General features: G+C 36.2%; 2 protein-coding genes across 3 annotated transcripts; one reads left to right on the top strand and one right to left on the bottom strand.

Moving 5' to 3' along the window:
• Window positions 1-37,889: 37,889 nt before the first annotated feature.
• LOC114718370 (probable glutathione peroxidase 2) lies at window positions 37,890-55,123 on the top strand. Of its 2 annotated transcripts, none has more exons than XM_028903672.1 (7): window positions 37,890-38,067; window positions 38,967-39,043; window positions 39,907-39,968; window positions 40,060-40,178; window positions 40,728-40,895; window positions 41,260-41,339; window positions 54,879-55,123. In XM_028903672.1, exons 1-6 carry the CDS (start codon window positions 38,023-38,025, stop codon window positions 41,290-41,292), a joined length of 504 nt encoding a protein of 167 aa, XP_028759505.1. In that variant the 5' UTR covers window positions 37,890-38,022; the 3' UTR covers window positions 41,293-41,339; window positions 54,879-55,123. The 2 variants fall into 2 exon arrangements, with proteins under 2 accessions (XP_028759505.1, XP_028759504.1); XM_028903671.1 differs by having other exon boundaries at window positions 54,872-55,123.
• LOC114718372 (uncharacterized) lies at window positions 52,943-53,809 on the bottom strand. The gene is made up of 2 exons (XM_028903673.1): window positions 53,600-53,809; window positions 52,943-53,521 (listed from the first exon to the last, which is right to left on the bottom strand). The coding sequence occupies exons 1-2, from the start codon at window positions 53,807-53,809 to the stop codon at window positions 52,943-52,945; spliced, it is 789 nt and encodes a 262-aa protein (XP_028759506.1).
• Window positions 55,124-72,089: the final 16,966 nt, after the last annotated feature.

Genomic DNA, 72,089 nt, shown 5'->3' with positions numbered 1-72,089 from the left:
TAGTGAGTGGGTTAGTCCAATACATGTAGTGCCTAAAAAGAGTGGGGTTACTGTTATTAGAAATGATAGGGATGAGCTTATTCCTAAAGAGTGCAGAATTCCTGGCGTGTGTGCATAGATTATAGAAAACTCAATGATGCCACACGGAAAGATCATTTCCCTCTTCCTTTCATAGACCAGATGCTTGAGAGACTTGCAGGCAAATCTCATTACTGTTTTCTAGATGGTTTCTCTGGGTACTTTCAAGTACCTATTGCACCGGAGGACCAAGATAAAACCACTTTCACATGCCCTTTTGGTACCTTCGCCTATCGTAGGATGCCTTTTGGGTTATGTAATGCTCCAGGGACTTTCCAACGTTGCATGATGGCTATATTCTGTGAATTTTAGAGGAATGTATGGAAGTCTTTATGGATGATTTTACTGTTTATGGTGGTTCTTTTGATGATTGTCTTGCTAGTCTTGAAAAGGTTTTGAAAAGATGCATTGAAAAGAATTTGATTTTAAACTTTGAAAAGTGTCATTTTATGGTCAATGAGGGGATAGTTCTAGGACATTTGATTTCTAAAAAGGGAATTGAAGTTGATAAAGCTAAGATTGAGGTTATATCTTCTTTGCCTTATCCTGCCTGTGTTAAAGATATTAGATCATTTTTGGGTCATGCGGGATTCTATAGGCGGTTTATAAAAGATTTAGCAAGATTGCTTTACCTCTCTCAAAGCTTTTACAAAAAGATGTGAAATTTGATTTCGATGATTCTTGTAAAGTTGCCTTTGGTGATTTGAAATCTAAACTCATTTCTCCTCCTATTCTTGTTGCACCCAACTGGACCATGCCCTTTGAAATTCATGTGACGCTTCTAATTTGCTGTAGGAGCATGTTAGGCCAGAGGGAGGAGAAGATCTCAAGAGTCATTGCCTATGCTTCGAAAACACTGGATGCAGCTCAAGTCAACTATACAACAACAGAAAAAGAGCTATTTGCAGTTGTTTTCGCTTTAGAGAAGTTTAGACCTTACTTGTTAAATTCTCATGTGACTGTTTTCACTGATCATGCAGCTGTTCGCTATCTTCTCAAGAAACCACAATCGAAGCCAAGATTGATTAGGTGGACATTACTTCTTCAGGAATTTGACATTGAAATCAAGGATAGAGCTGGGCTAAGAACCATGTAGCCGATCACTTAAGTAGGCTACCTGATGATACACGGGGAGTAGACTCTTCTGAACTCACCTGTGATTCCTTTCCTGATTCAGTATTATGTGCTTTAGCTGTTAAAGAGCCTTGGTATGCGCATATTGTTAATTATCTTATAACCGGACTCACCCCTCCTTTCATGTCTAAATTTCAGGCACAAAAACTTCAAAGCGAATCGAGGCACTACATCTGGGATGCCCCTCACTTATGGCGGATATGTAGTGACCAAGTTATAAGAAAGTGTGTGCCTAGTGAAGAGTTTGAGTCTGTCATTACAGCTTGCCATTCAATGGTTTGTGGTGGTTCATTTCAGTGCAAGGAGAACATCTAGGAAAATTCTAGATTCTGGTTTTTACTGGCCAACCCTTTTAAAGATTCTTATGATTTTTGTCGGTCCTGTGACAAATGTCAACGTTTTGGGGGTTAGGTAAAAGACATGAAATGCCTCAACAACCTTTACTGTTTTGCGAAATTTTTGATGTTTGGGGGATTGATTTCATGGGTCCCTTTCCTCCGTCCTTGGTTTTATATACATTCTTCTAGCTGTTGATTATGTTTCCAAATGGATAGAGGCTGTACCTACTAGAAAAGATGATGCCCAAGCGGTTTCTAAGTTTCTTAAGTCCAACATTTTCTGTAGGTTTGGGATTCCAAGGGCTGTGGTGAGTGATAGAGGTACCCATTTTTGTAATAAAGTGGTAGATAACTTGTTTTCTAAATTTGGTGTCACCCACAAAGTCTCCACTGCATATCACCCCCAAACCAATGGCCAAGCTGAAGTGTCCAATCGAGAAGTGAAACAAATCCTGGAGAAGATAGTCAAACCATCCAAGAAAGATTGGAGCCTAAGATTAGAGGAAGCATTGTGGGCCTACAGAACTGCCTATAAGTCGCCAATTGGAATGTCTCCTTATCGTTTAGTCTTTGGCAAAGCATGCCATCTACCAGTAGAGTTGGAGCATAAGGCATATTGGGCAGTCAAACAATGCAACATGGATTTGCAATCTTCTGGGGAGAGAGGAAGTTGCAGCTGCAAGAGCTTGAGGAGCTGAGATTGGAGGCTTATGAGAGCGCTAGACTTTACAAGGAGAAGACAAAATTGGTGCATGATAAGGGTCTCCTACGGAAGAACTTCAAGGTGGGAGACAGGTGCTGATGTTTAAGGCCAGATTCACATTTAAGCAAGGAAAGTTCAATACCCGTTGGGATGGGCCTTACACAGTCACAAAGGTGCATAATTTTGGAATGGTGGAGCTTCTCAATGAGGAAACTGGAGCAAACTTTAAAGTTAATGGCCATCAGTTGAAGCTCTACCATGAGAACCAGAAACCCCCTTAGCTCCCTGGTAGTTTCTTTCCTTCACTCATTTACATGCTTTTGCTTAATTATTAATCTTGTTATGTTTTGTGCATTGTATGTTGAATGAGTGTGGGGGAGAAACCCTTTCAGTAGGAAAGTAGAGTAGTTATAGCTAAATTCAATAAGACTCCCCTGGAAGTTTTGATCTCTGTCCTATCTTGTTTCATGCCTGATGAATTGGTGCTTTAAATGAATTATATGATTCAATTTGATTGAGGAATTTTATCTGTGGTATACTGCCTATTCATGGATTTGTTAAACACCTCTTGATCTCTTTTGAGGCATTTTAAAGTTTTTGAAATATCCAGCCTTGTCTGTTGTTGGTTGTTGTGTTTTCTGTGTTTAAGTGTTTTAAGTTTATTCTGTGGTTCTGTGACCCTTCGCCGTGGCAAACCCTGTTTCGCCGCGGCGAAGTGGTTCGTTTTCTTGTTTGTTTCTTTCGGTGATGTTTCGCCGCGGCGAAAGTCACCAGTCTCCGCGTTTGTTGCCTCGGGATTGTTTCGCCGCGGCGAAACGTCCTTCTTCCCGTTGCTTTTCTTCTCGGGCATAGTTCGCCGCGGCGAACGTGCCGTTTCGCGGTGAGCCGTTTCGTTTTGCTGATTTTTCGAGTGGTTTCCCATTTTGCCCCCCCTTTTCTGTCAACCCATGCTTACTCCTGAGCCCCTTTGGTCTTTTCACACCCCCACTCCATTAAACCCCATTCATTCCCCTTTATTTTTCAAAACCGTCGCCCCCCCTTGAAACTTCGGCCCCTCTCAATCTTTCGCTCGGCTCCCCTCCTACGCCCCCTCTGGCCTTTCCCTTTCGGAAACCGTTCCACCTTTCTCTCTTTCCTTTTAAACCAGTCGGCCCTCCCTTTCCATCTCCCTCTCACCCGTCGCCCCCCATCTCTTCCTCCTCCCTTCTTCCATTTCAGTTCTCTTGCTTCAGCCGTGCGCACCGTCTCTGTTCCCTTCTTGGTATGTTCTTTCTTTTCTCTGTTCTTTCCTTTAGTTTAGTGTAGTTTAGTGGTTTATTAGTTTATTTGTTCTGGTTTTGTGCTGTTAGGGTGGGTTAGTTTGTGGTTAGTTTGTAGTTACGTAGCCTGTAGGTTATCTAATGATTCATAGTGCATTGTGTTTTAATTAATCTCTTTGCTTAATTTTGAAAATTTTTAGTCCTCTGAAAACCTATGAATCATTAACTAACCATTTGCTACTGTTTAGGTTGTAATTTTGGTCATTTCTGGGTTGTTTAGGTTGTAGTTTTTGTTGTGTTTAGTGTTCTTACTGTTTGTTGCTTCAGGAAAATGCCTCGCACCAAAAACCCTGAACCTTTACCCGTGTCTGAGTCTGAGTCTGACTCTGAGGGACCCATAACCTATGATGACATCTATAAGGTAGTGGACAAGCGCCCCCTCCTTAGGGAGAGACCCTTTCCCCTTGAACCATCCGACCATCCCTTTGTCCAAAGACTCCAGGAATCCCAAATGCTTGAATTGGCTCGCCCACGAGCTAATGGTAATGATGTCTTTGTCCGCCATTTCTACACCTACGCCCGCCTTCATGGCATGCTATCCATTCCCTTCCGGGCAAGCATGTGAACTACACTTTCACTATTTATAACATAAGAGACCACTACCGGCTTCCTGTAGTCCGTAATTCTCAGTACTCTCATTATCGCGATAATTATCCTTATGATGAGATTGTCCAGACCCTATGCCGGGATGGTGCCACTTGGCATCGTCCCCGCACTGCTGAACTGTACTTAAAACGTTCTGATTTTCGGCCTGAGGCAAAGCGTGGCTACACCTAGTCTGCAATAACATCCTACCCACTTCCCACCTCCAGAACCTCCCCAAACGCCAAGCTCTTATTGTTTTTCTCCTCATGACCGGAAAATCTTTCGATGTAGCTGAAATCATACAATCCGCCCTCCACGATTCCGTCAATACCAAAAAAGTCACCAATAGCATCATCTTTCCCCATCTTGTCTCTGACCTTTTCCGCAAGTGCGGAGTTCCTTCATTTAATGATGACAGCTACTTCGAACCTGCATCTTATTCCGGTTTGAGCGTCTTAAACAGCCCACCATTGCACCCCACCCACCTGTCCACCCCGTTTACGATGTTAGTGCAGGCCAGGCAGCCACTGATCCAGCCGAGGAAGGCCAAGATGTTCCTGAACCTCCCCAGCCCGTCACCTTAGACACGCTTGCCGATGACATCGACGAGCTGTCTGAGGAAGTTCACCAGATACGCGTCACACTCCTTCGGAGATTAAGCGGCAAAAGGACCGAGATGCACTGTATGAGCGAGAACGTCGCTACCGCCGCCGTTTTGATGCTTTGCTCGCGGATCGTTTGAACTTCGCTTTACCGGCTGAGGAGGAGGAGCCACAGCACCATATGGGTCTGGAAGGAGCAGGCACATCGGGTGCAGGACCGTCAGGATCTGGAGCAGCTGATCCTGAGCATCAGTCTTAGTTTTCTGTTTTTGTGGTTTTCTGTTGTTTTCATTTGTTCTTTTGTTTCATGTGTTGTTTTGAGGCTGGATTGTTTCTTACCCTTTATTGTGCCTCATTGGTTTTTACACTTGTTCACTTGGATGATTTCTGATTAGTTTGCTTTAATCTTTGTTCTATTTTCACCTCTGCGCCTCCTTGCTCATATTTGCTGTCCCTAATTCCCATTGTTCACAAATTGAGGACAATGTTGTGTTTAAGTGTGGGGGAGGTCTATATTGTGGATTTTAGCAAATGCTTCTCGTGCATCCATGCATTTAGATGATTTTGAGGTGTTTTTGAACTGATAGATTGGTTTAATTGTGAATATTTTGAGTTTAGTTGCTGAAGAGTTGAAATTGCACAGGAATTTTCGCTTTCTGCCATGTTTCGCCGCGGCCAACTTCTTATTTCGCCGCGGCGAAGCCTCCTCTTTCACGAGTAATAAGTCATTCGGCCATACTTCGCCGCGGCGAAACCCTCAAAAAAAAAAAAATAATAAAAAAATAATAATAATAAATCTTTGCAATCTCAACTGGTCTTCAGAAATTTTCCCGGCTTAGAATCTTATGCTCCTACAATTTTTTTTAAAATGGATAGAAAGTTCAGAGTTCACTTGTGCTTTTAGAAAAATTTTCATGCTTTTAAATGAGGGTTGAACTTAGATTAGTTATTCTCATGTTTTTGACAGATAGTAATTGATGATGTGCTTTGAAATTATGACTATGTGGTTGTTAACTTTTGAGATTGACTAATTGAGATTTGAGCCTTGTTGGAAGGATTTTTGGACCTTAAGTTATTGAATTGAGTGAATCTGCTTATTTCATATTTCTCTAGAACTTGTTTTCATTCTTAATCGAAGCTTAGCGAATCAATTTTTGTAAAAATGATAGAGGCATTCGATTTCATACCCGCATTTCCCAAACACAAACCCAATCATTTTACCATTGCAAACCCTTTTGAGCCTTCATCTTGAGTACATGCATGCAATATATAAAAAAAAAAAAGAGAAGTTGCTCATACGAAAAAAAAATAAATAAAAATATACAAAAAGGGGTAGAAAAAGAAAAAGAGATATATGCAAAAAAAAAAAAAAGGAGGATAAAGATATAAATATTAAAAATAAGTAGCTTCTCTCCCAGTTTTTATTTAGACTAATTTTGTCTTAATAATTTGTATGTTCGTACTCATTTTCATTTTCATTTTCATTCTCATTTCATTCATTCCGACTGACCTCCATTCCAAATTTTGACCCCTAAAAGTCCTCTTGATTTGCAAAATTGTTTCTCATGGTGGAGAGGTAGAATTATTACAAGCCTATGGTAGAAATTGGATTGAGTAGACTTGGAGTGAAATAACCCTAAAGACAAGTGAGTTAAGAGTGAAACACTTATCCGTGAGATGGATCTTTCTTAATCAATCTTTTAAGTTAATTTTCCATTGTGATCATTTTCTTAGCGTATCCTTGTTTACTGATGTCAACTCTGTGAGAATTTCTTACTAATCTTTTGCTTTCATCTTTAAGCATGGTAGTATCTCTCTTTGCGCTAGTATCACTTTGAATTATTCTCGCGCTTTGTTCAGGAGTACAAAGGTCTAAGTGTGGGGGAATTTGATTGAGCTCAAGATATTAGTTTCTTTTCATATCATTATCCATGATTTTGTTATACTTTCTGGTCCTTTTTAATGAAAATTGTGCTTAATTGAGATTTATGGTTCTTACTTTAAGTTAGTGTCATTTTGATGATTAAATTGTCATAATTGGTTGTTAATTGGATTCAATTGACTTCTAGGACAATTGGTACTTCAATTTGTTACTTTTTTATTGTAGGACACTAAAGATTTGGGCCAGAATTGAAGAACTCAAGGCAAAAGAAGCAGGAAAGGATCCTCTGCCTAAGTTCGCCGCGGCACACATCTCACTTCGCCGCGGCAAAAACCCATCCGTGAAGAAAGGTCTCTCTGCCATGTTTCGCCGCGGCGAACCTCTCGAAGCGGCAAATCTCAGACCCGACCATTTCGGGAAATTTTGACCTACCCATGCCCAGAAACCGACCCATGCACGTAAGTTTCGGGTTAGAAACCCTATTTTGGGTATGATGAGAGGAGATGACCATAATTCAGCCACCACCAACGTATCTTTCATCCTCTTCTCTCATTTCACCTCAGAAACCCTAATCCCATTTCCATTTCTTCCATCTGCTGCTGCCATGGCTGAAGAACAATACCTAGTTGGAGTTGATTCAAGAGTTATGACTAGCTAAGCTTCTCAACTCTTGAATATGGTGGAAGAAGCATGAGTTCCAAGAGCTTCAAAGGGGAGTTAGCTTCATCTATAAGTTCTAGTTCTTTATTTATGAATTTCTAGGTCTAGGATTTGTAAATTTGGGCTGAACTATTTTGATTATGGTTGTAATCAATTCTGGATGATCATCTTGTGTATTGGATTATTTAGTGTTGAATTTGAGCTTCAATATATGTGGTTACATATATGTTTCTATGCAACTCTTTTGATACTCTCTGTCTTGCATGGTAATGTGTGATTGTTGAGTTGATCTGGGCTTGCATTTAACCAAGTGCATTAATTAATCTTAATACACACACCAAGTGAGCTTAATAGGATTTATGAAATGGGTGACATTGATTAAGATCCTAGACTTAAAGAGTTCTTTAAGGTTTCCATTTAGAAAACTTGGTGATTTCTACTCCCAAAATTATTTTGAACTATGATTGCTTCAAAACTGTATTCAAGAGATTACATATCATTAACTTCACTTCATTACTACTATCTTAGAAAAAATCCAAAAACATAGTAACTTAGATTTGAATTAATTGCATTTAGTTTTGGTATTTCATTAATGGCTAAAAACACCAAAAACCCCTTTTTCATTACTGTGCATAGCATTAATCTAACTTAGACATCTAATTTAGGCTCCCAAAAGAGAACGACCCGAGTTTGCACTACTGCATAGCTTGGATAAATTTTTGACCGAGAACCTCTAAGCGAACGACAATTAAGGCTCTCTTTCACTATGCTAACGTTCAGATGGCATCCTACGAGGTGTTATACAAGAGGAAGTATAGATCTCTATTTGTTGGATTGAATTAAGTGAAAGAATAGTTATTTGCCCAGATTTAGTAGACATAACAACTAGAAAGATTGAGCTCATTAAGCCGAAGTTGTTGACAGCCCAAGGTGACATAAGAGTTCTACAAATCATCAGAGGAGACCTTTAGAATTTAAAGTGGGTGATCATGTATTTCTGAAGGTTTCACCTATCACAGGTGTTAGTAGATCTATTAAGGCCAAAAAGCTTACACCCAATTCATGGGCCCTTATGAGATTTGGGGACAGATTGGACATGTTGTGTAAAGTCCCGCATCGGGTAGAGAGAGAAACGAAGCATGCCTTATAAGGGTAAGGATACCTCTCCCTTGTAGACGTGTTTTCTAGGTAGCTAAGGCTACACTCAGGGAAACAAAATAGTGAGGTGGCTACGGCTACACCAAAGTGGACAATATCTACGAGCAGTACCTTGGGGTGGCTATGGCTATACTCTGAGACCTAGGGATGTTACATGTTGTCTATCAGATTGCGCTACCACCACTTCTTTCCAGTTTACACCATGTGTTCCATATGTTGCAATTGAATAAGTATCATCCGGATCTGTCTTATGTTAATGAGCATGAAGAGGTCGAGTTGTGAGAGAATTTGACTTATCCAGCAGAACCAGAGTGAATTTTCAATGTTAAGGATAAAAAATTGAGAAACAAGACCATCCGCCTTCTTAAGATCTTTTGGAAGAGCATGAGTCCCGTTGATACTACTTGGGAGACTGAAAAGCGGATGTGTCGCACTACCCTTGTTTTTTTAGTAAGCACCTTGAGTTGTTTTCATTTTGTATTTTTGTGTATGGTCGTTTGAATTTTGGGGACAAATTTCTTAGATGGGGAGTTGTAACATCTTAATTTTTATTCCAAGGATTAAATATTTAAAAAGGGTTAATATAAATTTTGGTCCCTCAAATTGATTTAATTTGGTATTAGTCCCTCAAATTTCAAACGCATGATTGACGAGAGCCTTTTTGTCGTTCGCCTTGGGGTTCTCAATCAAAAATAAATCCAAGCTATGCAGTATAGTGTAAACTCAGGTCGTTTCACTTTTGGGAGCCTTTATTAATTACCTAAGTTAGACTAAATGCCATGCAATGCAATGAAAGGGGTTTTGGGTTTTTACATTTAAATGAATGTGCCTAAACTAAATGCAATGAAAACAAACCTAAAATACTATATTTTTTTGGTGTTTTAAGATAATAATGATGTAATGGAAATGAATGATAGGAAATCTCTTGAAAATGGTTTTGATGGCAATCATAGTTCACTTAAAATATTGGGAGTTTCACAAATCCATTAGGTTTTCTTAATAACAACCTCAATAACTCATTGAGTCCAAAGCTTACATTAATGAACTCATTAATGAAAACTTTGTTAAGCTTCCCTAATGTGTAATTTTGGAATGATCATGCAATTGGCTCAATGTAACACACAATCAACTCAGTATCAAAACATAACCATGCAAGATAGGAGAGAATCATGAGAGTTACAAGAAGCATATATGCAACTACATATATTTAAGCACAAAATTCAACATCAATCAATCCAAATTACAAATGTTAATCATTAACCAATGATTACAGAATTAACCAAAGTGTCTAACTAAGACTTTACAACTCCTAGACCTAGGAAATCATAAACACATAGCTAGAAACTAAAGATTAAAACTAAAACTCCCCTTTGAAGCTTGGAAACTCATGCTACTCCACCATCTTCAAGAGTTGGAAAAGCCTAGCTCATCATAGCCTTGGAATCAGCTCCAACCAGAGTTAAATCTTCAGCCATAACAGTCAGGAGATGAAGGAAATGAAGGTGGATGAAGAAGAAGTGCAGGAAAATGGAAGGTGAAGGAGATGGAGATGGAGGATTAGGGTTCAGTGGGAAAGATGAGAGGAGATGATGATAGAAAATGTAGGTGGTGGCTGCCTCCCCGTGTATGACCTCACCCATACCCAAAATAGGGTTTCTAACCCGAAAATGACGTGTATGGGTCGGTTCCTGGAGGTGGGTAGGTCAGATTTTCCCGAAATGGTCGGGTCTGAAATGTGCTGATACGAGGTGTTCGCCATGGCGAACCATGGCAGAGAGCTTTCCTATTTGATGGGCGACGTTCGCCGCGGCGAAGGAAGAAGTGTGCCGCGGCGAACTATGGCAGAGGCTCCTCTTTGCATCTTGTGCCTTGAGTCTTCAATCTTGGCCCCGATCTCAGGTGTCCTACATTGAAAAGCAACAATTTAAGGCATCAATTGTCCTAGAAATTAATTGAATACAATTAATAACTAATTATGACAATTTTACCCTAAAAAGACACTAACTCAAAGTAAGGACTCTTAATCAAATTAAGCACAATTATCATTAAAAGGAGCCAAAACCTATGATAAAAACCCTTAAAATGATATGAAATAACATAGAACAATTGGGTTCAATCAAATTCCCCCACACTTAGACCTTTGTACTCCTGGACAAAGCTCAGAAATAATTCAAAGAGATACTAGCACAAAGAGAAACACTACCATGCTTAAAGATGAAAGCAGAAGATTAGTAAGAAATTCTTACAGAAGTTGACATCAGTAAACAAGGATATGCTAAGAAAATGAGCACAATGGACAATTAACTCAAAAGATTGATCAAGAAAGATCTATCTCACGGATAAGTGTTTCACTCTTAACTCACTTGTTTTGGGGTTATTTCACTCCAAGTCTACTCAATCCAATTCTACCATAGGCTTGTAATAATTCTACCTCTCTCCACCACAGAAAGCAAACTTTGCAAATCAAGAGGACTTTTAGGGGTTAGAACTTGAATGAAGGCCAAGTGAAATGAATGGAATGAGAATGAAAATGGAAATGAGTACAAACATACAAATTATTAAGACAGAATTAATCTAAATAAAAGTAAGGGGAGAAGCTACTTAGTTTTTGTTTTATAATTTTTATCTTATCTTTCTTTTCTTTGCTTTTTTTTTGGATATGTATCTCTTTTCTTCTTCTACTTTTTTTTTCGAATGGAGCAACTTCTCTCTTTTTTTAAATAAAAAAAATAATTTCATGCATGTACTCAAGATGAAGGCCCAAAGGGGTTCACAATGGTGAAATGATTGGGTTTGTGTTTGGGAAATGAGGATTTGAAATCGAATGCCTCTATCATATTTACAAAAATTGATTCACTAAGCTTCGATTAAGAATTAAAACAAGTTCTAGAGAAATATGAAATAAGCAGATTCACTCAATTTAATAACTTTTTAGGCCCAAAAATCCTTCCAACAAGGCTAAAATCTCAATTAATCAATTCAAGGGTTAAGAACCACACAGTCATAATTTCAAAGCATATCATCATTTACTATCTGTCAAAAACATGAGAATAACTAGCCCAAGTTCAACCCTCATTTAAAAGCATGGGAAGTTTTCTAAAAGCACTAGTACAATTTGAACTTTTCCAACAATTTTAAAAGGGATGCAGGAGCATAAAGAATCTAAGCCAGGAAAAATTTCTGAAGACCAGCTGAAATTGCAAAGAATTTATTATTTAAATAAATTTTTTTTAGGGGGTCGCCGCGGCGAAGGCTCACAGAGAGCCAAGTCTGGAGAAAGGCCCTGCTTCGCCACAGCGAAACATAAGTTGGCCGCGGCGAAGTGTGGCCGAGAGCTACATTAACGTGATAAAAGGGGCTTCGCCGCGGCGAAGGCAAATGTTTGCCGCGGCGAAGGGTGGCAGAAAGCGAAATCCTGTGCAATTTTCAACTCTTCAGCAAACCAAGTTCAAAATATTCACAATTCAACCAATTTATCATTCAAAAACACCTCAAAATCACATAGATGCATGGATGCATGAGAATTATTTGCTAAAATCCACAATAGGTCCCTCCCCCACACTTAAACACAACATTGTCCTCAATGTTTGAACCAGTATAGGCAAACCAATCACAAAGTGAACCAGAAGTTGTGAAGTCCAATTGAAATTGAAGCACAACACATCGAATTCATAAAAAGGAGGGAGAAGGTGAGAGGTTGCATGCAAAACAAAGAGGAAAAGAAAACAATAGAAGTTGGGACCAAAGTAAGAGTAACAGCAAATTGTAAAGGCCATCAGTAGCCAAAAAGTCAAACAACATCCAATGTAAGATCCAAAAAGTTGAACAAGTATCCAGCTACACCAACTAAAAAGAAACAAAAAGAACAATAAAGAAATCAAAACACAAGTGAAAAGCTACTGCTGCGTCCCAGAATCATCTGCCCCAGACCCGGATGGTCCTGCACCAGAAGTGCCTGCTCCAGATGTCCCGGCTCCGCTCTGAGGGTCTTCCTCCTCGAGAGGTAGGATGAAGTTCAACCGGTCAGCAATCAGAGCATCCACACGCCGGCGGTAACGTCGGTCTCGATCATACAGAGCATCACGGTCCTTCTGCCTCTTCATCTCGCGGAGGAGGGTGACTCGCAACTGGTGGACATGGTCGGCCAGCTCATCAATATCATCAGCCAAAGTGTCCAAGGTGACAGGTTCAGGAGCTTCTGGATCTGGCTGGTCTTCTTGAGCTTCAGGAGCTGGTGCACCGGCTGCATGCGCTGCGCCAACATCATACACAGGGTGGATGGGTGGAGGGGGTCCAATGACAGGCTGTTTGAGGCGGTCATATCTAAATAAGGGGGCGGGCTCAAAATAGCTGTCATTGTTGTACTAGGGACATTGGCAGCCCTAAAAAGGTCAGTGACTAGATGGGGAAAAATGATACTGTTGGTGAGTTTGGGGGTGTTGATGGCATCGTGGAGGGCTGAGTAGATGGTGTCGGCTATATCGAAGGAGCGGCCAGTCATGAGAAGGTAAACATAAAGAGCTTGGCGCTTTGGAACATTGGCTAGGTGGGTGGTGGGTACGAGGTTGTTACAGACAAAATGCAGCCAAGGCGAGCCTCAGGTCGGAACTCGGATCGCTTAAGGTATTGCTCAGAAGTACAGGGGCGATGCCAAGTGGCTCCGTCATGACATAGGGTTTGGACCACATCATCAAATGGGTAATTGTCTTGTAGGCCGAATAGCCCGAATGGCGACTAGGGGGAAGGCGGTAATGGAAGCGAATGTTGTCGGCGGTAAAGGAATGGCGGACAAGGACATTGCGGAAGTCGACGACTAAGGAACCATGGAAACGGGCATAAGTGTAAAAGTGGCGAACAAAAGCGTCATTACCCATAGAACGCTCTTGGACCAAACCAGTCAATTGGGAGGCACGGAGCTGGCGAACAAAGGGGTGACCAGGGGGTCTAAGGGAAAAGGTCGTTCTTTAAGGAGGGGTCTTTGGTCAATTTTCGGTATAATTCCTCAAAGTGTATTCATCCCCCGAATCAGACTCAGACACGGGTGCAGGGTTCTTAGTGCGAGGCATACTCTGAACACAAGAAGTAAAACACACTAAACAAGGGCTACACAACAACAACTAACACTACCCCAGAAAAACCAAAATCACAACCTAGACAGTAGCAAATGGCTATATAATGATTCATAGGTTTTTAGTTGATCAAAAGCTTTCAGAATTAAGTAAAGAGATTAAAGAAAAACATAATGTACTATGAATCATTAGATAACCTAAAGGCTACGTAACTACAATTTGACATCAAAATAACCCAACCCAACAACACAATACCAGAACAAACAAGCAAATTAACAACTAAACAAAATTAAACTAAAGGAAAGAACAAAGGAAGAGAGAAAACATACCACAAGAGAGGGGGAGAGATCACCAGCGCTGACTAAGAGCAGAGAAAGAGGGAGAGGGAACGGGAAAATGGAAGAGATAAGGGAGAAGAGGAGAGAGGGGGAAGGCGACTGAGAGGATAAGGAGAGGGAGGGAAGCCGATGGTTATGGAGATGGAAGGCAGAGGGAGTTCACCGTCTGGGTGTAGAATGGGAGAAGACGAAGAGGGACGGTTTCTGAAGAAGAGAGGGGTCGACGGTTTTAGAAAATTGAATGGGTAATGGGGTATAATGGAGTGGGGAGGGGAAAAGACTAAAAAGGGGTTAAGATAAAAGAGTGGGTGAGTTAGAATGGGGGGCAAAAAGGACATTTCACGTGGAAAAAAAAGGAAAAATGAAACCGTCCAGCGTTGAAACGGTAGGTTCGTCGTGGAAAGAATAGGTTCGCCGTGGCCAAACCATGCCCGAGGCGAAAACAAAGGGAGAAGAGAAGGTTTCGCCGCGGCGAAGGTGAACATTCGTCGTGGCCAAACCATCCCGAGACGAGAACGAAGGAAGAGAAGGATGTTTGCCGCAACGAAGGCAGAAGTTCACCGCGACGAAACCTTCCCGAGAGCACACATAGAGATTGGTGACCTTCGCCACGGCGAAATGTCACGAGAGCACAGAATAATACATAAAACACCCAAACAACAGAGAAACACAACACCAAACAACAGATGTAGCTGGATACTTCAAAAACTTTAAAGTGCATCAAAAGAGATCAGAAGGTGCTCAATAAGTCCATGATTAAGCAGTATACCACAGACAAACTTTCTCAATAAATTTGAATCATATAATTCATTACAAGCACCAAATCATCAAGCACAAAATAAGATAGGATAGAGATCAAAACTTGCAGGGGGTCTTATTGAATTCAAACAACAACTACACTACTATCCTACTGAAAAGGGTTTCTCCCCCACACTCATTCAACATACAATGCACAAAACATAGCAAGATCAATAATTACGCAAAAGCATGTAAATGAGTGAAGGAAAGAAACGACCAGGGAGTTAAGGAGGCTTTTGATTCTCATGGTAGAGCTTCAGTAGATGCCTATTAACTTTGAATCTGGCCCCGGTCTCCTTATGTAGTAGCTCCACCATACCAAAATTGTGCACTTTAGTGACTGTGTATGGCCCATCCCATCTGGTGTTGAATTTTCCTTGCTTGAAGGTAAATCGAGCCTTGTACAACAGCACTCTATCGCCTTCCTTGAATTCCTTTCTCAAGATACCCCGATCATGCACAAATTTGGTCTTCTCCTTGTAGAGTCTGGAGTTCTCATAAGCTTCAAGTCTAATCTCCTCCAGCTCTTGCAATTGCAGCTTCCTTTCCATGCCAGAGGACTCTATATTCATGTTGCACTGCTTGACCGCCCAATATGCTTTGTGTTCCAGCTCCACTGGCAAGTGACATGGCTTTCCATAAACTAAGCGGTAGGGAGACATGCCAATGGGTGATTTGTATGCAGTCCGGTAAGCCCATAATGCTTCTTCTAAACGTGAGCTCCAGTCCTTCTTGGATGGCTTTACCATTTTCTCCAGAATATGCTTCACTTCCCTATTAGATATTTCAGCTTGGCCATTGGTTTGGGGGTGATAGGCAGTAGAGATTTTATGAGTGACACCAAATTTGGACAATAGGCTGTTGACTATCCTATTACAAAAATGTGTTCCCCGATCACTCACTATAGCCCTAGGGATCCCATACCTACAGAAAATGTGTGATTTTAGAAATCTATGTACAGTTGGGGCATCATCTTTTCTGCAAGGTATAGCTTCAATCCACTTGGATACATAATCTACGGCTAATAAAATATATACAAAACCAAGGGAAGAAGGAAAGGGTCTCATAAAGTCAATTCCCCAAACCTCAAAAATCTCACAAAACAGGAGGGGCTGTTGAGGCATCTCATGTCTTTTTCCCAACCCCCCAAATCGTTGACACTTGTCACAAGATCTACAAAATGTAAAAGAGTCTTTGAAGAGGGTGGGCCAATAAAATCCTGAATCTAAGACCTTTCTAGATGTCCTCCTTGCACTAAAATGACCACCACAAACCATGGAATGGCAAGCTGAAATAATAGGTTCAAAATCCTCCTCCGGCACACACTTCCGTATTACTTGGTCACTGCACATCCTCCACAGATGAGGGGCATCCCAAATGTAGTACTTTGACTCGCTACGAAGCTTTTGTGCCTGAAATCTAGACATAAAGGGAGGAGTGAGTCCAGACATGAGATAATTGACAATATTAGCATACCAAGGCTCTATAGAAACCACAGAACATAAAGCTGAATCAGTAAAAGAATCACAAGTCAAGTCAGAAGAGTCTACTCCCCTTGTGTCTTCCGGTAGCCTACTCAGGTGATCGGCTACTTGATTCACTGCCCCGGGTCTATCCTTAATCTCAATGTCAAACTCCTGAAGCAATAAAGCCCATCTAATCAATCTTGGTTTAGATTGTGGCTTTTTGAGCAAATAGCGGACAGCTGCATGATCTGTATACACAACCACTCGAGAATTGATTAGATATTGTCTAAACTTGTCTAAAGCAAATACAATGGCAAACATTTCTTTCTCAGTAGTGGTATAGTTGACTTGAGCTGGGTCAAGTGTTTTAGAGGCATAGGCTATAACTCTAGATTGCTTCTCCTCCTTCTGGCCAAGCATAGCACCCACTGCACAATTAGAAGCATCACATGAGAGTTCAAAATGTAAATTCCAGTTGGGTGCAGTCAAAATAGGAGGTGAAACAAGCATAGACTTGAGAGTATCAAAGGCATGTCTACATTTTTCATCAAAATTAAATTCAACATCCTTTTTAAGTAGAGTAGAAAGGGGTAAGGCAACTTTACTAAAATCTTTAATAAAGCGCCTATAAAACCCTGCATGCCCAAGAAAAGATCTCAAGTCTTTCAGACAAGTAGGGTAAGGCAAAGATGATATAACTTCAATTTTAGCCTTATCAACCTCAATCCCCTTACTAGAGATGAGGTGACCTAACACTATGCCATTGCCCACCATGAAATGACATTTCTTAAAGTTCAAAACAAGATTTTTGGCTATGCATCTCTCTAGAGCTTGCCTTAGGCTATTCAGGCACTGATCAAAGCTCTCCCCATAAACCGTAAAATCATCCATGAAGACCTCCATATTGTGCTTTAAGAGATCACTAAAAATCGCCATCATGCACCTTTGAAAAGTGCCTGGAGTGTTACATAACTCAAATGGCATCTTTCGATAAGCAAAGGTACCAAAGGGGCATGTGAAAGTGGTCTTATCCTGATCCTCGGGGGTTATGGGTACCTGAAAATAGCCGGAAAAGCCATCTAAAAAGTAGTAATGTGATTTACCAGCTAGTCTCTCCAACATTTGGTCGATGAAAGGTATAGGAAAGTGATCCTTATGTGTTGCATCATTAAGTCTCCTATAGTCTATGCACACACGCCATGAGTTTTGAACCCTTATAGGAATTAACTCATCCCTTTCATTCCTTACTACTGTTACCCCACTCTTCTTTGGCACAACATGCACCGGACTGACCCACTCACTATCAGAAATTGGATTTATTATCCCAGCACTCAACAATTTAGTAATTTCTTTCTTAACTACATCCAATATAAGAGGATTCAATCGTCTTTGGGGTTGTCTCACTGGTTTTGATTCCTCACTCAGTAAAATTCTATGTGTGCACACAGCAGGACTAATTCCAGGTATATTTGCTAGTGTCCAACCTATTGCCCTTCTATGCTCCCTCAAAACAGATAAGAGTCTCTCTTCCTCACTCTCAGACAGTGAGTTAGCAATTATAACAGGTAGTTGTTCATTAGACTCAAGGAAAGCATATTTCAAAGTAGGAGGTAAGGGTTTCAAATCAAGTGTAGGTGGTTGCACAATAGAAGGAATCAATTTATGAAGTTCAAGAGAGAACAGATTACTCCCCTTTCCTTCAACCAGTGATAATTCCTCAGCCTTGTAGTTAACTTCCTCTCCAAGCGTTAAACCAACTTCTAGTTGATCTACAGCAACCGCCTTAGAGGGATTTTTCTCCATGACTTCTTCCTCCATATCTGAAACAAACAGGAAACCTTTCCCAAGGGAATCATCACTGATAATAGAGGAATCACAGTCTACTTTAGAGTCAAGGGAGGAAACAGAAAATGTGTGTGGGATAGAAAGCATGCAATTAACCACAGTACAATCAAGACATGTAACATCACCACCACATGAGCAAGTAGAAGGTGTAGAGTAAGAGATGAAAAGGAAGAAATGGATTCATTCTCATCAATAGATTCATCAGTGTAAATATCAAATAGAAAGAGTCATTTTGCAATTCAACTTCAGAACAAGCATCCTCAATAGCAATGTCTATCATGTTAACCCCCAAAAGTGAATAGTCCTCATAAGGATGTTTCATTGATTCATACATGTTAAAAGAAACTTTATTATCACCCACCTCCGTAGTTATGGTACCCTCTTTCATGCTAATCATGGTATTAGCAGTCCTTAAGAAAGGTCAACCAAGGATGAGTGTAGTGTCATTTACAAGTTCAGAAGACATGTCAGCACATAAAAATCAGCAGGAAACACCAATCCCTTAACTTGGACTAAAATGTCTTCAATAATGCCCTCAGGATACCTAATAGTCCTATCAGCTAATTGGAGCACAACAGTAGTAGACTTAAGAGTCTTGACTCCTAGAGAGGTGTATACGGACTTAGGCATGACATTAATGGCTGCACCTAGATCTAACAGGGCTCCCCCTATAGTAACCTTTCCTATGGTGCAAGGGATAGTGAAAGATACAAGGTCTTGACACTTTACAGGAATTTGGGGTTTAAACAATGCAGACACATTAGAGGGTAATTGGACTCTTTCATTAGGTTTAAATCTCCTCTTTTGAGTGCATAATTCTTTTAAGACCTTAGCATACTTAGGAATCTTTTTAATCAGGTCAAGCAAGGGTATATTCACTTCTACTTTCCTAAATGTCTCAAGCAACTCATGATCTTGCCTCTCCTTACCCATTTTCACATTTTTCAAATAAGCATTAGGGAAAGGTAGTTCATTGATGTTTACCTCCTTACCTTCCTTGCTTGAGGCTCCATGATTGCTTGGCTCAGATTCCACAGCTTTACCCTTGCCATCATGTTCTTTTGAGGCTTCTTTCAGCTTTAGCCTCTTCTCCTTGAAGCTTTCAGAATGCTTCACTTTTGAAGGTGCTTGTGGCAGCTCATCACACAAGATTTTCTCATCTATAACTTCATCCTCCTCTTCTCTAAAATTCACTTGCTTCCCACTCCTAAGGGTAATAGCATTCAAGCCCTTAGGATTGATAACAGTGTTGGAGGGGATTGCGCCACTGCTCCTTGCTTGTTACTCACTCATGTTGTTGGACAACTGAGTTACATAGGAGTTGATGTTCTCAAATTTAGTCTCCCATTGCTCCATCCTCTTTTCCAAAGCACTAAATCTAGCATCATTCTTGGATGAGTCTTGTTGAATTAGTGAAGCTAAGGAGTTGAACTGAGTAGCGTTAATGTCACACCCTGATAATCTTATTCTAATTGATGAATGATTTATGACTAACTAAGGTCAAGTAGTATAGTAGACTGGTAGAGGATCCAGGCTATGAGGAAAAATCAAGATAGGGACATAACAGTCATTTTGAAAAGATCGGTCAAGAAAGGGCAATATTGGAAATAATGTCTGAAATTCCTGAAAATTCCCAAAAAATCATGAAAAATAGAAAGGAGGGTACAGAATAATGTTTGAGGCTTAGAAGGTGAATATAGGATTAAAAATAATTTATCAGGGAATTATTTGTACTTATTGGAATTTTTGGTTAATTAAAGAAAATTAGCCAATTTCCATTATTTAAAATATATAGAGGCCTCAAAAATTCAAGGAAAAATATGGATAAATTATGTGACATATTATCCTAATTTATAAAATTTCTTCCCACCTTTGGATGTGCAGAGGTTAGCTTAAAGAATATTTATTACCGAATTATTATCGGTAGAATAGTGATTTTTGATGGAATAAAATTTAGAAAATTATAGAGGGAGGTAAAACTTGAGAAAAATCATGGAATACCCTTGGAATGAGGGGAATTTAATGAGGTGTTGAAATTAAAATTTTGTGACAGTAAATTGGACAGGATTGTTGGAAAATCGGACCGAAAATACATAAATAATCAGTAGATTGCACTGATTATTGGATGAGTCATTTTTCTCCCAATATTTAGAGTAATATTTTGACCAAAAATAAGGGGGAAGGACAAATTTGGAATTTTCCAAATTGTTTAAGGGCATAAAGGGAAATAAGAGACAAAACAGTAAAATAATATTTTATTTCCACATGAAAATCACATGGTGATTAGGTGTCCATCCATGTGTCAAATTCTTATGGTGTGTGCCCTAAGATTTGTCCATGTGTAAAATGGAAAAAAAATGGACGGCCAAGATTGCATCTTTTTCCCAAAGGGCATTTTTGGAATTTTGAAAAATCAAAGCCTATAAATACCCCCTTTCATGAACAATTCGGCCAAAGAGGTTTGCATGAGAGGGAATGTTGTGTTCTTGAGTTCTAGGAGAGAGAAAGGAAGAAAGAAGAGAGAGAAAGGGAGAAAGCAAAGTTAGGCACCTCTAATCGCCGATTAAGAGCTAATTAAGGTACGTTTACCTCCCTAAGTGTTAATTATTTTTAGTTAATTATTTATTTGAGGAAGATTAGAATTAATTACCTTGATTAATTATGGTTTAGTTGTAGCTAAGATTAATCATGTTATTTGATTTAAGATTAGTAAGTAATTAAGGTTAGCTACCTTGATTAATTAGTAATTAGTGATTAGTTATGCTAATTGAAGGATGATTAATTATAATTAATCATGTTGATTAAGGAATGATTAAAGGTTAATCATGATTGATTAGAGAAAGATTAATGGTTAATCCATAAGGGATTAGTGACTTAATCTTAGAAGATTATATTGTATTGATGACTATGTGACTTGAGGACCTTAATTAAATATTGGATTAAGGATTAAGGGTTAATGATTAACCAAGAAAGCATGATTAATCATGGATTAAGGAAGAATTCCAAGACCTTAACTGAGGATTAAGGCTTGGTCAAACCAAAGTCAAAGGATTAGAAAAGGTATACAGAAATTATAAATTGAAAGGCACAAGGGTAGCATTATATAGAGAAAGAATTGTATACTGGATATGGAATTTACCATACCCTTACTGTATGGTTGATAGGCAATTTTCTGGAAACCTAGGAGGATCTCAAGCAAGGAAACAAGGAGGAAACATTAAGCGTGGAACTGAGGTAGCGTGAACTTGCAATTATTTTGTTGACCTGCATTTGGTGTTTCTGCTATGTGTGTTTATGTGCCATGAGAATGTTTATGTACAAATGATGTGAACTCCTTGCAATGTATGCCTTGGCTCTTGCATGATTGAGTTTTGACCAGAATGATTATATGCTCCATGATATGATGACATGGATACAGAATGATTATGGCATGGCATAAAGACTAGCAAATGTTATTTTACTGCATGTAGCATGACATCTTATGCATGTTGACTTGATGGTTGTATGTTCAGTGCTACTGGGATTTCTATGAAATCTCATTCCTCCTATAACATGATATCCTAGGTGCCACTACTTCCAAGGAGAAGGGAAAAGAAATAATCATGGCTTGAGGAAGTTATGAGTCATGTATTGTATTATACGGTTTTGAACCTTTCTCTTTCAAGCCATGTAAGCATATTCTGATCATGAACACATGATATGATAACCATTTTGAATGTATATTAATGGTAGAGTAGCTTTATATGTGATTATGGTATGCTTATAGTGTAAAACGAAATGGTGATAGAATTAGTGAAAAAGGGGATAAAAATGGTCTAGATTTGACCAAACTTTGACCAACAAAGACCCTAGTCAAATGGTTGACTTTTTCCCTGAAATTTGGCATGCAAATAGATCTTATTTTTCCCTTTAAAATGAGTGGTAAAGCGTCATAATCGGAGCTCTATGCAAGAAGTTATGCCCGTTCAAAGTTAGGCAAAAATCCTGGAAAATAGAAAAATGACCAAATGAACAGTACTTTTCGAAATTAAAAACGGATGCGTTTCTGATTAAAGTGGAACTGGAGGTCATTTTTCCTTGATAGATGATGTTAAGAGCTTTGAGTGAGACTTAGAACAACCTTGTTTCGATTTTTTTAGAATTAGTTATGATTTTCCAAAGTTATGCCAAGTTTAAGGTTACAGTGAATAGTAATGCGGGAAAAGAAATTTTCAAATTCAGGTTTTTCACCCCGGTAACCTTAAATTGTGCTTCCAAATATCTTAACTTGGCATAAAATAAGGTCGTAAATGTAAGGTGTTACATTAGCAGCCCTTTCTTCCTTCATTAAGGCCATCATATTTTGTAGGAGTTGATTAGTTTCATCCTTAGGTGGGACAGTTAGGGCTTGAGATTGGTTTTGGAACTGGTTTGAAGATGGACCAGCTCCTCCACTCTTCTGAAATCTGTTTGGAGGTCTACTATCATCATTCCTCCAGCCCAATCGAGGGTTTGCCTTCTATCCCTCGTTGTAAGTGTTGGAGTAGGGGTCCCACTTTTGATTTGGACGGCCTTGGAAGACTGCAGACACTTTATCATAGCAGTCTGGACAAACGCTAGAAATATGCATGACTGATCCACATGTTTCACAACTAGGCGGTGTAATGTCCATAGGAGCAGATGGGCGATGCACACTCATATTCTTTAATTCAACAGTGATCAAAGACAATGAGATGTCACTTTGCTTCCCAAAGAATCTACTTTTGATTCCAAAGCGTCCATTCTCCTACTGTGCACCGAAGCAGCTCCCATCTCATGCACTCCTCTAGTATCTCTCACACCATATTGTTGATGATTCAGGGCCATCTTCTTTATCAAATCCCAAGCCTCCTCAGTAGTGGAGTCTATCAAAGATCCTCCCGATGCAGCATCCAACATACCCTTCTCTTGGTTCTTCAACCCATCATAGAAGTACTGCACCAGTTGGTCATTCGGAATTTGATGATGTGGGCATCTTGAAAGCATGTCCTGAAATCTATTCCAATAATCATAGAGAGATTCGTCATAGTCTTGTTTGGCAGAATAGATCTCCTTCCTCATTGATGAAGTACGAGAAGCCGGAAAGTATTTCTCCAAGAATGCTTTCCTTAAGTTCCCCCAATTGTAATATGCATCAGCTACGTGCCTTGGAAGGCTCATGTACCACTCTCTAGCCTTGCCCTCCAATGATAGGTGGAAAACCTTCCATAGCACTTGATCTAACTATGCTCCCACAGGCTTCATACTCTGGCAGATCATAGAGAGGGATTGCAAATGAAGATATGGGTCTTCTCTTGTCAAGCCATGAAATTTTGGAAGGGAGTTAATCAATAATCCTTTAATTTCAAAATTAACTTCAAAATTTGGACAAGCAGTAGTAAATGGGTCAAAATTGACATCAGATGTGGTTGCTTCCCTAATTGTTCTTCTTCTAGGGTTCCCATTATTTTCTCCTACTCTCTCTTGTTCTCCATTCCCTCCATTGCCTCCATTCCTCACTTGGTTGGCATTGGGGTTAGGATTAGGGTGGTTAGGTGGTAAATCAGCCATTATCTCTTGATCAGTAGGCTTACTCTCACTACCAGATAGGCTAGATTCCACAGAAATGTTCTCTTGTTCAACCACTAACTCACTTGTCCCTTCAACTCTTTTCTCTCTTCTTATCTCTCTGAGTCTTCTCTCAATCTCAGGGTTATAGGGCACAAGTTTTGCTTTTCGTGGCATGCAAGATAAAAATCACAAGAGAAGGAGCAACAAAATTGACTTGCAACACACAAAGTCAGATAAAAGTACAAGCTGTGATGGATGCAAGTGTATGGATTAGTATGAGTATGTATGCACAGAGAAAGAAGCAAAAGTGTAAGTTTCAAAATTTTTCAGAATAGTTTGCCGCAGCGAAAGCAATGGTTGGCTGCGGTGAAAAGTGACAGAGGCGTCCAGATAGTTGAGTGAAGGAAGTTTGCCGCGGCGAAGGTATCCCGAGAGGAATCCTTTGGTTTTTCAGAAAGTTTGCCGCGGCGAAAGGTAAGGTTGGCCGCGGCGAACTGTCACAGAAAGCTTATCAGATACTGGACGCCACTGATGCAAGGTGAAAATGCTGAAAGTGTAGAAAATCAGTATATTTGTTTGTATTTCCAAAAATTTTGATGCTATGCAAGATGGAAACCTATAGTATGAACAAATATGCAACTAAACTACCTAAAATGCAACCTAAAAGGATCAAAACTTCAATTGACAACCCAAAGACACTAGCTAACCTAGAGAACCAATTTCTTGGCTCCCCAGCAACGGTGCCACTTGATGAGAGCCTTTTTGTCGTTCGCCTTGGGGTTCTCAATCAAAAATAAATCCAAGCTATGCAGTATAGTGCAAACTCAGGTCGTTTCAATTTTGGGAGCCTTTATTAATTACCTAAGCTAGACTAAATGCCATGCAATGCAATGAAATGGGGTTTTGGGTTTTTAAGATTTAAATGAATGGTGCCTAAACTAAATGCAATGAAAACAAACCTAAGATACTATATTTTTGGTGTTTTAAGATAATAATGATGGAATGAAAATGAATGATAGGAAATCTCTTGAAAATGGTTTTGATGGCAATCATAGTTCACTTAAAATATTGGGAGTTTCACAAATCCATTAGGTTTTCTTAACAACAACCTCAATAACTCATTGAGTCCAAAGCTTACATTAATGAACTCATTAATGAAAACTTTGTTAAGCTTCCCTAATGTGTAATTTTGGAATGATCATGCAATTGGCTCAATGTAACACACAATCAACTCAGTATCAAAACATAACCATGCAAGATAGGAGAGAATCATGAGAGTTACAAGAAGCATATATGCAACTACATATATTTAAGCACAAAATTCAACATCAATCAATCCAAATTACAAATGTTAATCATTAACCAATGATTACAGAATTAACCAAAGTGTCTAACTAAGACTTTACAACTCTTAGACCTAGGAAATCATAAACACATAGCTAGAAACTAAAGATTAAAACTAAAACTCCCCTTTGAAGCTTGGAAACTCATGCTACTCCACCATCTTCAAGAGTTGGAAAAGCCTAGCTCATCATAGCCTTTGAATCAGCTCCAACCAGAGTTAAATCTTCAGCCATAACAGTTAGGAGATGAAGGAAATGAAGGTGGATGAAGAAGAAGTGCAAGAAAATAGAAGGTGAAGGAGATGGAGATGGAGATGGAGGATTAGGGTTCAGTGGGAAAGATGAGAGGAGATGATGATAGAAAATGTAGGTGGTGGCTGCCTCCCCGTGTATGACCTCACCCATACCCAAAATAGGGTTTCTAACCCGAAATTGACGTGTATGGGTCGGTTCCTGGAGGTGGGTAGGTCAGATTTTCCCGAAATGGTCAGGTCTAAAATGTGTTGATACGAGGTGTTCGCCGCAGTGAAACCATAGATTCGCCGCGGCGAACCATGGTAGAGAGCTTTCCTATTTGATGGGCGATGTTCGCTGATAGACCTTGTCGCTAGGTAATCAAAGTTTTACTAGGGAAATGCAGCAAGTGAGGCACTACCTAGGTCATTCTTCTCAAGGAGCCTTAAGTTGTATTTCAATTCTTAACAATTCACTTTTAATTAACAAATTACCAAGATGAAAGCTTGAGTTTCAGAAAACAGAAATTGAAACAAGAAACAAATCTAAAGAAAGGTAAAATACAAAAGAAGATTCAGATAAGAGATAGTAGTTCCCCTAGCAATTTATCCAACCTTCCTTGTTCAATCTTATAATTTGGAGTCTTTTAATGTCAATTAAATGGATAGATTCAGCTACTGCTCAAATCTCTCTTAACACAGATCAGAAACAACTTATCTTACTAGATTCATTATCTTGATCTGTGAGAAGGAAAATCAATTGATAAGAACACTTGAGAAGTGAGTTGCAATTCTCTAAGAATGATCACAACTGTGAATCATCAATTTATTCAACCAAAATTCAGATTTACAGAACAACAGTCCAAGTAAAAACGAATTAGATTTACAAATCAACAGAGAATCCTCTATTCAACTGAATTAAAAGACACAACTCACATCTGAATGTTCAATTAGATCTAAATTCCAAGAAACATAAATCTAACCACTCAACCTTCATTCTAATCACAATTGTTCAACTAAAACAAATGAATCTTAGAATAGAAAGTGGAAAATAGATCTGAAATGACTCCCTGTTCAGCTCTATGAACTCAGGTAAGCTTCATTGCTAGAAGAACTTGGAAGTTCAGCTACTCATACTCTTGATTAGGGTAGAAACAGCAAGAATTGATGAAAGATTCATGGTTGATCGGTGGAAATTGATGAATTTGGACGAAAATGGAAGAAGGAATTGAGAGAAGGCGGAGAGAACAAAGAAATCACATCTGGAGATGAATGAAGAACTGAAATCCGGTGTCTCTGGCTGAAGCGCGCGACTCTGCTTTTAAATCTGAAATTTTCCGTCATCCGCCGTGGCGCCTTCGTCAATCCGCCGCGGCGCCTGTCCTGTACGGTGTCGTTTCGATTAGTGATCTTGAGCTTCATGTAAATACCAATCCGCCGTGATGCCTTACCAAATCCACTGCGGCGCCTTTTACCGAGAGGCCCCTTGGAAATCCGCCGTGGCGCCTTCCCAAATCTGCCGTAGCGCCTCAGACAGAACTGAAACTCCCTGAAATTCACACCAAAGCAGGGATCAAAAGTACACACATATAAAATCATACAAAAACATGTAAAAACACATGCAAAACCTCACAATTCTTCTCACCAACTCTTATGCACAATGGAAGCTAATTATGCCCAAAGTATGCAAATATAGATGGCAAAAGCATGAGTTTAGGGCTAGAAATGTATGCAAATAATGAGACTTATCATTCGCCATGGCGAAGGAAGAAGTGTGCCGCGGCGAACTATGGCAGAGGCTCCTCTTTGCATCTTGTGCCTTGAGTCTTCAATCTTGCCCCGATCTCAGGTGTCCTACATTGAAAAGCAACAATTTAAGGCATCAATTGTCCTAGAAATTAATTGAATACAATTAATAACTAATTATGACAATTTTACCCTAAAAAAGACACTAACTCAAAGTAAGGACTCTTAATCAAAATTAAGCACAATTATCATTAAAAGGAGCCAAAACCTATGATAAAAACCCTTAAAATGATATGAAATAACATAGAACAATTGGGTTCAATCAATGATATCGGTCCCTGAAATTTTGGCTGTTACAAAATGTTGGTCCTTAATACTTTCATACCATTAACTCTGTCTAAGATGGCACTAACACTGTTAACCTGATGAGTTAGACACATAAGCTAGCACATATATGGAGCGATGACTTGGACTTAAGGTTAAAGAAAGAAAAGAAAAGCTACAATTGAAACAAAACTCGCACACAACAGAACAATAGAAACAGAGACGGCAAATACGTTGTTGATCTCTCCCATTAATTCACCCGAGATAGTAACTTTGCAATAATACACCTCTTTTCACTCAAAAAAAGAAAATTCCATGGTCCAAGGCAATATTTTATGTGCGAACGATAGAATGGTACCCAAGACTCAACTTCATAGCAACCACAAGCTTGCTTATGATGCATTTATCTCTAGGGTATGTCATATGCTATGGTTATTAGATCTTGGAATAAGACAAGTAAATTGATTTTTTTTAGTTAGCAACTTATATACCATGTTATGAAAGGAAAAACTCGTGTTGACAAGTACCAGCTCCACTTATAATGTGTGTTGTATTGATGATGCCTTGCCAGCTGCCATTATATGCACCTAAAATTCATTGCATCTAACTATGATACTGTTATAACATTATTAAAATTGATGACATCTGAGTAAAATAATACCAAGTTACAACTCAAATTACATCTTTGTTTGTCTCTATTTTTGAGATAAAAAACAAAGCTAATAAAATAATATGGCGACATAGCCCTCGCCTTCATCGATCCTTTTGCACTAAACCTTCCCCTTTGCTTTCTAGTCTCAACCACTGTGTGTTTTTATTTCCTGCAGTGCACTTTTTAGATCAGATCAATATATTCATGAACAACATTAATACCTTTTTTGTCCCCTCAATATATTCATATCCTTTCTTGATTAATATTTAGACTTTATTAAAGGAAAAAAGAATGAGTTCCCTTTAATCATTGTGCTTTTACTAGGTAGTTAGTTGGAGTTCAGCTTCTAGTAAAGTGGAAAACTCAATTAAAAACAATATTACATCGTGTGAGATATAGAGAAAGAGAAAGAGAAAGAGAGAGAATAGGAAGCATAAGCAGCAACATGGAAATGGATAAAAGAGAGATTAACAGCTGAGATGGACTTCAAGGACTCATCCTCTGTTGTCCTCAAAATCCAACGACATTTACTAGACTTCCTACAATCCGTCAAGCTACGTCAAGTTGGGTTATGGCTACTCATGCAACTCAGGCACCATCTTCAAGCTCGCCTTCACCTATCATTTTCTCTCTCTCTCTTTAACTTTATGTATGACCATGTATCAAACCACATATGTCCCAGTATGTCTCAGCTTATGTGTCCATCTCATTAAGTTAACGGTGTTAATGTCATCTCAGCCAAAGTTAACAGTGTGAAGGTACCAGGGACTAACATTTTGTAATGGCCAAAATTTCAGGGATTAATATCATGTGTTTGAAATTCTAGGGACCAATACCAAAATTAGCTTAAATTTGAAGGACCCAAATTTATATTAACCCATTTAAAAACTAAAAAAATGGGGTTCCTAACTGTTATTTTCTTCATTTTTAAATATGGTCTTTAACTTCAGTTTACCCCGAGTGTTTTTTTTTCCAATTATCTTTTTCTTTTCTTCCTCTCCTTTCGTGTTCGTTCGCAGCATTGCTCTCTCTACCACTTCTTTCTTCATCATTACAGATCATTTTGGTAAGTAAAACTGTTCCTAATTACAAAAATTTCTTCATAAAAATTATTCTACTCAGTTAGGTCTATCTAATGATAGTAATTTTGTGTTGCTTAGAGAAAATTTTTGGTATAGAGTTTGGAGTAAGTATTTAGTTTTGGTGAATGTTAACCACAGTATTGTAGATCTATTATAGTAGATCATTTCTATCAGTTTAGATTTGTCCATTTATTAATTTTAATATTTAAAAATTAATTTTTAGTTGAAAAATTTGTTATTTATAAGATATATCATATTTATACTAATCAAAATTAAGTTAAATAATTTATTTGGCTTGTTTGACATATTATTGAGATTTTAATCATTTTAATTTTATTTATTGAGTGACTGGAGGTTTTAAAATAATTATTTTAGTTAAAAAATTTATTATTTATGGGGGAAAATCTGATAATTATATTATTAAAATTTTGATTGGATTATTTATTTATAAATATTTAATGTACTATTGAATTTTTGATGGTTTAGTTTTAAAGTTTAACTTCAAATGGGATTTTTAGAATTTAAAATATAATAATTTCATATTTAAAAATTTTGAAATTTTTTATTAAAGTAAATAATTCGGAGGATATAAATAAATAATTTGGCTTGTTAGAAAATTATAAGTTAGTTCTAAAATACTTAATTTTTTATTATGAGAGTTGTAGAAATTTAGAATAAAAGTTGAATTAAATTAAATTAGAAATTTAACTAATATATATAAGCTTAATTAATTAATTAGCTTGTATTAACCTATGGTTATATTAATTGTGTAGATTAATTATTGGTTGAGCAGGGGATTCCCTTGTGGTAATCCTTTTTATTGTTTTGGCGAGAGGTAATCCTAAAATACACAATGTTAAATGGTTTAATGATATGATATGTGGCTTTCTTGCCATGGTAATAAAAAGCAAGGAGATTGTCTTGGGATAGAAGTGATTTTTTATGCCTCTTGAAAGATTGTTGTGTACCCCTATGTAAATTATTTTGGACTATTGTAACGATAATCTAAGATGTTATGCATGTGAATATTTGACTAGGAATCATGCTTAAACATGTTATATGTTAATGGAATATTCCCATGGAGTTAAAAGAGGAGAAAAGTCATGAAAAAGCATGAAAAAGGGATAAAATAACCTTTAAAATGTCTTATTTTCACACCACCGTGATTCTAGTCAAATGATTGAGATTTTGGTTAAAACTTGGTAGATTTATAGATTTATAGTTTTAGCTTTAAAATAAGTGATATTTCATCAAAATTGGAGTTTTATACAGAAAGTCATGCCTATCCAAAGTTAGGCATAAATTCTGAAAAATTAAAATTTTACCATATAAACAGTGCCACTTTATGTTAATTCTAGGATTGATTGATAAGGGATTGATGCTAGAGAGTATTTTTTTTCTAAAGATCATATTAAGAGCTTTAAATAGAACTTGAAATTACCTAATTTTGATTTTTCTAGAATTAGTTATGATTTTTCAAAGTTTAGCCTTGGTTAGAGTTACATGAATAGTAATATGAATTTAATAAATTTTAAATTTTAAATTTTTTTAACTTAAGGCCATAAAAAATGTTTCCAAATGGTTTTATTTGAGATATAATATGGTCTAAAATGAAGGTGTGACACATGGCAAGAAAATGTGAATATGTGAGAAAGTTGATTGTATATAGCATGGATAAACCTTGCATTATTAATACTATAATTGTTGTTTTATGCTAATGGGATTTTCTTGAAATCTCAACCCTCTTTTATATACAATTAACATTATTAGGAGATGGCTAATCAAGGAAGAAAAGAAAGAATGTGGATGCCTAAGAAGAAAATTGCACAAAATGTTATGCATTTCTATGTATTATGTAATTATAAATTGAATAGATTACATAATGGTATGTATATTATGTTGGATGCTTCTACGGATTGTTGCTTACACTTCGTAGGAGGTATTATGACATATTATCCATGATGATATGAATGGTTTTTGGCAAAAATGGAAGTTAGGAATCAACTTTTATAAATTAAGGCAATTAAATGAGATAGAAATGCTTAAAAAATCCTAAATTTGAGGTTGCGCCTTTTATAACCAAATGGTGGAATCTGGTCGTGAAATTTGGTGGACCTAAAGTTTAAATTTTAAAATTCAAATGAAGTGGTAGATCACTTAAATTAGAGTTTTGTACAAAAAGATATGGATTTTTGAAGTTAAGGTAAAAAACTGAAAAATTAAAAATTGACCAAATGAACTTTTTGGAAACAAAATGTAGCCTGAATGGATTAAGTAATTGACCAACAAGTATTTTTTTTTTTTCCTATAGAGAAATGAATGATATTCAAATAGAGTTTAGAACCACCTCATTTTGATTTTTCTAGAATTAGTTATGAATTTTCAAAATTGACAAAAGTTTTAGGTCCACAATATAAGTTGCTTCTAGAAAAATAATATTTTCTAAAATATAAGTTATTTGAAGAATCATTGATGCTTATTTCTCAATTTTATTTTTGCAATTAATACTTATAACTTCTTGTATTTTTCTTTCTTATTCACAATCTCAAAAATGGGTGAAGTTAAAAAAAATTGAATTTGAAACACATTTAATACATAAACTATCATTTTTGATATGGGGAAATCACAAATAAAGACCCTCGAATTAGCAAAATCACTCTATGGTCACCTGAATATGCCAAATTACCATGAGGGACCCGGTCTCAAATTGTAATTATGAAATCATGGCCAAATTACCAAAATATCCCTGTTTAATTTTTTTTTTTAAAAAGAAAGCCACTGCCTCACCGGAATCCAGCCACCGGCACCGGAGCTCCGGTGGCCGCTTCCGGCCACTGTCGGCGGCCAGACGCCGAGGTCCGGCCGTCGGAGCTCCGGCGCCGGTGGCCGCTTCCGGCGGCCTTCCTTTGTTTTTTTTTTTTGCAACCGTTTTTTTTTTTTAAATAGTGAGGGAAGTGAGGTTAGGGGGATTTGATCCCCCAACCTAATGCTTTCCAAAATAAGGAATGACCATTAAGCTAACAAATTTTTGTTAACATTATGATGCAAAAAAAAATATAAGTTAACTTATTTACTCTTGTTCCAGATAATAACAATAATACATTTGGAAATAACAAGTTCTGATTCTAAAATAACACATTTGGAATAAAAATTTAACAATATGTTTTTTTATAACAATAAATTTTGTTGCAGGCAATAACAACAATACATTTAAAAATAACAAGTTCTGATTATAAAATAACAAGTTTGGGATTAAAATTTAACAACACGTTTTTTTTTATAACAACACACTTTGTTTCAAGTGATAGCAACAATATATTTAAAAATAACAAGTTCTGATTATAAGATAATAAGTCTGGGATTAAAATTTAACAACATGTTTTTTTATAACAACACACTTTGTTTCAAGTGATAACAACAATACATTTGGAAATAACAAGTTCTGATTATAAAATAACAAGTCTGGAATTAAAATTCAACAGCACCTTTTTTTTTATAACAATTAATTATTTTATACTTTTGAAAAATAAATTATTTATAACTTATAAAAAGTACTTGTAATCTATTTAATTTGCTAAAAAAATAATTTTTATCTCCAATTTATAATCAGAACTTGAAGTATAATTTTTTATAGATTAAAAATACTTTTTTATTGTTCAAATTTATAAATAAAATTTAGGGAAAATGGCAACACACTTTTTTAATTTTTTTAAAAAAACTTTTAATCTATATATCTATATAACTTATTATAAATCAAACTACTTCTTATAAATTATAAATAGTACAATTTATTGTGGATTAAAAATACTTTTTGACTGCTTAAATTTATAAATGAAATTTATCTCTAATTTATAATTAAAAATACTATTTTATTCTTTAAATATAAAAACTATTTTTAATATTTAAAGAATGAAATAATATAAAATTTATACTATGATTAATAGATTAAAAATGCCTTATTATAAATACTTTATAATTTATAAGAAGTAGTTTGATTTATAATGAGTTGTATAGATATACAGATTAAAAATTATTTTTTAGAGAAATAAATATATTAAAAATATTTTTTATAAGTTATAAATAATTTATTTTTTAAAAGTATAAAATAATTAATTGTTATAAAAAAACGTGTTGTTAAATTTTAATCCCAGACTTATTATCTTATAATCAGAACTTGTTATTTTTAAATGTATTGTTGTTATCACTTGAAACAAAGTGTATTGTTATAAAAAAACGTGTTGTTAAATTTTAATTCCAAACTTGTTATTTTATAATCAGAACTTGTTATTTTTAAATGTATTGTTGTTATTACCTGCAACAAAATTTATTGTTATAAAAAAAACATATTGTTAAATTTTTATTCCAGTCGTGTTATTTTACAATCAGAACTTGTTATTTCCAAATGTATTGTTGTTATCACCTGGAACAAGAGTAAATGAGTTAACTTATATTTTTTTTTTGCATCATAATGTTAACAAAAATTTGTTGGCTCAATGGTCATTCTTTATTTTGGGAAGCATTAGGTTGGGGGATCAAATCCCCCCAACCTCACTTCCCCCACTATTTAAAAAAAAACAGTTGCAAAAAAAAAAACAAAAGAAGGCCGCCGGAAGCGGCCGCCGGCACCGGAGCTTCGACGGCTGGACCCCGGCGTCCGGCCGTCAACAGTGGCCGGAAGTGGCTGCCGGAGCTCCGGCGCCGGTGGCCGGATTCCGATGAGGCAGTGGCTTTCTTTAAAAAAAAAATTAAATAGGGGTATTTTGGTAATTTGACCATGATTTCATAATTACAATTTGAGACCGGGTCCCTCATAGTAATTTGGCATATTCAGGTGACCATAGAGTGATTTTGCTAATTCAAGGGTCTTTATTTGTGATTCTCCCTTTTGATATTGGTAAATTAATTAAAATAACTTATATTATGGACTGAAGGTTCTTGCATGCCTCTCAGCAGCTACAGTGCTTTGATATTTATTTTTATTTATTTTTTTCAATTTAGCAGGGGTGTGTAATTGGTTATTTGGTTCAGTTTAGTCTAGAAACCGAAATACCCAATGACCAGCTTGGAAAATTTTCAAACACCAAATTGAACCGAACTTTTATCACTAATTGAATAGAAACCAAACCGAAATATTTCAGTTCGGTTTTTCGGTTAATGCTTTTAAACTTACTATAGAATCTCAAGCATGAGGGAGATGAAACAATAAGCCCAAACACCACAAAGATCCTAGAGAAGTGATCTAACCTATTTGTTATATATTATTTCATATCATTTTGTGAGTTTGTATAGATTATTATGAGCATAATTGTATATATTTATGTCTAATATGATTTAGATGTCTTTACATAGAGTTAATGTCTTTTAGGGTCAAAATTGTCAAAATTGTAATCAATTGTTATTAATTAATTTCTAAGGACAATTGGTACTTCATTTAGACTAACTTTTATTGCAAGACATAAGAAAAATAGAGTCAAGATCAAAGACCAAAGAACAACACAACACAAAATGGAAGAGTAGTGGTTCTATCCAATCCGTCGTGGCATGTTTGTGAAGCTACACATTTTACTTACAAAATCCAACTCTAAATAGTTTATCCACCCAAAATCCAACCTAGCCCTAACCAGAACACCCTAAGACTGATGCTTTTTCAAACCCTAGCCACAATCATTCATTCACAACCTCTTTCATTCGTGCTCTTTCCTCTCATTCACTCTCCTTCACCAAATCTTCATCTTCTCCCATTTTTTCTTCATTTTCTACCATGGCTATTTCTACTCCAATGCGTGGCTAAATCTTTATTCTCTTGAAGATGGGTTGATTAGCATGAGCTCTAAAGGTTTCAAAGGGGAGTTGGCTTCATCCTTATTTTTAGCTATTTTATTATGATTTTCTAGGTCTTAGGAATTGTAATTTGTGGCTGAACTATTTTGGTTATTTTTGTAATCAATTCTGGATGATTATTTTGTGTATTGGATTGGTTCTTGTTGAATTTAAGCTTCAATATATGTGGTTACATATATATTTCTGTGTAATTTTCTTGATTCTCTACTTTCTTGCATGGTATTGTTAGATTGTCGAGTTAATATGAATTTGCATTGAATCAAGTGCATTAATTAATCCTAATACACATACTAAGTGAGTTTAATAGGATTTTATGAGACAGGTGGCCATTGATTAAGATCCTAGATTTAAAGGATACTTTAAGACTTTACATTTAGAAAACTTAGTAATTTCTACTTCCAAAATTGTTTTGAACTATGATTGCCAAAGAACTATTTTCAAAAGGTTTCATTAATTAACTTGTGTTTCAACCATTCCATCCTAATTTTCCAAAAATTCAAAAATATATTTACATTGCATTTCATCTCAATTAATAGTTGTAATGAAAACCTTAACTTTTTCCTAGTCAATTTACATTCTCATGTCATTTAGTTAACTTAGAATCAATAAATTAAAGCTCCTACAAGTGAGACGACTCGAGGTTATGTCTATATTACAATCTTTGGTTAAATTTTGAATTTGACCTCGAGGTGCAAGCGAACAGCCATTTCAAGAATAAGAACAAAAGTGTGAATGTGGAGATGAAGTAGAGGAGGAGAAAAGTAGAGATGAAGTAGTCAGCACAGACAACGCAAAAAAGAACAAAAACGTCAATATAGGGAGAAAGAGGAAGGCGATACCATGACAGCAAGGAAGAGTAAGAGAGCATGAGAGAGAGAGTGAGCAGCCGTGAGTTGAGATCAATCAGTAAAAAGAATATATGAGCCTTTATGCAACTGTGGGGCAATGATTGATGAGGCAGTGATGCAACTACCATATGAGAGATGATAAGCTACTCATCTTACTTTAACTTTTAGGATTTAAGATATATTAGGCTGGGTTTATATATATGCTTGGGCCTAAGATATTAGTAATATCATATTACTTAGTTTCATGTTATATGAGGACATATAAATGTATAAATATATAATATTATATATGTTGACAAAACAAAAATTGTATATACTTATAAATTTTTATTTTTTGGTTTGAAATCGATTTTTTTTAATTAACCAAACTAAAAATTGAACACAAAAGTTTAAGAAAAATGAAAATCAAATCGAAACCGAACACCAAAAAACAAAAAATGCATTCATTTCAGTTCGTGATTGGTTACGGTTTTGTTTTACTTACACCGAGACATTAGAACCACACTATATTTTTTTGGCAAAATGACCAAAAAATGATTCTTGAATTTCAAAATCCCAAATGGTCACTTAGATAAGCAAAATCCCAGTTTGGGTATAGCTGACCAAATTAGGATTTGTAAATTTATTGAAATGACCACACTGCCCTTTATTTTTTTTAAAAAAATACCCAACACATTTACCAATCGACTGGTTGCCAGAGCCTTAGGGTTGGCGATGGCTTGTGGAGTTCAGGTGGGCCACCATTACCAAAGCTGTGGCAATCAGCTGACGATCGGTCATTGAAGCTCTGGCAGCCGGCAACTATTTTTTTGGGAATTTTTACAACTTTAGTAACGCAGTTAACAAGTTCTTTAATGCTATTAACAAGTTTGGTATACCATTTAACACTAAGTTTTTTCAAGAAATTCAAAAAGTGGCTTGTGCATACTTCAGTAACGTGGTTAACAAGTTTTTTAATGCTATTAATAAGTTCGGTATAACATTTAACAATAGGTTTTCTAGAAAATTAAAAAAAATGATATCTTTACAATTTTAGCAACGTGATTAACAAGTTTTTTAATGCCATTAACAAGTTTTTTAATGCCATTAACAAGTTCAGTATAGTAGTTAATAATAGGTTTTTTTAGGAAATTCAAAAAGTGGTATTTTTACAACTTTAGTAATGCCATTAATAAGTTCGATATAACAGTTAACAATAGGTTTTCCAAGAAATTCAAAAGGTGGCATTCTTACAACTTTAGTAACATAGTTAACAAGTTATATAACTATATTAACAACTTTCATAATGCATAAACAAAATTTTCCTATGAAGGCTGACGTTTTTAATATTAGCTCATATACATCAAAATATTTTTATTTATCAGCCAGTTACTATGATTATCAGAGTTGTTAATATCATTATATGACTTGTTATTAGAGTTGTTAATGTCATTATGAGAGTTGTTAATATCGTTACATAACTTGTTAATCGGGTTGCTAAAATTGTAAAAATATCACTTTTTGAATTTCTCAGGAAACCTATTGTTAACTGTTATATCGAACTTGTTAACAGTCTTATAGAAGTTGTTAACCACGTTACTGAAGTTATAACAATGTTACGTTTTGAATTTTTTTAAAAATCTGTTGTTAGCTATTTTATCGAACTTGTTCACAACATTAAAAAACTTGCAAGCTGCGTTACTGAAATTGTAAAAATCCCCAAAAAAATAGTTACTGGCCACCGGTTGCCGGTCAGCTGACAGAGCTCTGGTGATGGCAACCCACATGAACTTCGGCAGCTATCACTGGAACTAAAGCTCCGGTGATTGGCCAGCTGGTGAAGGTGCTTGTTTTTTTTTTTAAATTTAAAATAAAGGATAGTATAGTTATCTTGGCAAATTTGTAAATCCTAATTTGGTCACTTATAACTGGACTGAAATTTTGTTTATTAAGTGACCATTTGGAGATTTTGAAATTTAAGAATTATTTTGTTACCAATTTTTTAAAATTGTTTTTGCCAACATTAGGATCACGCTGTATTGATTAAATAAGCCATTGTAATAACCAATAGCAATTTTACATGGTTGTCGGTTTGGGAACCCAAAAAAACAAAAAAGAAAAAAAAAGAGACAATGAGGAGGAAGGACTTGTTTTGGAATGATTTATAAATAATTTTTTAAATATAATTTATAGAATACGAGATAAATAAACTAGAAGAGTTTTTGTCACAGTATTGTGTGGAAGTGTTTATAAATACTTTTTTGTAATGTTGATCCCCCGAGGCACTCCGCTTGATTGTTCCCGTTTCAATTTCAACGTTCAATTAATACCCGGCCATAAATAAGTGCCTCGAGCTCTGACTTATCTCTATTGCGTCTCTTCTCTTCCATTCCGATTCTAATCTGTTCCCGTCTCTTTTGCTTCTTCTCTCATGGCTGAACAGAGTTCCAAATCCGTTTACGACTTCGCTGTCAAGGTTATCAGTCTTTTCTCTTCCTTTCTCCTTCTTCCTTGCTTCAAAATTTACTGTGGGTTTTCTTCAATTTTTCTTTGTTCTTAATTGAAGAGCTGATTTGACTGAGAAACATTCATGGGTAGAAGTAGGACTAGCTCATAGAATTGATATGCCGTGCCGTAGGAACCTACAACTTAATTAGATAATACGCCAATGGATCTTTTATTTCGTAGTTAATATCGAAGCATCTTTTGGGGCTTCTTGTGCCTTTCTTTTTTTGTTTTTATTTTCTTGCCTGTTAATTGTTGTCCTCACCCCGTATCTCCAGGTTCTGCTGAGTCTAGCACTGCGGATTTCACTTTCATTTCCTTTTCTTATTTCTTGTTTTCTTTTTATAGCATGATTTGGATCCAGAGCTTGCTCGTTTAGAACTGGTTTGTTTATGTTTCTTGCAAGATTAATATATTATGGCCTATACCATCTTAATCTAGCCTCGTAATTAGAGGTTGAGTGATGAGTATTGATACAAACCATATATAATAAATCCCACCTTGGCTTTAAAGTTGTATGACCTGATAATAGAACCTACTTGCTTAACCCTAGTCGTTAAACAATTCTAGTTTGCTCAACAAGTTTTTTTTTTTTAAATATGACAAAGCTTAGTTGCAGATCTGCAGTTCTTTCTTGTTAAAATGACAAACGAATTTTCTTGCAAGTTAGCACGGCGTGATTCGGTGTTTTAGAAATGTTTATTCATATGTAAAAGGAAATAGCACCGCATGATTTTGTACTGATTTTGCAAGTTAGAATAGCATGATAAAGTTAATTTAGTGCTCTCTGAATTCCGCAAATGCAGGTTTGCTTAGTATTTGTGCTGACGTTTTTCTTTCTGCATAATGTTCTATGATCCATAATTGTAGGACATCCGTGGAAATGATGTGAACCTGAGTCAATACAGTGGAAAGGTTCTGCTAATCGTGAATGTTGCTTCACAGTGGTAATTTGATTTATATTGATTGCTTGTTCATTGTGTAAACTATGTTAATCTGATCTTCCTTTTGAAGAATAAAAAAGGGAAAAAGTCCTTCAGTATGTGTCCACTTTTCAACCTTATTTATGGACTCTGTCTGGGTTGCATCACTGGTTTTACCCCCTTGTATATGAAGTAGAAGGCCATTAGTCTCTCAATCATACAGTTGTGAGATTTATGGCCCACTTTCTCGGTCATCAAGTTTACCCGTTGTTAGGATTTGTAAAATCAACACATGAAATTTATGTTGAAGATTCTTTGTTGTTTCTTTTAATTGATTGTTATTTACAGAACTTTTATATTGTCAATAGAGTCAGTGTCTTATAAGCATATATGTACCTTTTTGTTTCTTATTATGTTTGATGCCAGATGAAGTAGAATGGTATTCTGCTATTGAGTAGAAGCCTTCTTGGTTTATTGGAAACTATTAAACAAGAAAGATCTTTTATGTAACATTTTCAGGATTTTGAGGATTTTACCAAATTGCTCTATCTATTTTCAGTGAACCTTTTCATGGAATAATTCCAAATTAGAAACGTGGAGCTTCATCTAAACCTTTAAGATAGGACCTTGCCAGGTGGATTTAAAGTGAATGTTGGCCTAATGATGTTGGAAAAGCCATAGGGCACGACGCCAAACAGGGAATTAATTTCTTATAAATTAGAAAAAAATGGAGAGAGAAACACCTATATGCAGTGTCATTGTTAACAGAAATGATTGCTTCTGCTACAAGGGAAGACTTATTTTATTGTATTATTGTTATCATGATTCTTTGAGAAGTTTTAATTTTGGCAATATTTACTTGATAATATATCTGGCTATTGTTGCAGTGGACTGACACAAACAAATTACAAAGAATTGAATGTATTGTACGAGAAATACAAGAACCAAGGTCTGTCATTTTGTGAAAGAAAAAACCTCGTGTATTGTCTTTTCAATGAGGTTTTAAAAGTTTGTAACACTAGAACTTGTGAGTTCTGCAGGGTTTGAAATCTTGGCATTTCCATGCAATCAGTTTCTTGGACAAGAACCTGGAACCAATGAAGAAATTCAGGAAGTTGTTTGCACAAGATTCAAAGCTGAATTTCCTATTTTTGATAAGGTAAATGATGCGATATACTTGTAACTGAGGAAAATTATTCTAACATGCAGATGGACTTCAAAAAATTTTGTCTGTTTCGAGTAATAGGAATGCTCGTGTTAGACACAGCATAACATATCTAGTTATATTTGGATACTTCAGAACCCCCTCCCCTTTTCCGGGGTAATTTCATGTTTTGTGGGTACACTACTTTGAACTTATATTTAACAAAATATTCATTGTTCTTGAATGATATTGTTTCATATCCAGGCCATTGAGAATGAATATGGAGACAACCTAAAATTTACTATGAATTAAAGGATCAAGTACTTTCTCTTTCCCCCAGAAATGTTCAAATTGTATGAACTTCCTCCATATTTTCAAAAATTAAACTTAGCTCTCTAGCGTAAAAGGATCTGTTGCAATAACCTCCTTTATGGAAAATGATGAATTACAGTTAATTGCCATTGTATATATGTGATCTATATGATATTCGTAAATGTTGAATATGTATTTAGGCATTTTGTAAGGGAAGAGAGAATAATTCTACCCTAAGTTTAATTGCCTAAGGTTGAAGTGAATGGGAAGAATGCAGCGCCACTTTACCAGTTTTTGAAAGAACAGAAAGGGGGACTATTTGGAGATGGGATCAAATGGAACTTCACAAAGTTCTTGGTAGATAAAGGAGGAAAGGTTGTGGAGAGATATGCTCCTACCACCTCACCTCTGAAAATTGAGGTAAGAGAAATTTTTGTAACTTTTCTGAATAGTACGCTGTGTATTTCCCTGAATAGGGTTTACATAACATATAGAGTAAAGAGAATAAACCTAATTAATGTGAATCTGATCACATCCCCTAAAATCCTCCTAAAGATAAGGAAATAATAATAGCCTGATTTTGTCATAATCTGACTGTTAAAAGAGATACAGCTATTTAATTCTAGGAGATTATAGCGGATTAGGTTTAAACTAATCAGTGGGCTTTTGACAGCAGGCCCACTTTCCCACAATTTTAACGGTTTTATTCTATTTAAGATATTAAGGTTGTCCCTATATGCTCCCTGCTAGCTAATATGCTATATATGAATGCCACTTTTTGCAGAAAGACATTGAGAAACTTATTCAGTCATCGTGAGCTTGAGATTTGATTTTATACCATATCCTATGTATAACAGCCAAGAGGTTAGTATTGTAGTCGTCTTGTTCTTGTTGTTCTTTATTCTTATTATTGTTAGTCCAATCACTAAAGGTATGCTGCTACTCCTTACTCTTCTATTTACAAAGCCATACCTATGGGCTTTTAATATAAAAACTTTTACAAATTCATGGAAAATTTATAATTGATGTCCAAAATACGCTTGTCTCTTTTTTTTTTTTTTTTTTTTGGGAGAATGGGGGCTCAAGGCCCAAATCAACTAAAACAAACAAGTCAAATAGAAAAAAAGCCTAACAGAGACACCCATAAGACTTAGCCCATGTCCTGCCACATCAGACCTTTCTCCTCTCTTATTCTATTAGCTACTTTCGGATGAACTATGAAGAAAAGTTGTCTTCCCTCAAATCTTAGATCCAGACCAATCTTTGCCATTCCATCAGCACAAGCATTCCCACTTCTACCCACCTTTGAAATTCGGAAGTGCGCACAGCCCTCTACAACTTCCATAACCATCCTGATGTGTTTGGCCACCTTCGTCCCTTCAACTTCTTTCCCCTTTAAAGCCTGAATCCATTTCGAAGTGGATCTTTTTGAAACCCAGCTCTTTAGCCGTCCTTAAACTAGACATAGCCCCCCAACACTATGCTTCTAACGCCGAGCACCATCCAACATTCATTGCAAACCCCACAATCCAATCTCCTTTTGAGTCACGTAGAACCCCTCCGCAGCTCGCCCGACCTGGGTTTCCTCTACTAGCTCCATCTGAGTTGATCTTTACCCAACTCTCTTTAGAGCCTGCAACTTACACCACAGATTTCCCCTCTTTGGTACAACTAATCTTTGGCTCTTTTTTTGCCTGGAAGATCTCAATAGCAAAACACTAAACACGTTCTACCTGCAAGTCTCCATTTTGATCTCCAAAAACTCGAAGGTTCCTTTGCATCCGTAAACACCAACAAGTGACACCAAAGACGAGATTCCAAGGTACACCTCTAACTATGTCCCCTTTCTTCAAATTTTCTTTCAACTAATCTACTAGGTCATTTGTAAAATAGCATGCTTGGGGTCGCTATAAGGAAAAAGTCAGTCCTTTTCTTGCAATGGCACAATCTCTTATCACATGTAATACCGTCTCCTATTCCACACAAGCGCTACATGCTCCTGGCCCACCCCATCTCCTGCTCCTTAAACTATTAGTGAGCAGCTTGTCTCTTGCCACAAGCCAGAGAAAACACCGTATTCTTTCGGGTCCTAGCCATTTCCAAACCAGACCCCAAATTGCTGCTTTATCTCCTAAACGATCCCCCCGTAACCTTTAGTATCCAGCCCGCACAAAGTGCTGACCACTACTACCACCACCCCACTATAATTTATCTTCTTGGTCACCCCTCCAAGGAGGCTTAATTGCTTGCAAATGCAAACAAGTTGAGTCAGCTAATACTGATCTCAAAATCTCCCACTTCCAGGTCCCATCTTCATTCACAAGGTTTACTACCACCCAATTCTTCTCCACTTCCTTGCCTCACGTTTTTGCTCCTCCCATAGGGTAAATCCTTTCACAACCCACTGGTCTTTCCAGAAATTTACCTTCTCACCTGATTCAACCCTCCACCATACACCTTTATTCATACGTTCCCAGATACCTTCTATGTCCTTCCACAAAGAGGAAGTATACTGTGGTGTTAGTGGCAGTTTCATCCAAGGGGGGTAAATTGGGTGAGTTATAAAAATCTTGCGAATTAAAAAACAGTAAGCTAGACAGAAACAAAGAGCGTAAGTTAGAGTGATTTCACCGTAGAGAGTAGATATAGAATTTATAGTGTTTAAGTTTTAACCACTTGACCTACGTCCAGTCCTCAGAACACCTCTGAGTATTTCACTAAGTTCCAAGATTAATTAGGCTCTTGGCACCGTAGTACAACAATTGATTTGCTCAATCACTCCTCCTTACTACCCATAAGGTTACAGACTCACTCAAGAGTCCACACTCTTGAGTTTCACTTAGAAAGTAATTAAGGATAATATGTAGAGCTCTCTCACAGAGTAAATAGATGAGAAACATTGAAACTCAGTACAAACAAGAACAAAGTATTAAATGCAACAGTAAGTTATTTGCAGAACATAGCTCGTGTATTCAATCTATGCATTCAATGCTTCTTCGCGCCTTTTATAGTTAAGGAAGTTTAATAACCGTTAGACGGAAGAGCTTCTAGCCGTTGAGAGTTCAGTTGTGTGTTTTTCCAGTTGCAACGGTTTTCGCCATTAATGCTTCTGACATGGTAGGTTACATGCTACTAAACAACCGTTGGATAACCGTTGAGTTCTTCATAATCTGTAATAATACTTCAATCTTATAAGTTTTTATTGCAGAGTAAAGCTTAGGAGCACAACTGATCAAATGATAAAAATGAACATTTATAGTTTGAAAGTGGAATCAATCAGTTACTAAATGTGTTGAACAAGAACTGGACATCCTTGATCGAAGTAATGATCGATGACTGGTTGATCGATCAAATTATCGATTAATCAAATAGAAAGAATTTGAAACAGGCAAATTTATTTATCGATCAAGTTATGGATTGATAACTTATCGATCAGGTAATTGATAAAAGAAAATAGTGACTTCAAAAAAACATGTAGAGGAAAGGCTCAAGGTCACTTTTGATTTTGAATCCCTTAAAATAGAGAATTAAGATAAAGAAAAAGGTTGAGAAAAGCTCGAAGGGAAATAATCAATATATTTTGAGAATCACGGTAATTTGTTGATGTTTAACTGGAAAGAGTCAATAATCGATCAAGTGATCGAAAACTGCTTGATCGATCGAGCTATCAATAAAGCCAAGTGAGATAGAAATATATTTTCAAGGAACAATGATTGAGTACTTTATCGGTAAATGAATGATGGAAGATTTGATTGATAAAAGAAATTTAACAAAATTTTTCAAAGGGCACAAAACCAATGATGATCGATTAATGTTTGATCGAGTAAGTGACAGATAAAATATAACAGAGAGACTTAGTTCTGAAATGCCAGGAAAAAGTTTGATTGATCACGTTATGTGTAAACAAAACAGTCAGATATATGGGTGATTGATCATTTCATTGATAAATAGATTATTGATCTGGTGATAGAAAAACCATAACTTGGAAGGTAGAGCGAGATAGCGATGATTGATCATTTGACTGATAAATCACTGATCGATCAAGTGATCGATAAATCAACCAGATAACAACCTTGAACACAGACGTATTGAGTGGGTTATTAAGCAATGTTCGATCATATTATTAATCGATAAAGTAATCGATAAATGATGACAGAAACAGACTATAACTAAAGCGAAAGAGCTTTACCATTTATCTGTCTTCTTAGTGATGACTTATTTATCGATCCAGTGATTGATAAATACTTACCAAAATTGTGTCCATTATCTGATAGTTGTTCGATCATTAGATTATCAATAAATTGATCGATAATTTTATGTAGACTTCTATACAAAACAGTGTTAACAATGATCGATCAATTGATTGATCAATACATATAAACTAATTTATCTATCAAGTTATCGATTAACATTTCTGCTAAGTTACTCGTTTACACAGGAAATTTATCTGACTAGTGATCGATAAACCCTTGATCGATCGAGTGATCGATCAACTTACCAAAACATAGATTACCCAATTTGTTATCATCAAAACCTTAAATCTAACATTCTCTTCTTTTTTGATAATGACAAAACACAAGTGTAAGATAAATTAGATTTTATTAGATAAAATTTAAACTACATCAGGAATTTAACAGAATCATACGACAGATAACAGTATTCATCAGTAAATATCAAAAAATGGCATGTCAAAATTCAAATGATAACCTAGAATTCAGATTACATAACAAAAATATATGAAAAACAAAAATAACAAAAATCAACAAAGTTAAACAACTAGACAAACAACTAAACAGATTCATTCTCTCTTTTTTTGTTAGCATCAAAAGGTGGGGAAGGCAAGGTGATTGAGATGGGAAGAGGAGGAAGCTGAGTAAATGGAGAGACAGTTTGAGGAATGGATGGAAGTAGCATAGAGGGAGTAGACTGAGGGACTGTGATAAGGGCTAAGGTAGGAGGAAGAGTGGGAGAGGTGGAAGGTATAGATGGTGAAGTAGAAATGGGAGAAGTGGGTATAGATGAAGTAGGTGGTTCTGGTTGAGGTTGAGAAGGAGAAGGAGATGAAGGGTGTGAAAGCAGGTCTTCAAAACTGAAGGAAGTGCTTGGTGCAGAAAAATTGTTACAGAGAGGCCATCATCCCTTTTAGATCTCTGATTTCTCTCTCACCATGATCAAACCTCTGTGAGATTTCTTTTTCCAAAACTATCATGACTCGGTAATGAAGCTCCAAAATTTTGGAAAGACCATCAAATTTCTTGTCAGATATTTCCCCATAGTCTTTGGTTGTGGCATATAATCTTTTCTCAAACTCTTGTAGTTTAGTTTGGAAAATATTTCGAATAGACTGCCATAAAATGAGGGACCTGAGGTTTGAGAGGGCTTTGCAGAAGATTCAACTTCATCTTGCCCCTTTGAAGCACTTGTCATTGGCTGTTTTGCTTTCTCCTTTCTTGCCAATTTCTAGGAAGATCGAAAGGGCACAGGAACCTTCATCTTGTTGAGCTGGTTAACTCCAAATGCAGGAACTTTTACTTTAACTTCCTCAGGCTCAAATGGTGCAATATTGTGTGCTTGAAGGAAGTATGTTACCAGCTGAGGATAGGGGATGGGAGTGGATTTGGATTTGTTGAGGATAAAATCCTTCATCTCATTATAAATCAAGGCTCCAATATTGATCTTCTCCCCACTGATTATCCTGGCTAACAGTAGGTAGTCATCTTAATTTAGGTGGGAGAAACTGCCAGATTTATTCATCATGCTCCTCGAATAAATGTAGTGGATTATTCTATAATAATCACACTTGTTTCAGTGGGAAGTTCAGTTCTCTTGGGTAATTATCACTCTGTATCAAAATCTTATATGCTTTTATGTCATTCATGTCCCCTCCTCTGACACATTCAGGATTTCCCAGTAGCTCATTTATCTTGGCAGAAGTGAGGGTAATGGTTCTGCTTCTGAGTCGTGTTGAGATAATTATTCACCAAATTATCTTCGTCATCATATTCTTCCACAAATTCCATATTGCAGTAAAATCTCTTAACCACTTCAGGACAATATTCACCGCCAATACACAGCTAGTTGGAATAGTGTTCCAGAGAGTTACTCAAATCTAATATGATTTTCTCATTCTTTTTCAAACTATCCAAATCTGCCACGACCACAAGACAAAACTTCTGAGTTGCAAAATTAGCTTTGAATCTCCCTTGGTTTATGTCCTTTTCTAGATTTCCAGTAAGAAATTCAGATGGTTCAGAAAGGATACCTTGGCTAGGGGCTTGGTGTGACGCACTCTCACTTGCTTTCTGGTTCCTCTGTCTTGGTTGCTTGGGGATAGGAACTCGTAATGCAACTTCCACAGCTTTCTGAATTGAAGCTTCCTCATCAGATTTTGTTTCAGACTCTTCGATAACCATTAGTAGCTTGGATTTTGACTTTGACCGTGGAGATTTTCTCATAGGAGTGGGTTGCTCTTTGGTTTGACTTTCATGAATCTTCAATACTCTTCCCTTCTTTGATGGTTCTTCTCTCACTTTCAGTCTGTATCTTTTCTTTGTAGTGTCTTGAGACTGGGTTTGTTTTTCGGTGCTTTTCTCTTGGCCGACATTCGGTTGCTTAACTCTCACTATTCTTGTTGTACCGAGGGATTCTGAGGATTTGATTGGTGAAAAGAGTGCTTGAAGGGTGCGGTGGAGAATGAGGATGCTTCAGGAGTGATTTCGAGTGGAAAGGAACAGTAATTTAATAGAATAGTGAGTTTTGGACCGTTGTGTAGGAACAGGGGAACAGTTTATCGAGTTAGAGTTGCGATAACTGACAGGAGTTAGAATGCGTTCCTGGCTTGTTTTATCGATCATTTGATCGATTAACAATTTATTGATCAGTTTTTCGATAATTCTTACCCATTTGCTAGACTTGATTATGATCCTACGCTGCTGTTGATCGATAATTGAGTGATTGATCAGCTTATCAATAACATTTCTTCCATCTTTTTCTTTTGCTTCATATTCCTCGTTTATCGATTAGTTGATCGATAAATTAACCCTTCTTTACAGGATGATTATCGATGTCTTCATCGATCATTCCATACTCTGTTTATCTCTGTTTTTCTTCGATGAAATAGAGCTTCCTACAAAATAAATTTCTATATACTCCGATGCTTAAGTTAATCTTTTAATCATCAAAACATTAAATCTAAAGACTCAAATTAGAGAGATAATATGAGATTTCTTACAGCTCATTGGGATTTACCATTTCCAATTCTCTTCTGAAGTAGTTGAACTTCTGTTGATCGAGAGGCTTCGTGAAAATGTTTGCTATTTGATATTTGGTGGAGATGAATTCTACTTTTACATCTTTCATTTGAACATGATCCCGAATGAAATGATATCGAACGTCAATATGTTTAGTTCAGGCATGATGAACTAGATTCTTGGACAGGCTTATTGCACTCGTGTTGTCACACAGAATTGGAATCTCTTTCAAGTTGATTCCCAAATCTTAGTAGTTGTTCTAGCCATAGAATCTGAGCACAACAGCTGGCTGTGGCAACGTATTTTGATTTAGTAGAAGATATTGTCACAGTATTCTGCTTTTTGCTTGACCACGAGACAAGACATCCTATGAGGAATTGACATTAACTACTGGTACTTTTTTTGTCTGTCTTGTAACCTCCATGATCTGCATCTGAGTATCTCATTAGATATTCTGTTTCCTTTTTCGGATACCAGATTTCCAGATTTTGTGTTCTGACAAGTTATCTGAAGATTCTCTTGACGGCTTCTTTGTGTGATTTCTTAGGGTTGATTGATATCCTGCACACATTCTCACACTAAATTGAATATCTAATTTGCTTGTTGTAAGATAGAATAATGGCTCAATCTTTCCTCTATACTTGGTTAGATTCACGTCCTTGCCCTTCTAGTTTGTGTCCAGTGAAATGGTTGAGCTCATAGGAGTTTTTACTTTTTTTGTATTTTCTAATCCATATTTCTTTAGTAATTCCTTGAGATACTTTGTCTGGGATATGACTATATCATTTTTCTTTTGCTTGATTTGCAATTCCAGAAAGAAGTTCAGTTCTCCTATCATCAACATTTCGAACTCATCCTGCATTAACTTGGCAAACTCTTGACAGAGATTCTCATTAATAGCTCTGAATATAATATCATCCACGTAAATTTGAACAATTAAAAGTTCCTTTCTACTTCTTTTAACGAAAAGTATAGCGTCTACTTTGTCTCTTTCAAAATCTTTTTCTATCAGGAAATTGTTAAAGCGTTCGTACCAAGCTCTAGGAGCTTGTTTTAAACCATATAAAGCCTATTTTAGTTTTTAAACATGATCAGGGAAGTTTGAGTCTTCGAAACTAGGAGGTTGTTCAATAAAAACTTTTTCTAAAATATAACTGTTCAAAAATGCATTTTTAACATCCTCTTGATATAATTTGAAATCTTTTATGCAAGCAAAGACTAAGAGTACTTGTATAGCTTCTAATCTAGCTACTGGAGCATATGTTTCCTCATAATCAATACCTTTTTCCTGATTATGCCCTTTAGCTACTAATCTAGCTTTGTTCCTGACGATTGGCGCAGATTCATCGAGCTTATTTTTAAATACCTATTTGGTGCCTATGACCGGATTATCATTAGGTCTGGGTACCAATTCCCAAACTTGATTCCTCCCAAATTGGTTCAGTTCTTCCTGCATTGCAACTATCTAAAATTCATCGGATAGAGTTTCGTCAACATTGGTTGGTTCAATATGTGAGATGAATGCAGAGAAGCGCACTTCAGTGAACACTTGTCTCCGGGTTCCTTTATTGACTTCACTAGTGACTTGTTCCAGAGGATGGTTTCTATTATGCCTCCAAGCCTGAGGCTATTCTAAATTTTCTTGTGAAAGCGGTACATTTGAATCATTTTTGTTTTCTAAAAATTCTTCTGAAGGTACTTTATTTGAAGATTTGTTTAAATTCAATTTTTGAAAATCTTGAACGATCTTAGCATCATCATCTAGAGGTTTTGAAATCAGCTCAGTTTCAGCAAACACAACATGTATTAACTCTTCAATTGTGAAAGTGCTTTTGTTGAAAAATCTATAAGCTTTATTGCGATTAGAATAATGGAGAAATAAACCTTCATCATCTTTAAGATCGAATTTACTGAGATTCTCTGTTATTGTTGTGGATATAACACTTACTCCTGAAGATCTTCAAGATGAGCCAGGTTAGGCTTTCTTTCTTTGTATAGCTCATATGAAGTTTTTCCTAACAGTGTTCTAATGTAAGCTCTATTGGAGATGTAGCAAGCCATGCTTATTGTTTCGGCCCAAAACACTTGTGAAATCCCTTTCTCATTTAGCACTGCTCTTGTCATTTCCGTGAGCACTTTGTTCTTTCGTTCAACAACTTCATTTTGTTGAGGAGTTCTTAGTGCTGAGAAGTTGTAATCAATCCCATGCTCGTGACAGTAGTCCGCGAATTCGCTGTTCTCGAATTCTCCTCCATGATCAGATCTGATTGACACAATACAGATACTTTTATCATGTTGGACCTTTTTGGCAAAAACATTGAATGCATTAAATATCTCATCTTTAGAGGAAAGAAACAGAGTCCAGGTGAATCTCGAATAGTCATCAACTATCACAAGAGTATACAGATTTCCACCGAAACTTTTGACTCTTAACGAACTAACCAAATCCATATGAAGCATTTGGAGTGGCCTTTCGATTGAGACTGTCTTCTTTGATTTAAAGGAGGATTTTATTTGTTTACCCTTCTGACGAGTATCGCAAATAATATTATGTTTGTACTGAATTTTCGGTAAACCAGTAACCAATTCCCTCTTTGTTAATTTTGAAAGATGATTCATGTTAACATGTGCAAGACGTCTATGCCAAACCCAACTTTCCTTCTTTTTGCTAATAAAATAGTTTACAGAAAGTTTTGAATTAATTTGAAGAGTATAACAATTATCATCCCTTGGAGCTTTTAGCTTTACATTCAATTCTTTCTTCTTCAGTGGCAAATGATCTTAGCTTTACATTCAATTCTTCCTTTTTCAGTGGCAAGTCATCTTAGCTTTACATTCAATTCTTCCTTCTTCAGTGGCAAGTCATCTTTGCTTATTACTAAGCATTCCTCTGAATCGAAGATCACCTAGTTGTTTTTGTCGGTACTCTGACTGACACTGAGCAGATTGTGACAAATCTTCAACCTTCATCCCTTTGTCACTTCTTATTTCTCGGATTCCAGCAATTCTTCCAGATTGATTGCCACCAAAGCTTATTTTGCCTCCTTCTCTTGGTTTGAGTGATGTGAATTTCTCGGTGTCACCCGTCATATGTCTGGAGCACCCACTGTCGATGTACTACTTGTTCGTTCTGCATGCTTTGAGACATACCTGCAACAAGACAATCATGTTTTAGGTCCCTATATCTTCTTGGGTCTTTTTTGATTAGTATGGATTGTCCTAGGCATATAAGTACCTTTGGGCACCCATTTTAAAGTCCTGTAAATTCATTTCTTCTTGTGATAACAAGAATAGGTTGCATGACCTTTACGGTTGCAATAAGAACATAATGCAAAAAGGTTAGAAGAATGAACAGTATTTCTAAAGAAGATAAGATACGACCGACCCCTACTTTTCTCCTTTCCTTTCGTCTTGAATAGGATCATATCCTATTCTGGTTTTATCCATTGAACATCGTTGAGGTCTCAGAATCACTTTGAGCATTTCACTGCCCTTAGTGAATTTTTCCAAGGTTCTTGTGAGATCTTCAGCCTTTCTTCTGCTCTGTTCACATTTCGTACATATTGGAGGTGGAACTGTGTTATCTTTTTGCTTCGCTTGCTGTTCCTCCAGAAGCTTTATGTTTTTCTTGGAGCTTACCAACTCCTTTGTAATTCTTACTAATTCTAAATGTAATGCATTGTATTCAGATTGTAATTCATTATAGGAGGGTTTAGAAGTGATTACCTCATCTATCTCTGAATCTTCATCTTCTTGAGCCACGAGACAGATGTTGGCGATTTCTTCTTCCTTTGAGGAACTATCTCCCCAGATTGACGTGACAAATGCTTTTTTCTTTCTGAAGTTTTCTTTCTTCTTTTTTTTGTACTTTATCTTGGACAGCTGAGGATACTCTACTTTGATGTGCCTCGGCTTTTTGCATTTGAAGAAGATGATTGGTTTCTTTGGCTCATTCTGAGATGTGGAGTTGTGATTGAAACCTCCTTTTGGCTTTGTTTCTGTAGAATGTCTTAAACCTTCTGACAATAAGACCCATTTCTTCATCTTTTAGGTTCTCTTTGTTATCACCTTCACTCTCTTTGTCGTGCTAAAACACGAATGATTGCTTTTGGGAACTTCAATCACCAAAGTTCGTTACAGAGTTCTCTATCTAACCTTCCATACACTCTCTGATAGCTAGGTATGAGTGGTCCCCTCCAAGTACAAGCATTGCCATAAGAACCAACATTCATCAATCCACAATTATTGATTCTTCAAAAAGGCCACAACAGCCTAAATTGATAGGAGTCCCTTTCTTTTCACTTTTGCTTCTAATATCATTAAGATCTCCAATAATCATCCAAGGTTGATTGTTCAGGCCAACAAAGTTACACATCTCCCAAAATTCTCTCTTCTCCCCCTCACGAGGTGCCACATAAGCAAAAGTGATCACCCAATGCTCCTCTTGATCAAAATTGACTTTAAAATGGCTGTACTGGCTTCTTTTTTCTGAACACTCCATTTGAATCCCCCCTGGGTTTCAGGCTACCCATACACCTCCAGCAAAGCCAACAACCTCAATTACCTCCACATCCTTGTAACCAAGCTTCTTGAAAAACACATCTGCTCTATTTGCTAGAACTCTAGCTTCCATGAGAACCACAATCTCCGGTCTCCTCAACCAAATCATCATCCTCACATCCCTCTCCACCTCCTTACTACCAACCCCACAGCAATTCTAACATAAAATAATTTTTGACATCATAACAACCTGAAAAGGAGACACTAGCTCAGTCAATCCTCATCAATCCGCTCTCCATTCCCTCAGTGCCTCCCTCCAAACATACCACTAATTCTATCTTTCTTTGTTGTCGTCAGTTCCTTATCATGCAGCACATTCACATCAATTTCCTTTAGGCATTCCCTATAGTTCACCACATCGTGTACCATGCAGCACATTCACATCAATTTCCTTTAGGCATTCCCTATAGTTCACCACATCGTGTACCATGTTCTCTACCTTACCCGCTCTTCCATCCATCAGCACTGGATTCCTCCTCTTAGGGCCTTCAATTATCTCATTTTTTCCTCGATATTTCTAGTTTGACCCTTCCATTCCTCTGCAATTTCCTCCCAAGACCAATCATCCACCACTTTATTCTTTTTCCTGTTTTCATAAACTGGAACCAATGCACGAACAATTTGTTCTTTGTTACCCCCCAAACACTTCTTCAACTTCTAACCCGTTGAAACAAGAGCCAGCTGGTCTTCTAGCTCCATTTCACCTTCTATAGCCTTATTTCCACTCCCAAACCTTCTACCTCCCCTTTGTTTCTGACTAGGACCCATGAAGTCGCTCCTCTTATTTCCTCCATATTTCCCTTTGCCTTCCCACTCTTTTTCTTCATGTCCTCTACTTTTTTCCTTACAATCTCTTTCCATATGCCCATACCTACCACAATGAAAGCATAACAGATACAGCCCTTCATATTCAACCTTAAACTCATTTCCTTCCATAATAAAATGTGGCAGAAGAGGCGTCATCAAATCCACCTGAACTCTTAACCTTGCAAACTTGCCTCTAGATTCGAAAGATGTGGTGGTGTCCACCTTTACCGTCTTACCAATCTGATCCCCAATAATCTGCAACACCTCTTCCTCATAACACTTGAGTGGCAAATCCGACAAATAGACCCAAACCAAAACATCCTCCAACACTTCGGTCATTGGATTGAAGTTCACTTTCCATTCCCTCACAGTCAAATAATGGTCAGCGATCAACCAAGGTCCCTCCCTTCTTGCCCTATGATAGTCTTCCTAGCTAGTGAATTTGACCATAAAAAAATCGTTCTTAAGATCAACCATAGAGATCAACCCATGCTTAGCCCATAGTACCTCTAGTTTTGGCTCCATTGAATGCAAGCTCAATTTCCAACTAAGCAGCTTAACTATCAAACTCTTCTCGACAAGTTTCCACTGTTTCCTCTTCCCCTCTTCTGAGATCTTAATCTCCAGAATCAGCAGTGATCCCTTAGTATGGTGAATCACAGTGATGCCTAGACCTTCTCGCATGTTTTCTTCCTTATCCCACTCATCATTTCCCATCTCTACATCAACGCCTTACACCATGTTGGCAAACGACACCATCACTTTACTTCCCTCCTCCACTTCACCATTCTTTGCCACACTTCTCATCTTCTTCTTCGTTCTTTGTAACAAATCAGATTCATGGGCGGCTTGCCGCCCTCAGAGCAAAGGAAAGTCCATTAACACCAGCACTCTCGAAGAGGAGCTTGCCATTCCGTCTTTTTTCCTCAATTTTTAGATTCTAATATGCTTGCCTCTTTATATTGGCTTCTTTGATCTTGTCTCCCCAATGAGCTACACCTATCAAAAGTAATTTTGAAAAGTTGTTAAACATTGAATTAACTTTAACTAATTTTTTTAATTTTAGGAAAGTAGTTAACGTGGTTTTGTAAAAAGGATTTTTTTTTTTTTTTGGCCTAATGTTTTATAGAAAGGATTGGAGGAAGTATTTTATAGCACCAAAAGAACATAGAACAGCTAAGGTATTCAACTAATTGTGCACAAGTGTAATAGAAATCAAAATATTCATCAGATGGAAGTGCTTGATTCTTCTGTTTGTTTCGACAATGTTACTTGTCACTGCAGCATATTTGGTTTCTCAATTGTCTTTTGTTTGTTTGTTTTTTGTGTGTGTGTGTGTTTTTTTTTGCCCCAATTTGGGCACATGTTCAACTGTCTTGTCGGCATGATGAAATTCAGACGCTTATAATGGCTCTTAGGTACAGGTTGCCAATGAACAATCTGAGTGAAAAAACAAGTCTAATGTTTTCTTGTGTGGTTCTCAGTTTTGTTCGCAAGTGTCCGAAGAAGGTAGTCAAATGCAAAAAAGGGTTTTTCTCTTTGAAATGCAAGATGTCCATGAGTTGAAAATTGCTGAAGATGAATTATTGTCGAGTCATCTAACAAACGAATGAACTAAAAATCATATTAATAGCATAAAACAGTGCACTATTCATGCTTAAGTAGTTCACTTTACAGCCAAAAATTTTGCAGGCTGACTAGCTGGTTGGCATCTATGCATCATTAAAAAGACACAAGTCTGTATCAACTAATACTCTTTGGTTGTGTTCTTTGGCGCAGGACACAGAATAAAATCGGCCTGGTACTTTCAGAGGATTAGTGACTTGCCTAAGCGTGTAATCTGTGAATGTATACTCGCTGAATAAACGGCTTCAATATTTATTAATGTTGTACCGGATGTGTTTGTATTCCCCTGCTTATCTTTATGGCTTTGGTCAGATTATCATTATGCAGCATATACATGCACATATATTATAGATACAGTCTCCGGCAAATTAATTGTACTTGAATGCGTTCTTTTATTTGAGATTACAATACGCACTGCTTAGTGTGCCATATATGCCCTTGTGCACAGGCAACAAATAATTGAGGATCCACTGGATCAAAATAGCAAGTTCGTAAAAGTGTCCAAAATTGTGGGAGTTCGTTTAGAAAGTGAACAAAAGGGGGAAAAAAGCAATCTCAGTCAATGAGGCGTAAATTAATACAATCACAATCTAAAATCTGTATCCATATAATTAAAACCCTTAATAAGCTGCCCCATGTATCATAATTCGGTTTTTATGCTTAGGGTCATTCATTTTATAATCTGGAATATTTTCTTCATTTGGGCATCACTAGACGCACACCTGTTAGGTGTACGACCAATGTCAAATTGAACTTTCATCGTTTGTTTTCTTCCCTCCCAATTTTGGCTTATGATGTGATCACGTAGGTCAGACATTCGCATGTGTTTAGAGTAAAAATTGAGCGAGTATTGAAGCCATGTACGCCCATTATATAAATAAATTGCCAATTTTAGGCCTTTTTTGTTTTGAAAACAGTTTTTTAGTTTTTAAAAACCAAAAAAAAAAAAATTGTTTGGTATGTTATTTTTATTTAAGTGTTTTTAATTGTTTGTAAAATCTTTCTGCATTTTTTTTTTGTTTGGAAAAATTGAAAAACTCCTCCTTCTCTGCTGATAGTTTTTTCTGTGTCAAAACTTTAGACTCAATATGTTTATTTGCAAATGTAATTTTATAAAACAATTATTCACACAGATTTTTTTTTTTTTCAAAACTGTTTTTAGTCTCTACAGTTGACTCATCTCACTACATCCATAATGTGCACAGCTTTTACGCATAATTACTGAGTTTATCCTTGAAATGTTGATATCTATAGTTGTTGAAAATGCCCTAAAGTGCTTAGGGACACGTGTCTAGTACTAAAACTAAGTTATCAAAATCGAATTTGATACTTTGAATTTGGTTAATACTGCTAGTAGTTCTTATATTTTGATTCAATTTTAGTTTTGGCCATATAGTTTCAAATCATTAGTTTTAAGCCTTATAATTTTATAAGTTTTTATTCTGAATTTAACGAGTGGTCTATACTTTAGTAAATTGGGAAAATTTTCATATCAATTCAGATATTTAACACTTCAAAATGACAGGAAAAAAATAAAGCTAAATTAAAATTTTAAAATTCAAGAGAAATGATGAAAATGCTTTTTGTTTTTTTCTTAAAAAGAGTTTTGAACCCCTCACCAAAGCCCTCATTGGCGGCCAACCACCGGCATACTGGCGATTGGTAGGAGAGATTTTTTTTTTCCCCCCTAAAGTGCAGAAATTACTATACGAAAGTATAGGAGGTGGGATTGATTCTACCATCTAATAGTCATTTGAGCCAACAAAGGTAAGATGACAATTGAGGCAACAATGACTTCTTAATAATATAATGCAAAAACTCATTTATTTTGGCTCTATATCATGATAATAATGTATTTAAAAATAACAAGTCTTTATTGTGAAATAACATTTAAAAATGACTATTTCATCTAGGATAACAAACCCTAATTGTGTAATAAGTATTGAGTTGGGATTAACATGTTTTTTGCCCCTTGATACGTAACATGTTAGGAATAAAATTTTATCCCTGAGGGATAAATTGCACTTCAAAAGAAAATATGGGTAAAATTACACCACTAAAAAGATCGAGAGATACTGAGTGCACTTAAAAAATAATATCAGGGGTATGTTTGCACCTTTATTTTTGTTGTTTTTGTATTATACTATTGAGAAGTCATTGATGACCCAAAGATCTTCTTGTTTTTCTTGGCCCAAATGACTATTAGGTGGTAGGATCAAATCTTGCCTTCTTCATTTTCCTTAAAAAAATTTCCCCCCTTTGGTCAAGGAAAACTCTCTCGCCAGCAAGGGCTTTGGTTGGGGGTGTAAAATCCCTTTTTTTTTTAAAAAAAAAAAAAGAGCATTTTTGTCATTTTTTTAGGGTTAATATAAATTTTAGTCTCTCAAGTTTATTCTCATTTTGGTTTTAGTCCATCAAATTTTAAATCACTGGTTTTGGTCTCTCAAATTTCTTTTTATTTAAAACATTAGTTCATATAATGCAATAAAAACATAGACCATTTCGCCCCTAGAGGGACCAAAACCAATGATTTGAAATTTGGGGAATCATAACCAAAATAAGGACAAATTTGAAAGACTAAAGATTATATTAACCATGTTTTTTTAATTTCCAAAATTAATTTGGGTTTACTTTTTTTCCCCCCTATCATTTTAAAGTGTTAAGTGTCACACCTTACTTCTATTATACTTTAAGAGTCCATTTAGAACAATTTTTGACTATTTTGGATGGCCTTAACCTCATAAAAACGTAACTGGATGCTAATTTACAAAAAATATACTGTTCACTATGCACTTTCAGATTACAGGTCCAACTTTGAAAAATCATAACTAAATCTAGAAAAATCATATGGAGGTGTTTCAAAATTCCACAAAAAGCTCTTTGAATGCTCTTTAAGGAAAAAATTATCAAAATGGACTTATTTTTGGCTAATTCATACAGTTTATTCATTAAATTTTACTATTCATTTGGCCAATTCTGAAACTTCCAGATTCTATGCTTCAACTTTGAAAATTCGTATCTCCTTGTGTACACATCCAATTGAGGTGATCTACCTCTCATTTTAAAACTTGGGATGTGTACCATAAGCCTGACAAATATTCATGGCTTAATTCATTCATTTGGTAGGTCAAATTGGAGCTCGAAACTGACTGCTATAGGACCTATGTTTTATCCCTTAACCACTTCTTACTTTAATTCTTTTTATTGCTTTGGCATGCATAACTTGAGCTTACTCTTTCCTATTTATTCTCATACATTTTCATTCATGCCATGAACATTATAATTAAATTACATGACATCATTGGCATCCATAACATAATTTACAAAATAAGAGAATTATACATGGAACATTAACCTCATTCATTAACATAAACAATTCTTCCCTTTCTTCTCCTTGGTTCTCATGCCATTTTAGCCCATCATTGATTGACCTAAATAGTTGGTTAGGGAGGGGTGAGATTCAGAAAAATCTCAGTAGCAAACAATAGCACATAATCATACTAGATGGATGCTAATGTACTACATGCAACTTGCTTGTCCTCTTGTTAGTAACATATTAGCATGCTTAAAGCTATCTTCTTGATGCATGGCTATGGAGGCATAATCTACTCATCATAAATAGCAATACAGCAGCCAATACATGTCACAACAACATTCAAACATGATGTACATAGCAACACACAAGCATATAACATCAAGCAACGATAATAGGTAAGTTCACTACCGTGCACTATAAGCTTTTCTCTTGCTTTTCCTTCGACTCCCTTGACTTCCCAACCATGTGGACTTTCGGTCAACATCATCAAACCTCCTCTTGGATGTTCCAAGGTCATAAACATTTTATACAATCTATTAAGACTAAGAGATTACATAATGTTCAAGACTAGCCCTCTTGAGCTTAACCTCTTTCTCCTAATTTTTGGATTAATATTCTAGCTTTGTAAAAATTGTTCCCTTAGGCCAATCCTACACAATTTTGCCTAGGGAATGCAAATATGAGCTTAGATTAATGAAAATCCAGCTCCTCCAAAAATCAATGTTGGCAGAATAGGGGGCTTTTGAAATCTGAAAATTTCAACTTTAATTCCAATGCTTCCAATGCTTATTCTTTAGGTTTACCATGCACCATTTTTCATTTTAAACACAATGCAAGTATCAAAACTATGAAAAACACATCATAGAATACAAATCTTAGCTTGGCCGAACAGCGCCCACAATAATCATATCATGAAATCTTTCAAATATCAATACAAAACCGCTTGAAACAACATTGAATCAATGTGTTTTAACTAAGTTTAACATCAAAATCATCTCACTTATCCCTAACATATTTTAGCCAGCATCACATGATAAGGAAAACCAGATTTTTCAACCATAAAGACCAAGAAAACAAAGCATCATGCAAAGTAGAACAACCTACTAACTTTAGATCCAAACTTGGTTGATCAAAATAGGTGTCTTGCGCTTGATTATGCTTCAAGAATCAAAATGGCAAGAGTTTCCCCTAAGGCTCCCTCCTTGGTCAAAAATGAGAGGGGGAGGGGTTCTATTTACAGCCAAAAATTAGCCTTAAATCGACCAAAATGCCCTTGGAAACTAATAGAAAAGATAAGGGCAAACTTGAAACTTCAAGTGGATTTTTACATCATCATTGCATCATCCTTCTAGAAGGTCTAGGTGTCAAAAATCTAGTGGAAAGGAAGGGAGAATGAATCTTAGCCATTGGATTAAATTTAATCTTCGAGTTTCCTTCCACTTTACTTGACTTACATTTGTCCAACTTTCTTAATCGCCTTCTGTAGCTCAGAAAATTCTTCTGTCTGCTCCATAAATTTCTTTTTATTCTAGAGAATATGTATGAATTTTCTCAAGTCATAACACTTCATTTAAGCCTTGCTTAAAAATCATTTACTAAAATGCCTTTTTATAAACATAATAGGATTTATATTTTGTTAAAGCCATTCCACTGACCTTTTGGTTGTGGGACTAATTTTATAAATTAGTACAACCTCTTAACTATTTAACCTCATTTTTGCGTATATTTTTAAGGTCTCTTGCTATTTTAAATAATTACTTCAAACGGTGTACTTTTTACCGGCCATAACCTTATAAATTCCATTTAAGTTGCTTCAGGGGTATTTTCATCATTTCTCTTTACAAAAGAGTCTTAGAATATTATTTCCTATTTTCTGGGATTTCCCTGAAATTTTTTGTCTACTTTTCATTTTTGCCCTTATTGCCGTAACTTTCTGAATTTACGATTTAGTCCCTACTTGGACTTAATCTCATAAAACCGTCTCCTTAAAACTTCTAACTTAACTTTTGGCTTGTATCTAGTCTCTTTTCTCTTTTTGGATTTTTGAGACTTTACTTGAGTCTCTAACTTTGATAATACTTTAGCTCCTAAAACTTTTATTCTGCAGTTTAGTCTCTGAAACTGCTTTGACTTCCTTTCTCATCTTTGAGACCTCTGCTAACAAGGAGTTTGATGGCCTATCCAGTTCAGGCTACTTATAATATTTCTAGGCCTGGATTGAACTATTGTAATTAAAGATGTAACATTCCTGGGGTACGGTTTGGCAAATGTAATTAAAGATGTTACATTAGATGTTACAAAGCATCATACTTCTAGGCAAGGGGTACGGTTTGGCAAGGTTTTGGGACGTCCAGGCACATCCAGGACGCGTCTTGGCACGTCCAGCACGGGTCCAGGACTGTTCCAGCACGGGTCCAAAAATTTCACTCCCGTACCAAAATTAAATCCACTCGTTACATTTGAATCCTGATGGTTTTATTCACTCCTACTTGACCCCCCCTAAATGTTAGGGGGTGCCGCCGCCAGTGCCGCCGTCCGTGGTGGCCCGTGGAGCGTGCACTTTGTGAAACACTAAAAAGTTTTAAAAATATTCTATGGTTGTCAAAAAATTATGAAACTTGGCAAGAAGCATCCTTATATGATGCCAAGGAATGCTGCAAAAAATCGCGCAAAAATACGATCTCTAGGTCCCTCAAACGGAGGTTGTCATCTCACAAAAACGTATGTCTATTCGTTGCACATGGGAAAAGGCTCATTTTGCATATATAGGGTGTTGGAATGGCTGAACACCCAAGAGGGGGGGTGAATTGGGTGTTGATTAAAATTAAAAATCTTTTCGCAATGTAATGAAATTCATAAGAAATTCTGAGTATAAAAAACAATGAATCGAGATAAGCATAATCACAGTAGTAAAATGGTTTAGCTGGAAATATAAAGAGGTAAGGGAAGAGAAGATGCAAACAGTGATTTATCCTGGTTCGGTCCTCACTGACCTACGTCCAGTCCCCAGGCTCCCCCTGAGATTTTCAATCGACTATCTCCCTCAAGTTTAACACGGGTACTTGAGAACCACTACAATCACAAGTTTGATCCGGGCACTTGTGACGCCACTTACAATTCTTAGACTAACCAGTCTGTTCAACAGCAACCTCACACCGAGGTAAATACTCCCCCTTACTCACCGTAAGGATACAATCTAATAATGATAATGAAGATTGAATATTTCTTCTCTCAAAGAAGTGATAGATGACTCTTAAGCACGTTTGGGAAACTCTCCTCTCTATCTTACGAATACATAAGTTTTAATCTATGAAGTACAGAGACAGGGAGTTTTCTTTCGGAGCTCTAAATGAGAATACGTTGATTCGGCATTTTAGCACTTGATGTTGTAAGCTCAGACTCTTCTTTTTTTGTTTTGAATGCTCTTCTATTTATAGATGATGTTGGGTAGTTGACCGTTGAGCTTTTTCTTCCCGTTTGGCTTGAAGAATATGACCGTTGAAACTAGCCGTTGGAAGCTTCTGACGAACGTCGATTCTTCACATCATAAATTCGTTGTGGCTCTTTATCTGAAATAATCTTCCTCAGATCAAGTGATAAGTATCTGATAATCATAGAAACAATAAGTTGGAAAACATGGAATCAATCATCAGATATTCAGAAAGTAAGATGAACTTACTTGATCGATGTCTTGATCGATAAAGCTTTGATCGATTATATTATCGATTAATTACATGAAGAAAAGATATAGCAGATAGATGCAATTATCGAATAGATTATGGATCATATGATGATCGAACAAATGATCGATAAATGATGAAGCATGAATACAGTGACCCAAAAATGATTTATGCAAGAATAAACCTTTTCAAGTTACGTTTGCCTTCGTGTCTTTTCGATAAAGAGTTATATGTTAAAAGAAGGCTGAGAAAAGCTTGAAAGAAAATAGATCATTGATTTTAAGAATCATCATAGTCGACTGATGTTTAAACGGAAAACGTTCCATGATCGAACAAGTGATCGAACACTTGTTGATCGAACAGATTATCGATAATCCAAGTGTTACAGAAATGAAACTTCAGTCATTGATGATCGAACAAATTATCGATAAATGGATGATGGATAAGGTTATCGATAAACAATGAGTAAGAATATATTCAGCGAAAAACACAGACTATATGGATTAATCGAACAGGTGATCGATCAATGAATATTCGATCAAGTGATCGATAAAATGAAAAATAGAGATTTAATCCTGTAAGGTAAAGAAACTGATTATCGATCACGTTATGTGAAAACAGGAGTTTCAAGATGATCGATTAGGTGATCGAAAAAATGATTCAACATGAGTTAATGCAGTGAAGATAATAATCGATCATTTGATTGATAAATGTTTGATCGATCAATTGATCGATAAAAGATTTTGAACGAATGGTTTTGACAGAGCACTATATCGAGTAAGAAGACATGTAATATTCGAACAAGTTATCGATAAAGGTCTGATCGATTAAGTGATCGATTATTCCCCGCAACATCTTATATTAAGCAGCTATACCAATGATCGAATAGTTGATCGATCAATCTAGCAAGTTATTGAGCAGACTAAATTATCTATCACGTGATCGATAAAACCTTGACAGTTATCGATCAAGTGATCGATAAACATATTCATCAATAACGTTATCCAAAAATCATTTATCCAACATGTTACTGATAAAACCTTAATAATATGTATGAAGATAAAAGAGGAATTGAGGAGATAGTACCAGTAACTCGATGAGTATGTAGTCGCTTGATCAGGCTCGAGTAACATATGATAATGGCTTTTCATTTCTTCATCTCTTCTAGAGCTTTTACTCAATAACATGTTTGAGTAGCATGTTGCTTGAGAACTTAATCATTCAGTGTAGAACTTCTGGTCTTTGCCTCAATAAATTCGAAGTCTGATTCCAGCAAAACGAAGGTCAACTTTGAGTGATCATAACTCTTCCAATTCAACTCCAAATTTTGCAAATGACCTATCCCCAGAAAGCTCTTTGAGTCTACTTTCTAATGCAACAAGAATCACCCCAAAATTCGTTGTGGTTGCAAAGTTATCTTCATCACAGTGACTGAAGGTCGGAATCAAGGCGTTAATCCTTACTGCAATGTTTCGACAACATATCTCCCTCATATGAAACTCTTTGAAGTTGATTTTGGTGTCCATGAACCGTGTTCTGAGTCTAGTTTCATATGAATCAAGTTTCACCTCAAACGGATTTGTGGTTTAGAGATATTGAAGAAATACCGAACCTATGTCAGAGCTGAACGAAGAACAGAGCATAACAGAGGATGCATTTTATCGATAACTTGATCGATAAATGGATGATCGATCAAGTGATCGATAATTGCCCATGAAAATCACCTCTGAAGCTTATTTTCCATGTTTATATGAAGGGTGACTCAATATATGATGGTATAACTTCCCGGTTGTATATTTTAGCTTCCGACTGAGTCATTCAAACTTCTGATTGAGTATAGCAACATTTAACATCAAATCTATGAACTTGAATCTTGATATTTTCATTTGATCTTGCAAGTTCTTCTTTTCTCAATCTCTCTTCTTCTTCTTCCTCTTGATCATTCTCCATAACTCAAAGTGCAACATAATAACTCCTTTCTTTTCTTGAGGAAACTACACAAGATATTAAGTATGATAGTTAGTCAAAATATGAGATAAATAATTTATGTAAACTTTTTGCTCTATTATTTGACATCATCAAAACTAATCATATCTAACATTCTCCCCCTTTTTGATGATGGCAAATCCTTTGTGAAAAATATGGATGATATGAAAACAAATCAGATGCAACATATTTTTCATGCCTATCTCTCCCCCTATTTGACATCAGCAAAAAGTTTAAACGACATAGCTCCTGTGTGGGGGGTAATCTTTCCCCCTATATCATTCTCGTCTCTCAGTGCGCACAAACCATGTAATGCATCAATATTCATAAATTATAAAGGAGAGGGTTTAGAAATGCTCATTTGAATTCGGCAAGTTGATGAATTGATTCATGAAGTCCATTGCCAGGCATAATGCTCATTCGTATTGGCATTGGTGATTATGCTTTGAAGGTTGATGCCAATAATCTTTCTATCTTCAATCACTTTCTCTTTTCTCCATATCTTGATTGCGCATTAAATTATCAATCCTCAAATTGGATAATTTATTCTGTAGTCCAGTGAGGAGTTTCTTTCATAGCATAAATTCTCCTGTTATGAATTCAACAACTTCTTGCAAGGAGAATAGTTAGTACAATCAAATATCAAATGTATACATAATCCTTTCTATAAATTGTTTTCGAATTGGATCATGAAAGGAAAATGTGAAAGCAACTCATCATCAAAACTAATCAATTGACAGTGAATGCAGATGAGTATACTATTTTGACGAAGGAGATGAGCTTTTAAGATATAAGACACATGTGAATGTGAAGTTCCCCTTTAATCAGAAAATTGATAGGGTGGAGACTAAGGATGATCGAATAAGAATAGTAGAAACACAATGCATAATTATAGATCACGTTAAAGCAATTGATCAAATATGTTATGAATAATTTTTGTAGTGAGAAGTCATACCTGTCTAAGTTGATCGATCATGTGATCGATTAACAGTTATTCGATCAATTAATCGATAATTCTTACCAAATTGAGTGATGTGTCTCAAATCCTTGTTGCTCCTGATCGATGTGTTGATCGATAATTGACTTATCGATCAGCTTATCGATAATTCTCCCTCCAATTTCGTTCTTTCGCCTTACATACTTCATTTATCGATCAAGTGATCGATAAATTAACCTTTCCTTGTAGCATGATTATCGATGTCTTCATCGATCATTCCATACTCTGTTCACCTCTGTTTTTCAACGTCAAAACAGAGCTTTCCTACACAACAAATTTCTATCCTCTTCGATGCTTAAGTCAGTCTTCTAATCATCAAAACATTAAATCGAAATACTCAAAATAAAGAAGTAATGCAAATTTCTTACAGCTCATTGGGATTTACCATTCCCAATTCTCTTCTGAAGTATTTGGACTTCTGCTGGTCGAGAGGCTTTGTGAAAATGTCTGCTATTTGATATTCAGTAGGAATGAGTTCTACTTCTACATCTTTCTTTTGAACATGGTCCCGAATGAAGTGATATCGAACATCAATATGCTTGGTTCGGGTATGATTGACTGGATTCTTAAACAGGCTGATTGTGCTTGTGTTGTCACACAGGATTGGGATTTCCTTCAACTTGATTCCCAAATCTTGTAATTATTGTTTTAACCATAAAATCTGAGCACAATAGCTGGCAGTGGCAATGTATTCTGATTTGTAGAAGATATGGCCACAGTGTTTTGTTTCTCACTAGACCACGAACAAGACAGCCTCCTAGGAATTGGCATTGTCCACTGGTGCTTTTTCTGTCTGTTTTGTATCCTCCGTGATCAGCATCTGAGTATCCCATTAGATATTCTGCTCCTTTCTTTGGATACCATATTCCCAAATTTGGTGTTCCGACAAGATATCTGAGGATTCTCTTACGGCTTCTTCATATGATTGCTTGGGAGCTAATTGATCTCTGGCACACATTCCTACGCTAAACTGAATGTTTGGTCTGCTTGCCGTGAGGTAGAGTAGTGATCCAATCATCCCTCTATATTTAGTCAAGTTCACATCCTTGCCATTCTCGTCCGCGTCCAATGATATGGTTGAGCTCATAGGTGTATTTGCACTCTTGGCTTGCTCCAAACCATATTTCTTTAGAAGTTCTCTGAGATACTTTGTTTGAGATATGAAGATCCCATTCTTCTTCTGTTTGATTTGCAACCCGAGGAAGAAATTCAATTCTCCCATATTGACATCTCCATCAATAGAATTTTATCTTATAATTCTTTAGGATACCTACAACACAAATATTAGTTCTTCGGTACCCAACTTCTCTTGGGTCCACACCATGTTAGCTACAATGACTCTCATGCTCTTATATGGATTAAACCATATGATTTCTGAGCAAGAAGGTATCAAAAGATTTTTATAACTAAAAGATCATCAATCATAAATTCTTTTGAAATCAGATTTGATCAGATCAACTTTATGAAAAACTAATAGCTTGCGTGAAAACAGGTTAGCCATGAATGATCATGAATTTGAAAACGATGATTTATTCAAATCATGAGCGTTATGTAAAAATATGCACATGAAGCTAGAAGATAAATAATGCTTCCTTTGAAATAAGGTTTTTAACGCACTTGTTTAAAATATGAATGTTGAAAACAAAGTTTTTTAAAAAACTTGTTAAAAGTAAATACTTTTGTTTTAAAAAAATGTGGAAGTCAACAAATTGAGGGAAAATATCATATAGCTTCAATTTGTAAGATCAGATCGGATAACATGTCAAACAACAATATTAACACATTAGAGAGTTTTTCTGAGAGTAAAAGTCATATGGATAAGATGTTAGCCGAAAGGCTTTTCACGATGGAGGTTCAAAGACTTTGCTCACACTCAAATACTGGATTTTTGAATAATGAAGTACATTAACTCATTAGTCCAGATGACTAGCAGGTTAAATAGATTCCAGAAGCTATACAAGTCATTCCATTGAAATGGTTAATCACATAATCGTGCTTGGAATAACTCAGTCAATAACACATTAAGCATAAGGCTTTGACGTATTGGAATCTTTCTGTAAAGATAGACTTGAAACTCACATGGATGGTTAACTTGTTAGACTGAAGGTCTAACTTGTTGAAAAATAGGATTTAGGAGTTCAAGTATAGGATAGCACATTAAAATCAGGAATTAACACGTTAGAGATGGAGAAAACTCTATTAGAAGGATTTGAAGCATTTCTGACTTTTAGCACTCAAAATATTAACTTCCAATTTTGAAAATCATTTGAATGCAAAACAAAAATGAATATCTTTCAAATCATTTGTATGCACTTTCACAATGAGTTTTAAAAAAAATTTGGATTGTGCATTTGAAAATACAAACACATAGAAAACTATGCACAATTCTATTTTCGGTCCATTTAGCAATCGGAAAATAATTTGAAGATCATAAAAGATTGATTGCTAATGGAATGCAACAAGGAACAAGCATTCATTACCCAAATATGAATTTCATATCAGCACAGTAAAGGGTAAAGATTAGATATCACCATATTTTCTCTTGTCCTTGTGACAGCTTGCTTGATTTTGATGGATTAGTGTTGATTTTTCTTCTTTCCACATTCAGCACCAAAATCCATACCAGATCAGCTTTCTCAAGATTTGTTCATCAATTCCTTTGTGGTCACAATCTTGAGGAAAGGCTTTCTCCCTTCTTCCTTAGGTACTTGGAGGATTGCTTTTGCATACCCAATGCATTTTTCTGTGAGGTTGAGACTTTTGATTCCTCGCCTTGGGTGCTTGCAATATTCTCTCATAAAATGTAGACTCAAGAAGTCTTCTGCTTAATGCTTGAGAGATCCTCCTTTTCTTGTTCTCCTCAAGGTAATCAAATTTTACACTGTGGTAGTCCATCCTTGAGGCGCAACGTACTCCTTTGGCTTGTATCCATTGCTTCCTATGATTGGACTTTGTAGTTCCAGCAATGGGTGCTCTAAGAGTTCTCATGTTGATCATGTAAGTAGCTCTCTTAGGCACTTTCTTCTTCTTTAGGCCAATATGTCCGTTCTTAGAAATATCCTGCAAAATTAAAATACTAGAAGGACATTTTGGTACCCATTTTGCTTTGGGTCCTTGAGTGTTAGCATTGGACTTTACTTGTCCTTTGGGAACCCAAACAAATTTATTTCTCACATTAGGATTTCTTCTAAAATAGCATGCGTGAGAAATGTGACCTGATTTACCACAATAATTGCAAATAACAGAATGATATCCATTATGAGATTTTATGCAAATATTGCGTTGGTCAAAAGAATGCAATCTTAAATGATTTCTCTTTGTAAGTTCTTTCTTCCTAGTAAATTTTCCAGCATGATTAAAAACATTTTTACTTTTGAAAACAGAATCAATGACTGGTTGAACAACAGTTTTATGCAAACTTTCAAAATCATTTTTCATAAGTAATGTACGAGAAGAATTGGGACCGTTTACCTTAAGTGCATCTTGAGCTCCAAATAATGATTCATCATATTCGTCCATACTGAGCTCTTCTTGATGCTCATCTTCCTCTTGTTCTTCTGTGTTGACAGACTTATGGAAGTATTGTGTGATTTCACCTTCTTCGATCTCGACTTCCATTTGTTCATTGAGAGTGGATGATTGTGTATCCCTTTTTTGATCGGTCTCAAGTGAACTGTCTTCACATTTAGCTTCAACACAAGTGTTAGAAGTATAACAAGAGTCAAGAGTATCTAAAATATTCTTGGCAGTAGAGCAAGATCTGATTTTCTCATAATCAGTTTCAGTTAAAGCACTATACAGAATTTTCATTGCTTGAATGTTCAAAGAAAACATTTTCTTTTCTTTTTCGGTCCAATCCTTTCTTCGTTTAAAAACAAAATCATTTGTAAAAACATATCTCATATCAAAATCAATAGTTTTCAAAAATCGTATCATACGAGCTTTCCAATACCAAAAATCAATATCTTTGAGAAATGGTGGAATTGTATAATCAAAACCTTCAAAGTCAGCCATGATCTTTGCACTTGAGATCGTTAGATCCTTTAAACAAGTGACCTGCTCTGATACCAAATGTTGGAATGGCTGAACACCCAAGAGGGGGGGTGAATTGGGTGTTGATTAAAATTAAAAATCTTTTCGCAATGTAATGAAATTCATAAGAAATTCTGAGTATAAAAAACAATGAATCGAGATAAGCATAATCACAGTAGTAAAATGGTTTAGCTGGAAATATAAAGAGGTAAGGGAAGAGAAGATGCAAACAGTGATTTATCCTGGTTCGGTCCTCACTGACCTACGTCCAGTCCCCAGGCTCCCCCTGAGATTTTCAATCGACTATCTCCCTCAAGTTTAACACGGGTACTTGAGAACCACTACAATCACAAGTTTGATCCGGGCACTTGTGACGCCACTTACAATTCTTAGACTAATCAGTCTATTCAACAGCAACCTCACACCGAGGTAAATACTCCCCCTTACTCACCGTAAGGATACAATCTAATAATGATAATGAAGATTGAATATTTCTTCTCTCAAAGAAGTGATAGATGAATCTTAAGCACGTTTGGGAAACTCTCCTCTCTATCTTACGAATACATAAGTTTTAATCTATGAAGTACAGAGACAGGGAGTTTTCTTTCGGAGCTCTAAATGAGAATACGTTGATTCGGCATTTTAGCATTTGATGTTGTAAGCTCAGACTCTTCTTTTTTTGTTTTGAATGCTCTTCTATTTATAGATGATGTTGGGTAGTTGACCGTTGAGCTTTTTCTTCCCGTTTGGCTTGAAGAATATGACCGTTGAAACTAGCCGTTGGAAGCTTCTGACGAACGTCGATTCTTCACATCATAAATTCGTTGTGGCTCTTTATCTGAAATAATCTTCCTCAGATCAAGTGATAAGTATCTGATAATCATAGAAACAATAAGTTGGAAAACATGGAATCAATCATCAGATATTCAGAAAGTAAGATGAACTTACTTGATCGATGTCTTGATCGATAAAGCTTTGATCGATTATATTATCGATTAATTACATGAAGAAAAGATATAGCAGATAGATGCAATTATCGAATAGATTATGGATCATATGATGATCGAACAAATGATCGATAAATGATGAAGCATGAATACAGTGACCCAAAAATGATTTATGCAAGAATAAACCTTTTCAAGTTACGTTTGCCTTCGTATCTTTTAATAAAGAGTTATATGTTAAAAGAAGGCTGAGAAAAGCTTGAAAGAAAATAGATCATTGATTTTAAGAATCATCATAGTCGACTGATGTTTAAACGGAAAACGTTCCATGATCGAACAAGTGATCGAACACTTGTTGATCGAACAGATTATCGATAATCCAAGTGTTACAGAAATGAAACTTCAGTCATTGATGATCGAACAAATTATCGATAAATGGATGATGGATAAGGTTATCGATAAACAATGAGTAAGAATATATTCAGCGAAAAACACAGACTATATGGATTAATCGAACAGGTGATCGATCAATGAATATTCGATCAAGTGATCGATAAAATGAAAAAAGAGATTTAATCCTGTAAGGTAAAGAAACTGATTATCGATCACGTTATGTGAAAACAGGAGTTTCAAGATGATCGATTAGGTGATCGAAAAAATGATTCAACATGAGTTAATGCAGTGAAGATAATAATCGATCATTTGATTGATAAATGTTTGATCGATCAATTGATCGATAAAAGATTTTGAACGAATGGTTTTGACAGAGCACTATATCGAGTAAGAAGACATGTAATATTCGAACAAGTTATCGATAAAGGTCTGATCGATTAAGTGATCGATTATTCCCGCAACATCTTATATTAAGCAGCTATACCAATGATCGATAGTTGATCGATCAATCTAGCAAGTTATTGAGCAGACTAAATTATCTATCACGTGATCGATAAAACCTTGACAGTTATCGATCAAGTGATCGATAAACATATTCATCATAACGTTATCCAAAAATCATTTATCCAACATGTTACTGATAAAACCTTAATAATATGTATGAAGATAAAAGAGAAGAATTGAGGAGATAGTACCAGTAACTCGATGAGTATGTAGTCGCTTGATCAGGCTCGAGTAACATATGATAATGGCTTTTCATTTCTTCATCTCTTCTAGAGCTTTTACTCAATAACATGTTTGAGTAGCATGTTGCTTGAGAACTTAATCGTTCAGTGTAGAACTTCTGGTCTTTGCCTCAATAAATTCGAAGTCTGATTCCAGCAAAACGAAGGTCAACTTTGAGTGATCATAACTCTTCCAATTCAACTCCAAATTTTGCAAATGACCTATCCCCAGAAAGCTCTTTGAGTCTACTTTCTAATGCAACAAGAATCACCCCAAAATTCGTTGTGGTTGCAAAGTTATCTTCATCACAATGACTGAAGGTCGGAATCAAGGCGTTAATCCTTACTGCAATGTTTCGAAGCAACATATCTCCCTCATATGAAACTCTTTGAAGTTGATTTTGGTGTCCATGAACCGTGTTCTGAGTCTAGTTTCATAGGAATCAAGTTTCACCTCAAACGGATTTGTGGTTTGAGAGATATTGAAGAAATACCGAACCTATGTCAGAGCTGAACGAAGAACAGAGCATAACAGAGGATGCATTTTATCGATAACTTGATCGATAAATGGATGATCGATCAAGTGATCGATAATTGCCCATGAAAATCACCTCTGAAGCTTATTTTCCATGTTTATATGAAGGGTGACTCAATATATGATGGTATAACTTCCCGGTTGTATATTTTAGCTTCCGACTGAGCCATTCAAACTTCTGATTGAGTATAGCAACATTTAACATCAAATCTATGAACTTGAATCTTGATATTTTCATTTGATCTTGCAAGTTCTTCTTTTCTCAATCTCTCTTCTTCTTCTTCCTCTTGATCATTCTCCATAACTCAAAGTGCAACATAATAACTCCTTTCTTTTCTTGAGGAAACTACACAAGATATTAAGTATGATAGTTAGTCAAAATATGAGATAAATAATTTATGTAAACTTTTTGCTCTATTATTTGACATCATCAAAACTAATCATATCTAACATTCTCCCCCTTTTTGATGATGGCAAATCCTTTGTGAAAAATATGGATGATATGAAATCAAATCAGATGCAACATATTTTTCATGCCTATCTCTCCCCCTATTTGACATCAGCAAAAAGTTTAAACGACATAGCTCCTGTGTGGGGGGTAATCTTTCCCCCTATATCATTCTCGTCTCTCAGTGCGCACAAACCATGTAATGCATCAATATTCATAAATTATAAAGGAGAGGGTTTAGAAATGCTCATTTGAATTCGGCAAGTTGAGAATTGATTCATGAAGTCCATTGCCAGGCATAATGCTCATTCGTAT

The sequence above is a fragment of the Neltuma alba genome, unplaced genomic scaffold (assembly GCF_004799145.2).
Source record: "Neltuma alba isolate B1F8T4 unplaced genomic scaffold, ASM479914v2 tig00011842_pilon, whole genome shotgun sequence".
Taxonomy (NCBI): Eukaryota; Viridiplantae; Streptophyta; class Magnoliopsida; order Fabales; family Fabaceae; genus Neltuma; species Neltuma alba.
This window is presented reverse-complemented; position numbering and strand designations above follow the sequence as displayed.

What these genes read in the sequence shown, in the direction of transcription:
- LOC114718370 (XM_028903672.1), top strand. Translation starts at nt 38,023, where the DNA reads ATGGCTGAACAGAGTTCCAAATCCGTTTACGACTTCGCTGTCAAG. An exon ending in GTGAATGTTGCTTCACAGTG is followed by an intron (nt 39,044 to 39,906) that starts GTAATTTGATTT and finishes CTATTGTTGCAG; the next exon opens with TGGACTGACACAAACAAATT. An exon ending in CCTCACCTCTGAAAATTGAG is followed by an intron (nt 40,896 to 41,259) that starts GTAAGAGAAATT and finishes CACTTTTTGCAG; the next exon opens with AAAGACATTGAGAAACTTAT.
- LOC114718372 (XM_028903673.1), bottom strand. Translation starts at nt 53,809, where the DNA reads ATGGGAAATGATGAGTGGGATAAGGAAGAAAACATGCGAGAAGGTCTA. An exon ending in CAATGGAGCCAAAACTAGAG is followed by an intron (nt 53,522 to 53,599) that starts GTACTATGGGCT and finishes TTCACTAGCTAG; the next exon opens with GAAGACTATCATAGGGCAAG.